Source organism: Acomys minous, assembly GCF_964271855.1.
Source record: "Acomys minous genome assembly, chromosome: 20".
NCBI classification, from domain to species: domain Eukaryota; kingdom Metazoa; phylum Chordata; class Mammalia; order Rodentia; family Muridae; genus Acomys; species Acomys minous.
Genome location: NC_140502.1, coordinates 11,847,466 through 11,903,652, shown reverse-complemented (window position 1 = coordinate 11,903,652; position 56,187 = coordinate 11,847,466). Strand labels below are relative to the sequence as shown.

General features: G+C 46.8%; 3 protein-coding genes and 1 long non-coding RNA gene across 7 annotated transcripts; 1 reads left to right on the top strand and 3 right to left on the bottom strand.

Annotated features, from left to right (window-relative positions):
- Positions 1 to 8,466: 8,466 nt before the first annotated feature.
- LOC311591219 (zinc finger and SCAN domain-containing protein 5B-like) lies at positions 8,467 to 24,981 on the bottom strand. 3 transcript variants are annotated; one of them, XM_084770625.1, is made up of 6 exons: positions 24,146 to 24,981; positions 15,081 to 15,214; positions 12,535 to 13,002; positions 11,430 to 11,621; positions 10,203 to 10,335; positions 8,467 to 9,638 (listed from the first exon to the last, which is right to left on the bottom strand). In XM_084770625.1, the coding sequence occupies exons 3-6, from the start codon at positions 12,898 to 12,900 to the stop codon at positions 8,947 to 8,949; spliced, it is 1,383 nt and encodes a 460-aa protein (XP_084626751.1). In that variant the 5' UTR covers positions 12,901 to 13,002; positions 15,081 to 15,214; positions 24,146 to 24,981; the 3' UTR covers positions 8,467 to 8,946. The 3 variants fall into 3 exon arrangements, with proteins under 3 accessions (XP_084626751.1, XP_084626750.1, XP_084626752.1); XM_084770624.1 differs by lacking the exon at positions 24,146 to 24,981 and having other exon boundaries at positions 15,081 to 15,409; XM_084770626.1 differs by lacking the exon at positions 24,146 to 24,981 and having other exon boundaries at positions 8,467 to 9,635; positions 15,081 to 15,409.
- On the bottom strand, positions 22,066 to 22,728 carry LOC311590929 (coiled-coil domain-containing protein 12-like; the record flags this gene model as incomplete). Its single annotated transcript, XM_084770222.1, has 1 exon — positions 22,066 to 22,728. One exon carries the CDS (start codon positions 22,726 to 22,728, stop codon positions 22,228 to 22,230), a length of 501 nt encoding a protein of 166 aa, XP_084626348.1. The 3' UTR covers positions 22,066 to 22,227.
- Positions 24,982 to 33,761: 8,780 nt separating the features above from the next.
- LOC311591238 lies at positions 33,762 to 39,246 on the top strand. Its single transcript, XR_014777042.1, has 3 exons — positions 33,762 to 33,841; positions 34,687 to 34,815; positions 39,128 to 39,246. It is a non-coding gene; the product is annotated as an uncharacterized lncRNA (long non-coding RNA).
- On the bottom strand, positions 35,337 to 55,106 carry GALP (galanin like peptide). Of its 2 annotated transcripts, none has more exons than XM_084770648.1 (6): positions 54,985 to 55,106; positions 50,552 to 50,642; positions 46,490 to 46,538; positions 43,183 to 43,263; positions 39,094 to 39,171; positions 35,337 to 35,796 (listed from the first exon to the last, which is right to left on the bottom strand). In XM_084770648.1, exons 2-6 carry the CDS (start codon positions 50,633 to 50,635, stop codon positions 35,741 to 35,743), a joined length of 348 nt encoding a protein of 115 aa, XP_084626774.1. In that variant the 5' UTR covers positions 50,636 to 50,642; positions 54,985 to 55,106; the 3' UTR covers positions 35,337 to 35,740. The 2 variants fall into 2 exon arrangements, with proteins under 2 accessions (XP_084626774.1, XP_084626775.1); XM_084770649.1 differs by lacking the exon at positions 54,985 to 55,106 and adding an exon at positions 53,037 to 53,097.
- Between the last annotated feature and the right edge of the window lie 1,081 nt (positions 55,107 to 56,187).

Here is a 56,187-nt window from a genome sequence, read left to right as displayed (position 1 = left end):
ACCTACAAAATTAATTTCATATTTATGTATATACACACACACACATATATATATACATATATATGTATATATACTTTCACATCATATATGCACATGTGTGCTCGCTTGGCAAATCTTCATGTCCACAGCTCCACATTCTCTCATTCAGCCACCCTCAGATGGAAAATATTTGAAGAAAAGAAATGCACCAGGGAGCAGAGGTGACTCAGAAGAAAACAGCACTTGGTATACTCTCTCACACGTAACCCCCAGAAATGTCGAGGCTGGGGAGAGATAGGAGGGTAGCTGGGACTTACTGACTACCAGCTAGTTCTACGTCCAATGAGAGATCCTGCCTCAAAAAAAAAAAAGTGGAGAATAGGACACGTGACACACACACACACACACACACACACACACACACACACACACACACCACAAAACACAGTCACATCTGCATTAAATATTGCAGACTCTTTTCATCATTTCCCCAACAATACAGTGTAATAGCTATTTGCACAAGATTTCATGCATCAGATGTTATAAGTGATTTGAGATGATTTGATAAGAGAGACCATGCATGGATTGTGTACAAATTGGAACATTTTTTTATTTTACAAGGAACTTGAGCATCCATTGATTTTGATTATTAGAAGCAGATATTGGAACTGCTTTCCTGTGACTCCTAAGGAACAGGTGTGTGTGTGTGTGTGTGTGTGTGTGTATTGTGTGTGTTTGTGTGTGTTCCCATACACACGCGTAGATGTTTATACATACACACAAAATCTTTAAAAACCACATTAGTATTAAAATTGTCTCTAGAGTCAGGTATAGCAGAGCCTGCCTGTAAACCCAGCTCTTGGGTGGTAGAGGTAGGAGAATCAGGAGTTCAAAGCCAGACCGAGTGACCTAGCCACTTACAGGCCAACCTGGGATCCATGAGACCTGGGGTTTTTTTTTGTTTGTTTGTTTTTGTTTTTGCTTTTGTTTTTGTTTTAAGGAGGCTGGTGAGATTGGTGGGCCAAGGCATTTGCTGCCAAGACTGGCAACCTTCATTCTATTCTCTGAACACACGTGCTGAAAAGAGAGAGCTGACTCTTGGGAAACTGTCTTTTCTGACCTTCACATGGATACTGTGACGCATGTAAATTCATATGCACAAGATAACTGTAAATAAAACGGTGGGACGGTGGGCAACCTAAACATTCTCTACTCTCTTTTCTCTGTGTTATGAAGTGTATTTGATAGGCGTGTACCATCTTTACCATCAGACACCGGCCACGATCACTTTTTAAAATTAGCGGGCCCTGAGTAAAATCGGGCCACCCTTGGGGGCCAAGCAACCGACAAATGATGTTTTCCAGCCTCTCGGAGTTAACTTCCTGATGTTAATTGAAAACTGCTGCAGGCAGGAATTGAGCTCCCCGCTCTGGGGACTCATTAAAAGTGGCGGTGGCATCTCCCACGGGGACCCTGAACACAGGTGGTACCCGGGGCTCAACTCTTCTCACCACTGGGTCACTGTGACCAATTTACTCCATCGATCTTGTCCTGGCGTATACACACACCTAAAGAAAAAAAAAACACCAAAGAGAAAAACAGCCCTGGGTTTGGCAGAAGGATTTGGGAATAAAGCAATTTGAACCAATTCAAGAAAGTTAAACTCTGAAATAGCGAGAGAGGAGTGTTACAGTGTTGCGCTGGGGACCAATTAGCCGGCTTGCCTGCGTCACCAAGGGCCCAAGGGCGTTTTGTCATTTGGAGTCTTTCTTCTGTTTGCGTGATGACAGGATCCCATGCCGAAGTTTCGAAGTTTCGTAATTCTCTGTGGCCTGCCTCCTCTCCCGGTGCTCTGAGCTGGTTCTTGAGCTTGGAGACACTGTTTTGAATTGATGTTTTTTTTCTTCTCTCTTGAAATATTCATCAAGAAACTTTGTAATTAAAATGCAAACAGTGTATCTGCCCGGTGGCTCATGGGTAAAGGCACTTGCCTCCAGCATCATGATAACCCCAGTTCCATCCTGTCACGCAAACAGTGGTAAGAGAGACCAACTCCCTGGGGGTTGTCCTCTGCCCTCCATATATGTGTGTATGGAACACACACACACACACACACACACACACACACACACACACACACACACACACACGTTAAAAAAAAAGTACAAACAGTTTTCCTGTTTCCAATGACAGAAACTGAGACTGTTGGCTCTGTTTATTAACAATTAAACTTTATTATACAACCCAACTAGCATATACAAGAAGGAAAAAAAAGATTAAAGGGACAGAAGAGTAAACCTTCTGGAATCCGTTCGGCAGGACGGGTCCTTAGGTGTCTCAGTCCCACGAGCTGGTCCGGTCCTTTCCTCTCTCCGCGCCCTTTCCTTCTCTCTTTCTACCTCTTGTTTTTCTCCTCACCACCTTCCCAGTCACATGCAAGGGGCGGTCTCCTTCTCCCTTCCGAGGGTCAATTAGGAAAACAATAGCCACGGTGGGGTTCCCAGGTAGGCTTCCTGAATTCCAAGCCCAGGAAGGCTCCAAACAGTCTCTCACAAGGTATTCACGGTGTGCCCCAAGGGTAAAGCCCGCCAAGACTGCTTCCACCTGTGACAAAGCTTAATCTTTCCCATAAAGACTGATGAGAAAGCATAGATCTCTCCATAGATGATTCTGGATGTGTTGTTTTTTTTTTTCTCCCCTCTCTTTCATCCTGACACTGTAGAGCTGTAGAGCTTTGTGAGGGTACCATGCTTCTGGCTGGCTTTTGAAGAAAAACTCAGTCATCATTATATTCTAGATAAATTCCTCAGATGGCAAATGAGGATCTTCTTTCTCAGGAGGCACTAAGGCATGGCTGGATGGGAGACGAGGCTCTGATATCCTGCTATGCACAGGCAGGAGAAAGGGCTTTGAAAGTCTACTACAGATGACAGATGGAGGAGATAGCTTTAAACACTGTGATATATATATATGTGTGTGTGTGTGTGTGTGTGTGTGTGTGTGTGTGTATCCATATATATTATGGATTGACATATCATATGGTACTTAATAAAGAGAGTTTAGTTATATCAGTTAAAAATGGAGGTTGGAGAGATGGTTCTGTGGTTAAAAGCATCCCTTACAGAGGACCTGGGTTCTGTTCCCAGCATCCACATGACAGCTCACAACCATCTGTAACTCTAGTCCCAGGGCATCTAACACCCTCTTCCGGCCTCCAAGAGCACTGCAGGTAAAACCCCTATACACATAAAATAGGGGCTGGAGAGATGACCCAATAGTTAAGAGCATGGAACCCCACTTGCAGAGGCCCAGAGTGGGATTCCTAGCACCCACACCAGTGCCTTGCAATTCCAGCTCCAGCAGAGCCAACATCCTTTTCTGCCTCTCTGGGTCACTATACTCATGTGCACACACTCCACTGTCTGTCTGCCCCAACATACATGTACATGCATTTAAAACAAAATACATACACACACACACACACACACACACACACACACACACACATATATATATATTTAAATGCATAAGCCAGGCATGGGAGTGCATCCTGTAAAGGAAGCAGAAGGGTCAAAAATTCAAAACAAGCCTCGGTTGTGCAGAGAGTTCTATGCCAGCCTGGGTTATATGAGAACATGTCTCAAATGAATTAATATTGAAAAATAAGCCACGAAACTGGGCAGTGGTGGCACATGCTTTTAATCTCAGCACTCAGGAGACTGAGGCAGGTGGATCTCTGAGTTCAAGGCCAGTCAGGGCTACACAGAGAAACCCTGTCTTGAAAAAAAAAAAATAATAAGTCTGATACTACATGTCTGTAATCCTAACTACTTGGGGGACTGAGGCATGAGGATCCCAAATTCACAATCATCCAGATTAGAATGAGCTGTAGGACCCAGTCCTTCCTGTAAATAAATAAATAAATAAATAAATAAATAAATAAATAAATAAATGAGGGTTGAGAATGTGACAGAGTCAACAGCTGCATTCTTGCCTAGAATCCACCAGCAAGGGACTGGACGCATGGCTCAGTGGCTGAGCACTTGCCTAGGATGCTGGAAACCCTAGGGTCAAACTCTAGTACTGCCAACCAATAAATAAACTCAGAAAGCCGATATCACCAAGACAGGCTGAGATCTAATTAAGAGATCATTTCAGGGGCTGAAGAGATAGCACAGCAGTTAAAAGAACTGGCTGCTCTTCCAGAGGACCTGGGTTCAATTCCCAGCATCCACATGGCAGCTCACAACTGTCTGTAACTCCAGTTCCCCAGGGGATCCTGGACACTGTCACGCAGACATACATGAAGGCAAAACACCACTGTATATAAAAGTAGAATAAAATTTCTAATAAGAAAAAAAATAGGTCATTACAGCCAGGCGATGGTGGGCACATTTTTTATTCTGGCACTCAGGAGGTGGAGGCAGGCAGATATTACACTGGGTAGCTTAAAACTGTCTCTAACTCCAGTTTCAGGGGAGTGGGTGTTTTGTTTTTGTTTGTTTTTTTTTGTTTTTGTTTTTTGTTTTTTTGGTCCTCTTCTGACTTCTGCAGGCCTATATCCACATACAGACCCATACACACTTAATCTAAAATAAATCTTTTTTTTTTTCTCAAGACAGGGTTTTGCTGTGTAGCCTTGGCTGTCTGGAACTTCCTCTGTAGACCAGCCTGGCCTGGAATTCAGAGATCTGCCTACCTCTGCCTACCATATGCTGGGATTAATGGCATGCACCACCCCTATTCCTCAGAAAATGAGATTGTTTTGTTTTGCTTTTGGTTGTTTTGTTAAAATAAATCTATTTTAAAAAATTATTTTTTGGAAAAAGAAGGCAAGTAAGTTTAGCTACACACACACACACACACACACACACACACACACACACACACGTCTCTTTGCTGGCTTATCTGGCTTCTCAGGTAGAAAAGCAGCTAGCTCCTTGGACTGGAGAGTTGGCTCCGCAGTTAATAGCACTTGCTGATCTTGCAGAGGACCAATCAGGGTTTGATTTCCAGCACCCGCCCACATGGTGGCTGACATTTGTCTATGACTGAAGCTCCAGATCCGATGCCTTCTTCTGACCACAGGTACAAGGCGCATGCATGGTGCACAATACACACAAAATAATAAAGACAAAGAATATAAATCTAAAAACATTAAAAAAAAGAAAAGTGTTGCCTTCTTTTCCATCATTGAATTGTAGCACTATGGAGTCAAAGCAGATCCCCTGCTGCATCACAGGTCAGAAAAGGCTGTTTGCTGCCACCTGCTGGACATTTTCCATAAGAACTGCACATGGTCACTAAAATAAAATTAATAAAAATAATAATGATAATGATGATGATGATGATGATGATGATGATGATGATGATGATGATGATGTACCGGGAGAAGACAGGATCTCCACAAGAACACTAACAGAGCCAACTAACCTGGGCCCAGGGGTGCTGATGCACAAACCAAGGACAACGCATGAACTCAATCTAGGCCCCTTACACATAACTAGCCAATGGGTAGCTTGGCCATTTTGTGGGTGCCCTACAAGGAGAAAGGGCTGTCTGTCTCTGACATGGACTCTGTTGCCTGCTTTTCCATCACAGTCCCCTGGAGAGGCTGCCTCACCAGGCCACAGGGGAAGAAGACGCATTTAGTCCTAATGCATCTTAATGTTGCTGGTGTGGGGCTGGGACGGGGAAGTTCCCCTTATTTGAGGAATACAGGAGCAGGGACAGGAGAAGAGGAAGAGAGAGTGGGACTGGGAAGAGAAAAGGGAGGGCTCACAATCATGTAAAGTGAATAGATTAACTAAAATAAACTTTAAACTTTAGCTGGATGTTGCAGAGGAATGTTCATTCAGAACACGGCTTTTCTGGCAAGAGATCGCATCCAAAGAACTTCTAGGTCTTTGTGATGCGGCTGGCAAGAGATCAGATCCACAGATCCTCCAGGTCTGTGTGATCCTGCTGGAATACAAGCATGCCTTTAATCCGGGAGACAGAGGCAAACAGATCTGAGTTCAAGGCCAGCCCGGTATAGAGCAAGTATCAGGTAAAGAAAAGCTTAGATCCAGGCGTGGTGGTTTAAGCCGTTAATCCCAGACATGGGTGAAGTTAGTCAGCAGAAGGAAGCGCCATGTTTTAAAGGGATGTCTAGCTGAGTGGCAGTAAAGGTGATGAATCCGAGAAGATTTGACAGAATACGACATGCTCAACTCTCAGGAGGAGAGAGAGGGAAGGGAGGCTACTTAGGAGGCAGTTTCAGAGAGAGAGAGAGGACCAGTTTGTAGCATGACAGTAATAGAGAGACGGGCCAGAAAATGAGAAGAAGCCAGAAAATTAGAGCAGATTGCTGAGTTAGTTTGAAGCCAAGCAGAGCAATTCCAGGCCAAGAGAGAAGCCGGAAGAAGGGTTTGAACTAGAACAGCTGAGTTGAACCAGCCAGCCCAGAGCTCAGAAAGTACAAGTAAGGGGGAGTTTATTTTGTTTTGTTTTGTTTCTTCCAGACAGGGTTTGTCTGTGTAGCCTTGGCTGACTTGGACTCACTTTGTAGACCAGGCTGGCCTCGAACTCACGGCGATCCACCTGCCCCTGCCTCTCAAGTGCTGGGATTAAAGGCTTGTTTGATTAAGCAGTAAATCTGAAGAAGCTAAAACAGTCTAGGGTTATAGATTAGACAAAGCTTCCATGACCAGGCCGAGGTTAGCAGAAGGAGGCAGGTTAGCCTCTCAGAAGACAACTGAGCCAGGAGAATAAAAGCTACTTTTATAGGATGATGTCTTGGCTCAAATCTTTTATCCCAGAATTCCAGACGCTGAGCCAGGAGAATGGTGGTGACTTAAAGGCTAGCCTGGGAAACACGGTGAGATGATGCCTCAAAAATATCCACGTAAGGCTGGGTGTGGCGGTGCATGCGCACGCCTTTAATCCCAGCACTCAGGAGGCAGAGGCAGGAGGATCACTGTGAGTTCAAGGCCAGCCTGGTCTACAAAGTGAGTCTAGGATAGCCAAGGCTACACAGAGAAACCCTGTCTCAAAAAAAACCAAAAAACAAAAAACCAAACCAACCAACCAACCAACCAAACAAAAAAACACCCTAAAATCCGTGTAGTGGGTGGGATGGCCTGAGACTATCATCCCAGAGATCTAAAGACAGGCAACAGATTAGCTCATGGCCATCCTGAGCTACATAGTTCCAGGACCAGTCAGTGGTACATTTTAAGACCCTATCTCAAAAAAGTTTAAAGATTTATTTATTATTTGTACAGTATTCTGCCTGCAGGTGTGCCTGCAAGCCAGAAGAGGGCGCCAGATCTCATTATAGATGGTTGTGAGCCACCACGTGGTTGCTGGGAATTGAACTCAGGACCTCTGGAAGAACAGCCAACGCTCTTAACCTCTGAGCCATCTCTCCAGCCCTCAAAAAAGGGAGAAAAAAAAGAAAGAACAGAAGAAAGAAAGAAAGAAAGAAAGAAAGAAGCAAACAAACATTATTTCCAAAATACTTGGGGTGGATGAGCTGGTACCCAGATGTAGCTACATTGTGTCCTTCACAGACTGTTCCTGCATCCAGGACTGAAGATGTGCCTGAGCTGTCAGAGAGCTTGACTGCTGTGCAGATGCCCAGAGTTCAATCCCCAGCACCAGGTACCACTGAGGGTGATGGTGCACTCCTGCAAAAACCCCTTCCTCCAGATTTCTAAGATGTGGACAGGATTAGGAGCTCGAGATCATCCTGGGCTAAATTACACGTGACCCAGCCTTTAAAATATATATATATATATTTATGCATACAGTGCTGAAAAGGGCATCAGGTCACATAATAGATGGTTGTGAGCCACCATGTGGTTGCTGGGAATTGAACTGGCTCTTAACCGCTGAGCCATCTCTCCAGCCAGCCCCAAGCCAGCCTTTAAATTAACTAATTTTACAGGCCGCTGCTGTGACTCTGTGGTGAAGGGACTTGCACCAGGCGTGACAATGTGAACTTAATCCTGGGGTCCAACAACATGTAAGGAGAAAACCAACTCCCACAAGTTGCCCTCTGAACTCCATTCAGACCCACACGTACGCAAGGAAAATGGCTTGATATGGAGGTGGATCGAGCACACCTGAGTCAGAGGCAGGGGGATGTCTCTGATCTAGAGGTCAATCTGGTTTAATGTTGAGCTTCAGGCCAGCCAGGGCTACACAGAAAGACCCTGTCTGAAAGTAAATAAGTAAATAAAAGAATAAATGGATAATTTAAAGGAAAGTTTAATTTTAAAATATTAACTTTCAGTATCTATATTTAGTTTAATTTTAAAATATTAACTTTTAGTATCTATGTTTACCTGAAACTCAAATCTCTTTGTGTACCCTGGCTGTCCTGAAACTCTCTTTGGGGACAAAAGGCATGCGCCACCATATCTGGATCTGAATCTCAATTTTTAACTCAAAGATTTCAAAAAATAATTATAATGGGAAAACACATGCCAAGTAACTATAGAAGCGTTTCCACGGCCATGTAATTTATTGCAAAGAAAATCCTTTTACAGCAATATGAGTGGACAAACACAGCAACCACTTTGTTATTAATATTGACAACTTGAGAATAACAAAACCAGTCCAAAACAGCATGAAACAGGAGCCTGCCAGGAAGGGCAGTGACCAGGCCTCTCAACACTGTAGGCAGAGATGTGTATGCGATCACAAGATCATAGCCTATCTGGGCTACACAGACAGATGGAGCTCTGTGAGTTTCAAACTAGCCTGGTCTTCTAGGACAGGCAGGGACATATAATGAGACACTATCTCAAACAAACAACCAGAAAACTATTCGGCATAGGGAAACAGAACAACACAGTCAAAGCAGACACTATACCATTTTTTTTTTTAAAAGACCCTCAAGAGATGAGGACCTCACGTAACAAACAGGGACCACCAAGCCTCATTCATCCCCGGGGGAAAAGATTCTGTCTGGATACAGAATTACACAGAGGCCATTTTTGAATGGATTTTCATGTGTCTTTTCAAAGTCCCCTGCTGCCGGAAGGCTGAGGGGCACTCCTGACAAATGAAGGGTCTCAGGTCGCTGTGGATGTGGCGGTGGGCTTTGAGGTTGCATTTGTAGCTGAAGCGTTTCCCACAATCCTCGCACTCGAAGGGCTTCTCCTTGGTGTGCACCCGGCCGTGACCCAGCAGCGTGGACTCGTAGGCGAAGCCCTTGTTGCAGATGCTACACACGTAAGGCTTGTCACCCGAGTGGGTGCGCTGGTGGACTTTCAGGTCTGAGGACTGCACGAACGCCTTGCTGCAGTGGTTGCACTGGAAGGGTCTCTCTCCTGTGTGTGACCTCTGGTGGATGGTGAACTGAGACCTGTAAAGGAAACCCTTCTTGCATTCGCTGCACCGGAACGGCGGAGCAGCCTGCTCAGGGCGTTGCTCCACAACTGGCTTGTCAGGCGGTGGTGGCTGAGCACGCTCTAGCCTATGGTCGCTGCTGCCCGTATCCAAGGCGGCTCCTTGGGCAGTGGGACGGTTGTCTCTTTGGAGATAATGAAGGATCTGATGAGCTCTACTGAAGGCTAAATTCCTTTGCAGGATATGGGCGAACAGTGCCACAGCATTCACGTTTGCATCTTTTTGGGGCGTCGCTGCATCCTTTACTGTCAGAGAACCTGCTGGAAAGGATCGCACATACAACATTGAACATTCAAGAGGCTGTCTGCAAAGTGTACTACTACATGTATTCATTTGCCTGTGGAGGTTCCTGCCACACTAAGAACGGGTAGGTCAAGGGACATCTTTTTTTAAAAAAAGTTATTTATTTATTAATTGTACAGTGTTTTGCCTGCACACCAGAAGAGGGCACAAGATCTCACTGTAGATGGTTGTGAGCCACCATGTGGTTGCCGGGAATTGAACTCAAGACCTTTGGAAGAGCAGGCAGTGCTTTTTAACCCCTGAGCCATCTCTCCAGCCCAAGGGACATCTTTTGGGTTGGTTCTTTCCTGTCACCATGAGTGAGGGCCCTGGAGGTTGAACCCAAGCAAGCAGGCTTAACAGCAAGGGCCTTTGCCTACCGAGGCACACCAATACTTAATAAAGACCATTTCAAGCCCACCAGACCTGGTCCAATTCAGCTCTGCTAATGGCTGTGGACATCCCGTGAATGTTCCAAGCCTGACAGGTCACAGTGCTGGACAGGGGTAGCTAGTCCCAGTGAGTCGCCAGCTTGTACTCACCAGGAGACTGTATCAGTTGGAGGCCCTGACGCACAAACACGATGGGCTGGGACTCACGCCATGGACTCTGCCCAGGACTCACGAGTGCAGACTCCCTGCTCTCTGGCATCGTCCCCTGAGAAACTTCCTCTTCCTAGACAGGGGGGCGATCAAGAAGGATGATGAGTGTGCGTTTGTTCATTGGAGAGATGGATCATCACTGTAACCCTAGCTCCAAGAGCACCAGACACACACAAGCATACAATCAAACACACTGTCAAAGGCACAGGGCTCATGTACTCTTCTCAGGGAGCTGCCAGCTGGCACCTTAGTTTGCAGTGTTTCTGATCTGTACAATCCCCGGGCTTCTTCTAAAGAAAGTTTCTGTGCCCCTTGACAAAGATAAAACATGGCCGTTAAAGTCCCCCCCCCTCCCCCCAGACACTGCCATTTACCTCCTGGGAGTAAAACTATCCTCCTGAGAGGCACTGACTAAAGACAAGACTCTATTGTGTGTTCTGCTTCCTGGTCACTGTGTAGCCCTAGCTGGCCTTGGACTGAGAGACTTGCTGGATTCTGCCTCACAGCTGGAGTGAAAGGCTCGATGGCTGGCACCACCACGCCTCCTCACGTCTCCAAACTAGTCAGCAATGATTTATTCAGTTATGTATTGAGTATCTATGACTGCACTATTTGCATGTCTGCCTGCAGGCCAGAAGAGGGCGTCAGAATCCATTCCAGATGGTTTGAAAGCCACCATGTGGGGGTGCTGGGAATTGAACTCAGAAGCTCTGGAAGAGCAGTCAGTGCTCTTAACTGCTGACCCATCTCTCCAGAATTTTCTCCACACCCTTTGTTTTGTTGTTGTTTTTGGTTTTTTTTTTGTTGTTGTTGTTGTTGGGTTTTTTTTGGTTTTTCGAGATAAGGTTTCTCTCTGTAGCCTTGGCTGTCCTGGACTCGCTTTGTAGACCAGGCTGGCTTTGAACTCACAGTGATCCGCCTGCCTCTGCCTCGAGAGTGCTGGGATTAAAGGCGTGCGCCACCACGCCCAGCTTTTCTACACACTCTTAATGCTAAGCTCTAAAGAACAGGCAGGCAGATGGGTCTTCATTCTGAACAACAGTGTCAAGGCATGGCACCTACATCTATGGCCTGTGTGTCCAACCCTGGCCCTCATAAAGTCTATAGAAGACTCATGTCTCCTAGTTCCTTCTAGAAAACACCCCAGAGGTGGTATCACATACTCACCTGACTGGTAGATGGCTCTTCAGGCTCTGACATGTTCTGTAGCCCTGGACCAGCCTGGCCTCCATTGAAAGGCTCCTCAGTCTCATCTGATAGGGGTTCTTGTGACAATTCCATATCCTGCTCTGGAACTTCAGCCGCCTCAACACTGGATTCCCGAAGGAGGTATTTCTGTTCTTGGGAGTTGATTATGGACTGTAGGGAGAAAGAGAATAGTAGAATAGGACCCCAGGTAAGAGCCTGGCTGGCGCTCTCAGCCATATCTCTGTTTCTGCGCTGATTCAGCAGCCCAGCTTGGCTCATTTGCAAATCTACTCCCTGCATATAGATTGGCCCGAGAGATCACACTCAGCTATAGAGTGAGAGATGGAGACCAGCACAGGCCGCATTAGACCTTGTCACATGAACAAGGAGTGGGAGGGGTGCTGGAATGCTGGATTAGCAATTAAGAGCACTGGCTGCTCTTCCAGAAGACCCACATTCTATGAGCAGAACCCATATGGTGGCTCATCACTGCATCTCCATCTCCAAGAGGACCCGATGCCCTCTCCGGGCCTCCAAGGGCAGGCACCACACACGCACGTGTGGCGCACAGAATACAAGCACATTTAAACAAAGAAGCATCCACAACTCAAACACACAATCAAAATCACAGGGGTGCCGGGTGTGGTGGCGCACGCCTTTAATCCCAGCACTCGGGAGGCAGAGGCAGGCGGATCGCTGTGAGTTCGAGGCCTGCCTGGTCTACAAAGTGAGTTCAGGATGGCCAAGGCTACACGGAGAAACCCTGTCTCGAAAAAAAGGAAAAACAAAAAAAACAAAAAAAAAACCCCCAAAATCACAGGGGCTTATGAACTCTGTCAAGCAGCTGCCGCCTGCTGGCACGTTAGCTTGCAGCGTTTCAGATCTGTCCAATCCCCGGGCTTCTTCTAAAGAAAGTTTCTTTGCCCCCTTGACAAAGACAAAACATGGCCATGAAAGTCCCTAGACGCTGCCATTTATCTCCCGGGAGCAAAACTATCCCTCCTGAGAGCCACTGACTGAGTGTCCTGCTTCCTGGTCAGCGCAGGCCCCCAGGGCGGTCCTTCCCTGAGCCCACAGCAGAGACCTTGCTTATCCACAGGTGGTGTTTCCTTTCCCTGAGCATCTTCTTCAGCTCTCTGCAGCTCTTGACTCCGTTCTCCTTCACGAAGGCCTGCAGTTCCAGTGGCATGGACACCATGAACTGCTCCATCACCAGGAGATCCATTATCTCCTCCGTGCTATTCAGGTCTGGCCTCAGCCACTGATAGCACAGCCTCCACATCCTCCTCAGACTTCGGATGGGGTTAGACCTTTCTGTGTGCCTGAAGCCTCGGAACTTCACATGCCAAACCTCAGGGGTGTAGCTCTGCGTTTCTGAGTGTGTTTCCCGGGACATCAGTGACGGCGGCTGCTCCGGGCGTTGGCTGCCTAGTGGTACAGCTGTCGCCATGACTGTGGTGAATATCGCCGCCCCCCTGGGCCTCTGACAAGATCCCAGTGACAACTGTCTCAGCAGATGCAGAGATAGTAGGCTCAAGGCTGGTCCAGACGCCTGGAAGGAAAGAAGGAAGTGGTTTAGTTTAATTCTGTTAAGTCTCATAACTTTCTTCAGGTTTCATAGCATACCCTCCCTAATCACACTGGGACTGTGTACAGGACAGAGGGAATTAATCCATCCCCATAGTTCAGTGAAACGGCTCAGTGCTAAAGGTGTGTCATCCAAGCACACAGGACCTATCTCGTGCAGGCACTGATCCAACTCGGATAAGCTTCTTCTGGCCTCGATGTGTGGGCCCCGATACTCCTGTGCGCCCAAGTTAGTTTCTGTCAAATCAATTACTCTATTGTAGCTGTGGAGGATGGAGTTGAACCTGTAATCCCGGCCAGGGGATAAATGTGAGCCTGAGTTTTGACAAAATATTAAGTACAAAAATCTAAAGGAGCTGAAGGCTACAAGAGGCTCATTATCGAAAACAAAGACCAAACTGGGTCGTGCTGGCTCCCAACTTTAGTCTCAGTACTCGTGAGGCAGAGGCAGGCAGATCTCCGAGTTCGAGGCCAGCCTGGCCTACAGAGGGAGTTCCAGGACAGACAGAGAAACTCATCTTCATAAACCAAAACAAATTTTTTTAAATGATGAGTATGGTTCCTCAAACCTAATCCTATCACTGGGGAGGCTAAGATAGAAGGGTTGGTTGAAGCTAGCCTGGGCTACAGAGCAAAAAATTACTTTTAGAGCAAAAACAAATATACAGAAGTTTGTCCATTTTATTCTTCCAACTCCATGTTCCTACACATTTCGGATTTGAGGAATCAATAGCTCCTGATTGGACCACAAAATGTGTATGGGTAGATCATTTCCACCATCTGGACAAAGGAGTAACAGGATTCTTTTCTGCTTTGTTTTGCTTTGTTTTTACAGAGACAGGGTTTCTCTGCGTAGCCCTGGATGTCCTAGACTCACTTTGTAGACCAGGCTGGCCTCAAACTCACAGAGAGCTGCCTGTCTCAGCCTCCCGAGTGCTGGGATTAAAGGCATGTGCCACCGCCACCACTTGACTTAGTAGCAGTATTCTTTTTTTTTTTTTTTTTAGTAGCAGTATTCTTGATAGCATTAACCAGGACTTTTCACCAACCGGGTATGGTGGCACACACTTTTAATCTCAGCACTTGAAAGGCAAAGGAAAGTGAACCTCAGTGAGTTGCAGGACAGCCAGGGCTATACAGAGAAATCCTGCTTCAACAAAACAAAAGAAAACAAAACAAAACTCAAACAGATAAAAACCAAACCAAACCAAACCCACCCAAAAGGGTGGTAGACTGGTTCATGCTGGGATTTTTTTTATTTTAAGAGCCCCTTTTCTGTTTTTAGATACCTTGGGTTCAGTTTCTCCCCTACACATTGTTATAAACTCACACATTTAGCCGGGCGAGGTGGGGCACGCCTTTAATGCCAACACTCCTGAGGCAGAGGCAGGTGTATCTCTGAGTTCAGGGCAAGCCTCCTCTATATAGCTAATTACGGGATGGCCAAGGCTACACAGTAAAGCTCTGTCTCCAAAAACAACAAAAACAAACAAACAAAAACAACAACAGGAACAAAAAAAAACTAAACAAAAAACAATGCTGGCCCTGAGAGTGCCCGCCTCTGGTTTGACTCCTCCAACCTAAGGTAGGAGGTTGAAGTTCCAGGAATGCGTGAGTCGAACGACTAGAATCTATCTCAAAAGTATAAAATAAAATAAGCAACTTCGGCGGGGCATGCTGGCGCACCCCTCTAATCTCAGCTCTAATCAGTCAACTCGTGACTCAGCAACCCAGCGCCCAGACACAGATCCGAGGGCAATGGAATCGGCTCCTGGAGTCTGAAACAGCAGCATGGTTCTTACGAGGAGACCAGCACGGAGACAGAAAGATGAGCAGCAAAGCAAACAGTCGGAGCTCAAGGACCCGCGGCTTCCTTTGTTGGTCTGGAGAAGCCTCACCATGCAGCCTCCCCTGGCCCGGAGCCAGCTATCCTCCTGCCTCAGCTCCCCAGGGCGGAGCTGCAGGCACCCGGCGCCCAGCTAAATCTGCGTCAGAACACACAGCGTTGGTAACCCACCTTCATCCCTGATTTAAAACACTCACCTCCCCTGTCCCCGTTTCGAGCCCGCAGCCTCGCGCCTTCTCGTACGTAAATCTCTGCAAAATGGCGGGAACGCCCGCGTCCGGGTTTACTTCAGGAGCTGCAGGGCTGCCTTCCGGTTGGTTGCTCCTCAGCCCTGAGAAGCCATTTTAGAGGTCTTTTTTAAAACCCGGAGATTGGATTGCAATTGAGGGTGGGACTGGCAGAGTGAGGGGATTAATTTCCTAAACTCCAGGGCGTGGTGGTCCGGATTACCGGCTACTGGGGAGGCTGAGGCAGGGGGATTGTAAATTAAAGGATTGTCTGGACTGCCCTGTGAGTGTAACACCAGCTGCAGAAATTTAGCTGTCATACTAAATAATTAATTAATTTTATCTGCCTAGGCTGGGGATAAAGGAGCCTGAAAGGGTGTGTTTCTAGCTGGGACTAAAACCCGGTGTGGTTGCAGGGTGTGGTGGCACACACGCCTGTGATCCCAGCTCTGGGAGAGAGAACCACAGAAGATCTCTGTGAGCTGCAGCCCAGTCTGGTCCACGAACTGATTCCAGGAGAGCCAGGGCTACGCACGGAAAAACCTGGTCTCAAAAAACAGAAAAAGAAAACAAAACAACAACAGCAATAGAAAAACAAAAGAACCCGAATGAATTAAAGAAGCAATAAAATAAAATAATAAAATAAATGCAGAGGCATACATAGTTCTCTGGTCATGGTCTAGGCGAGCGAGCCGCCAGCCGAAAGTGAACTAACCCTCTGAAACTTTGACGAAATTACCAGAATGGCCTTGGTCATGGTGTCTTTTCACAGCCACACGACTCTAAGACAGTTTGATATTTTATATATTTATTTATTTATTCTCTGTTCAGCCTTGGTTGTCCTGGACTTGCTTTGTAGAACAGGCTGGTCTCTACCTCACAGAGATCAGTGATGTGCTTGCCTCTGCCTCCCAAGTGCTGAGATTAAAGGCATGTGCCACCAAGCCCAGCTTAAAGTGGATTTATTTTTTCACTTTTTATGGGAGAGAGGTGTGGCTCTCTGTGTATCCCTGTCTGTCCTGGAACTTGCTCTGTACAAGAGGCTGGCCTCAAACTCATAGAGAATGGCCAAATTCTCCGCCACCCCCCCCCCCCAAGGGAAGGATTGAAGGATATGCCACCAAATCCACTTAAAATTTTTTTAAAAATATATATATATTTATTTATTGTATATGAGTGCTTTATCTGCAGAAGAGGGCATCAGATCACATTACAGATGGTTGTGAGCCACCATGTGGTTGCTGGGATTTGAACTTAGGATCTCTGGAAGAGTAGGCGGTGCTCTTAACCACTGAGCCATCTCTCCAGGCCCCAATCCACTAACTTAAAATTTATTTTTATGTCAGGTATATGAAGTTGGGTTTGGTTTTGTTTTTATTTCTCTTTTTGTTTTCTGGTGGTTTTTTTGGGGGGGGGTTGTTGTTGTTTTGTTTTGTTTTCCCTAAAGATCTGAAATATAACTAGAGTCATAGAAGTGTGTGAGGCACCACATGCCCGCCCCGAACCAAACCTGGGTCCTCTGAAACAGCAACTAGTGCTCTTAGCCTCTGGCCATTTCTCCAGGCCCACAATTAAGTATTTCTAAGAACTGAGAAAAGCAGAGACCTGCTACTCCTAGGATGTGGATGTCATGAAGGCACAGGATCCAGAGGGCCATGTCATAGAGAGAGTTGTACACAGGGTCCAGAGGGCCTGCACCCCTGCATTTTCTCCTACCCTTCATTTTATTGCGCCCTTGGGAAGATCCCTTTTTAACAAGCCAGGATGTCTGCTAGTCACTTGTACAAGTTAAGAGAAGCCAAGGAGGGGATGATGAGCACCCCCAGTGTGTACAAGGCTCAGAGTCATGCCCGTGAACTGGCATCTGTAGTGGGGCAGTCCTTGAGGAACAGAACTCTCACCCTGTAGGACGTGACCTCTGCCCTCAGGTGCACATGGCCACACAGAATTACCCGCTTGGTGGGGAGAGATTGCTACAAGTGAAGTGACCGTTGTTTGGGGAATGGATAACCACTTCACTGCATTCCAGAGCTCACTCATTTAAATACTCATCAATAGATGACACTGAGACACTGAGCTCCAGTCAGCAAAGAAAAGGGAGAAAGGAGGGTGTGTAGTGAGTAGGCAGCCGCACTGCAGCAAGAATGTCTCAACAGTTGACTGAGTAATGTGCAGCCGGTGTTGCTATCCAGTGTCAGCAAAGGCTTGGTGTGTCCCTTCCTAGACTCTGGGAAAACAGGAAGCCATTGCCAACGTACAGGATGCAGGGGATGCTCTTCTCTTCTCTTAAAGTGTGGCAAAGGAGGGCCAGCGAGATGGCTCGTCAGGGAAGGCACCTGCTGCCAAGCCCCACAGGCTGAGTTCTATCCTGGGTACCATAAGGTGGAAGAAGGAAAGAATCAATTCCTGCAAGAGGTGTTTTTTTTTTTTTTTTAATTTTGTTCTGTTGGGTTTTGTTTTTTGCTTTGGAGACAGGGTTTCTCTGAAAAATGGTAGGAACTCCAGCATCCTTGCTTACTCCAGGAGCAACAGGACTGTCTTCTCAGTGCTAGTGTACTCAGGGACTGCCTCCAGCCCTTACTAGCAATTTAAAGGTCCTTGTAGTAATTGGGAGTTTGGACTGCCAACCTGAGGGGATTAATTTCTTAAAATACAGGACAGGGTCCTGTAGGTCTCTGATCCAAGGTATTGTGGAGGCAGAGGCAGGAGGACTGTAAATGGAAGGCTAGCCTGGACAATTGAGTGAGTGCAAGGCCAGCTGAGGAGATTTAGTGAGATGATAAGTGTTCTACTAAATAAATGAATAAGTAAATAATTATATCCGTCTAGGTTGGGGGATGCACTTCAGACAAAAAAGTTTTTGCCTTCCTATGCCGGGGGTGGGTCAAAGGGTTTGTTTCTGGTACTGAATAAATCCTGATGTGCTTGCAGGATGTTGTGGCACAGGCCCGGAATCCCAGCACTCCTGGAGGCAGAGATGGGCTGATCTCTGAGATCCAGCCCATCATCGTCTACAAAGTGATTCAAGGACAGCCAGGACTGTTACACAGAAACATTCTATTGGGGGGAAAGGGAAGTAAAAAAAAAAATCGAATAAGCAAGAAGGCATGCCCAGTTCTCTGGTCAGTGACTAGTCGGCATGCCCCCTGTGGATAATGGACTAACTCTCTGAAACTTTGAGCAAACTGTGAGTCCCTTTGGCCATAATGTCTTTTCACAAGAAGAAAATTCTAAGACACTTCTGTTCTTGCTTTGTTTGGTTTGGTTTTAGGAAAAGACAAAGGAACATATAAAGGTATACACATTAGAATTACACTCAACTTCTCTGTCTCTGTCTCTCTCTCTCTTTTTTTTTTTTAGACATGGTTTCTCTGTAGAGCCTTGGCTGTCCTTAACTTGCTTTGTAGACCATGCCGGCCTCGAACTCACAGCGATCCACATACCTCTGCCTCCTGAGGGCTGGGATTCTCAGTGAGGACTCTGAAAGCCAGGCAGGCCAGCTGAGATGTGCTGCAGATTCTAAGAGACAACAGAACCCAGCCCAGACTTCTGTGCCCTGCAAAACTAGCAATCACCATAGATGGAGAAAATAAGATATTCGATTAAAAAAAGTCAATTTTCAACACTGTCTATCCACTAACGTAACCCTCCGGAAGGTGCTAGAATGAGGATTCCAGCTTAAAGGGTTAACTACAATAGAGAAAACAAAGAGAATAAAAAATTACAGACCAGCTAATAAAAATGGGGAAACACACACACACACACACACACACACACACACACACACACACACACACACCTAGCAACAACAACAACAACAAAATCAGGAATAAACAAACACTGCTTTCTGACATCTCTCAAGATGAATGGCCTCACATCCACCAAACAGAAAACACAGACCAACAGAATGGACTCTCAGATCCATCCTTCTGCTGCATCCAACCTCACATCAAGGAGAGCTGCCAATTCAGGAGAAAAAGGATGGAAAAAGATGGGAAAGATTTCCAGCAAATGCGCCTAAGATGCAAGCTGGGGTAGCCATTTTATTCCTAATAAAATAGACTTCAAATCAAAACTAATCAGAAAGGAAACATCCACCAAGTGGGCATTGCAATTCTGACCATCTAATGGCCCAGACCCAAGAGCACCCAAATTCATAAAAGAAACATTATTGCATCTTAAATCACATATTCACCTCCACACAGGGATGGTTAGAGGCTTCACTATCACTCAATACACTGGCCACCCAGAGAAAAACTGAGCAGAGAGACGCTGGTGTTAACTGCCTGTGTGAACCCAATGGATCAACCATATTTATAAAACATCTCACCCAATCACAAATACTGAGATCCAGGAAAGACATGATTTTAGGTGAAGTTCCAACAGAGGAAGCAGGCCGAGCTGAGGTGTGAGGACACACCGAGGGCCTTGTTGGTCAGAAAGGGTGGTGTGTGCTGGGTGGTGCAGACCTTTCATTTCAGCTCTCAGGAGGCTGAGGAAGGCAGATCTCTGAGTTCGGGGCCAACCTGGTGTACAGAGACAGATCTAGGACTGCAATGGCTACACAGAGAAACTCTGTCTTGGAGGGACAAGAGGGGTTGGAGGTGATGTGTAGCCCACATTTGGATAATTAAATTTATTATTAAGATATATGTATTTATTTATAGTCTTTTCGAGACAAGATCTTTCTATGCTGTGTGTGTAGCCTTGGGCTATCCTGGACCTCACTTTCAGGCTGGCCACAAACTCATAGAGATCCAAGGACCTCTTCCTCCTGTCTGGTGGGAGTAAAAGTATGCAGTACCACCACCTGACTGAACATGGGACTGTTGGACTGGAAAGATGGCTCAGTGGTTAAGAGCCCTGACTGCTCTTCCAAAGGACCCGGGTTCAATTCCCAGCACCCACATGGCAGCTCACAACTGTCTGTAACTACAAAATCTAACACCCTCAAACAGACATACATGCAGGCATAGCACCAATGTACATACAATAAAAATAAATACATTATATAAAAAAAAAAGAAAGAAAATGGGACTGTTTTGTTTTCTTCTGGTTTTTGGTTGGTTTTGTTTTTCTTTCTTTCTTTTCTTTTAGAAAGGAGGGCAAGAGAGAGAGAGAGAGTGGTTGTTTAAATAAATCTTTTTACAATTTTATGGGAAAAAATGTCAAGTAAATTTGCTTCATTTTATCTGTACAAAGTTCAACCTCATTTCAAAAAAAAAAAAAAGTCTCTCGGATGATTTATCAGGTAGAAAAGCACCTAGCTTCCTTGGCCTAGGGAGTTGACTCAGCAGTTCATAGCACTTGCTGGTCTTGCAGCAAACCATTCAGTGTTTGATTTCCAGCACCCACCCACATGGTAGCTGCAACTGTCTAAGACTGCAGCTCCAGAAGATCTGTTGCCTTCTTCTGACCACAGGCATACTCATGGTGCAAAATACCCATAAAGTAATAAATATAGATAAAATAAATCTAAAACATTAAAAAGAAAAGTAAGTGTTCACTGGTTTTAATCATTGAATTATAGAAATGTCCAGTCAAAGCAGAACCCTTGTGCCACACAGGTCAGAAAAGAGCATTTCCTGACAGCTGCTGGACATTTTCCGTAACAGCTACACATGGTCAATTAAAAAAAAAAAAACAGAACAGGGGGAGGCAGGAGCTCCACAGGAAAACCAAGGCCCAGGGGCGCTCATGGAGCCTGATGCACAAACCAGGGACCATGTATGAGTTCGACCTAGGCTCCCTACACATACTGATGGTCCACCACTTGGCTCCCTAAGGAGAGAGCTGGGCTGGAGGGATGGCTCAGTGGTTGAGAGCACTGACTCCTGCACGTCCTGAGTTCAATTCTGAGCACCTACATAGTGGCTAACAATCATCTATAATGTGATCTGATGCCCTCTTCTGGCCTGCAGGTGTACTTGCAGGCAGAGCACTGTATTCATAGTAAAGAAATAAATCTTTTTTTTTTTTTAAAAAAGCGGAGGAGAGGGGAAAGAGTGGGTTGTCTCTGGACATGGACAGTGTTGTGGTTCTGCCAGCCAGTGGATAAGTGTGAGCCCAAGTTTTGACAAAGTTTTGAAACCACCCTACGATACATATTAAGTACCAAATCTAAAACAGATGAAGGTGACAACAGAGTCACTCTCAAAACGAAGGCCAAACTGGGTAGTGCTGGCTCCCAACTTTAGTTCCAGTACTCGTGAGGCGGAGGCAGGCAGATCTCTGAGTTGGAGGCCAGCATGGCCTCCAGAGGAGTTCCAGGACAGCAAGGACCACACAGAAACTTTGCTACATAAACCAAAACAAAACCCCCCAAAGATATGAGTACAGTGGCTCAAATCTAATCCCAGCACTGGGGAGGCTAAGATAGAAGGATTGTTGAAGCTAGCCTGGGCTACAGAGCAAACATCACTTCTTTTTTTATTAACACACGGGAGTTTACTTCCAGAAGTTAAAAAAAAAAAAAGCTGAGTAGACATACATATGTACAGATCTCAGCTCAGACCCACCCAGGGGGGTCTTAGGGAGACAGCTGGCCTCACCCCATAGAGGCTCAGAAACATTTGGATGGCTCAGTTCTCAAGGTCCAGAAATGTTGGGGACAGGCCATCTGGCCAATGTTCAGCCATCTTTTCAGAGCCTAGGTTTCTATCTCTCCAGCAGTCTGTCATTTACTAGAAACCACCTGACCCTGTCATGATTGGGCCGTTAGACTAAAGATAAGATTTAGATGGAGCCACTGTGTTGCAGTTTAGCAGCTAGATTAGATAAAGATAGCAAAATCTTCCATGTGGCAGAGCATTTGACCCGCTTGGAATTCCTCCAATCTTGACATAGCCTGCAGCTGGGTTGCCATAGCAATATGCTTCCCTGCCCCCTGCCTCATAAAACCTTCTACCTGAAAAAGAAAATTTGAGAGCTTGATTAAAAGACTTGCTGTCCTTCTTCATGTCTTGTGATCTGTCCCTATACAGAAGAATTCTCCACTCAAGTGTTAGTTGAACCCTCGCTGGCCGGGGCACAGAAATCCTGGCGTCCTAATCCTACCTCTACCTAAGAGCATCTTGCCACAGGATGAGTGCTGGGCAGGTGGGACACGGAAGACATCTCAGTGTGAGTCACGGGCCTCTTGTCCAGCGGTGGCTTCCCCTGCGGAGGCCAGGCTGGGCCCCTGGCCTTTCAGTGCTTGACAGACCCGCTCTGTGATGGCTCTCTGGGTCCGCTTTCCCAGTCTCTCCAGCTTCTTGGCCACATCTCTCCTGAGATCCCAGTCAGGTTTCCGGGGTGCTAGGTTGGCCAGATCCACGCTCTCCATGGCGGGCTCTGCCTTGGCTGCCTCCAGCAGCTCCATCACTGTCTCTTCCACTGCAGCTGCGTTGGTCTGCGGGACCCTCCTCCTCTTGAGGTTTTCATCCTCTGGAACATAGTTCCGGAGCCTGAGTGACCTACACTTCCCATCTTCTTCGTTGTCTTCTTCTTCTTCTTTGAACCGCTTGGTCTGTGGCACCCCGTCTGCCCCGTCCTTGCGCCCGGTTTTCTCCCGGAGGGCCTTCAGCCTTTCCTTCCGTCTTAGTGCCTCTTCCTCAAGGCGGCCCACACTGGCAGCCATACCCCGTGGACCCTCCTTTCCTTTTGCAAAAATCACTTCTAGAAAACCAAAACAAATATCCAGAAATTTTTCCATTCTATCCTCCCAACTCCATGCTCCTACACAATCCAGATTTTTTTTTTGTATTGTATTGTATGGTGCTGTTTGTTTGTTTGTTTGTTTTTCGAGACAGGGTTTCCTCTGTGTAACTTTGGTTGTCCTGGACTCACTTTGTAGACTAGGGCTGACCTCGAACTCACAGCGATCCACCTGCCTCTGCCCTGGGAGTGCTGGGATTAAAGGTGTGCGCCACCATGCCTGGCATAACAGTATTCATTACAGTATTAAACAAGACTTTTCACCAACTCGGTAGGGTGGCACACACACTTAGCCTCAGCACTTGAAAGGCAGAGCAATGTGAATCTCAGTGAGTTCCAGGCTAGCCAGGGCTATACAGAGACAAATAAAACAAGCCTCCATAAACAAAATAAAATGACCAAACAAAAATCAAAACCAAAACCCAGCAAAAAAAAAAAAAAACGGTGGCATACTGGATTTGACTGTCTTTTTTTGTTTTTAACAGCCCTTGTTCCTTTTTCAGATGCTTCAGAGTTCTGTTCCTCACATACACATTGTTACAAATTCACAAATAGGTTGCCAGATGTGGCAGCTCCCTGACAACTTCCATTCCAACACTTTGGAGGCAGAGGAGGACAGTTCTGTGTTAGTTCTGGGTCAGCCTTGTCTACAGAATGAGTCAGGGCCACACTGAGAGACCCTGTCTCTGGCATGGAATCTGCTGCCTGCTTTTTGATCACTGCCCCCTGACAGGGCTGCCTTGCCCTGCCACAGGGAAGAGAATGAACTTAGCCCTGATGTGATTTTAGATGTGGCCTCCCCTCTTCTGAGGGATGGGTGGGAAAAGGAAAGGGAAGGGGAAAAGAGGGAGAGACTGGGACGAAAGGAGGGAGGCGGCTAATACCAGGATGTAAAGTGAGTAATAAATAAATTAATAAAAAAAGAAAAAATGATCCTGGCGGGAGGGTGGTGAGGCACACCTTTAATCTGAGCACTTGGGAGGTAGAGGCAGGCAGATCTCTATGAGTTGGAGGCCAGCCTTGCTCTACAGATCCTGTTCCAAAATAGCCCAGAAAAACACTGTTTCAAAGAAAGCAAATTAAGAAAACAGAAACAAAAAGGAAACAAAAAACAAACAAAAAGAAACTAAATGATGATGGCCATGCCGCACATATTTTTAATCCCCACATTTTGGAGGCAGAGGCAGGCTGTCTCTGTGAGTTCAGGGCCAGCCTGGTCTACACAGCTAACTACAGGACAGCCAAAGCTACCCAGTCCAAGCCAGTCTCAAGAACAAGAAACAACCGAAAATAAAAAAAAGCTAACAAACAAAAGCCTAAACAAAAAAATAATGCGTGACCTGAGATTGCCCGCTTCAGCTTTGCGTTCTCAAAGCAAAGGCAGGAGGTTGAAGTTCCAGAACAGTTTGAGCCATAGAACTAGAATCTATCTCAAAAGTCTATAAGAAATTAAACGAATTCTAACACGCGACTCGTGACTCAGCAACCCAGCGCCCAGACACAGATCCGAGGGCAATGAAATCGGCTCCTGGAGTCTGAAACAGCAGCATGGTTATTACGCGGAGCCCAGCACGGAGACAGAAAGATGAGCAGCAAAGCAAACAGTCGGAGCTCAAGGACCCGCGGCTTCCTTTGTTGGTCTGGAGAAGCCTCACCATGCAGCCTCCCCTGGCCCGGAGCCAGCTATCCTCCTGCCTCAGCTCCCCAGGGCGGAGCTGCAGGCACCCGGCGCCCAGCTAAATCCCGAGGGCTTGTGTCCGCGTCAGAACACACAGCCTTGGAAACCCACCTTCATCCCTGATTTAAAACACTCACCTCCCTGTCCCTGTTTCGAGCCCGCAGCCTCGAGCCTTCTCGTACGTAAATCTCTGCAAAATGGCGGGAACGCCCACGTCCGGGTTTACTTCAAGGGCTGCAGGGCTGCCTTCCGGTTGGTTGCCTCAGCCCCTAGATGCCATTTTAGAGGTCTTTTTTAAAACCCGGAGATCGGATTACAATTGAGGGTGGGACTGGCAGAGTGAGGGGATTAATTTCCTAAATTCCAGGGCGTGGTCCTGTAGATCTGGATTACCAGCTACTGGGGAGGCTGAGGCAGGGGGATTGTAAATTCAAGGTTTGCCTGGACTATCGCGTGAGTGTAACACCAATTGAAGAAATTTAGTGAAATGCCCTGTCATACTTAAATAAATAAATAAATAAATAAATAAATTTTATCTGCCTAAGCCGGGGATGCCATTCAGAGGTCAGAGTGTTTGCTTTAGGATGCAGGAGGCTGAAAATGGTGGCACACACGCCTGTGATCCCAGCTCTGGGAGAGAGAGCCACAGCGGGATCTCTGTGAGCTGCAGCCCAGTCTGGTCCAGGAACTGATTCCAGGAGACCCAGGGCTATGCACGGAGTAACCTGGTATCAAAAAACAGAAAAAGAGGGGGCTGGAGAGATGATGGCTCAGCGGTTAAGAGCACTGACTGCTCTTCCAAAGGTCATGAGTTCAATTCCCAGCAACCACATGGTGTCTCGCAGCCATCTCTAATGTGATCTGGTGCGCATTGTATACATAATAAATAAATAAACCTAAAAAAAAAAAGAAGCAATAAAATAAAGTAAAATAAATGCAGAGGCATACCTAGTTGTCTGTCATGCACTAGGCATGCCTGCCCCCTGCCAATAGAGGACTAAGCCTCTGAAACCTTGAGGAAACTACAAGAGTGGCCTTGGTCATGGTGTCTTTTCACAGCAATACGACTCTAAGTTTGATATTTGATTTTTCTTTCTTTCTTTTTTTTTTTGAGAAATGTTTTCTCTGTGCAGCCTTGGTAGTGCCGGACTTGCTTTGTAGAACAGGTTGGCCTCGAACTCACAGAGATCAGTGATCTGCTTGCCTCTGCCTCCCAAGTGCTGAGGTTAAAGGCATGTGCCACCAAACCCGGCTTAAAGTCCATTAATTTTTTTCACTTTTTATGGGAGAGAGGTGTGGCTCTCTGTGTATCCCTGTCTGTCCTGGAACTTGCTCTGTACAAGAGGCTGGCCTCAAACTCATAGAGAATGGCCAAATTCTCTGCCCCCCCCCCCCAAAGGGAGGGATTGAAGGATGTGCCACCAAATCCACTTAAAAATTTTTTTTAAAAAAATTTATTTATTGTATATGAGTGCTTTATCTGCAGAAGAGGGCATCAGATCATATTACAGATGGTTGTGAGCCACCATGTGGTTGCTTGGAATTGAACTCAGGATCTCTGGAAGAGCAGACAGTGCTCTTAACCACTGAGTCATCTCTCCAGGCCCCAATCCACTTAAAATTTATTTTTACGTCAGGTATATGAAGTTGAGTTTGGTTTTGGTTTTATTTCTCTTTTTGTTTTCTGTGGGGTTTTTTTTGTTTTGTTTTTTGTTTGTTTGTTTGTTTGTTTTTTCCCTAAAGATCTGAAATAGAACTAGAGTCATAGAAGTGTGTGAGGCACCACATGCCCGCCCCGAACCAAACCTGGGTCCTCTGAAACAGCAACTAGTGCTCTTAGCCTCTGGCCATTTCTCCAGGTCCACAAGTATTTCTAAGAATTTCGAACATCAGAGACCTGCTACTCCTAGGATGTGGATGTCATGAAGGGCCAGGGTCAAGAGGGCCATGTCATAGAGAGAGTTGTACACAGGGTCCAGAGGGCCTGCACACCTGCATTTTCTCCTACCCTTCATTTTATTGCGCCCTTGGGAAGATCCCTTTTTAACAAGCCAGGATGTCTGCTAGTCACTTGTACAAGTTAAGAGAAGCCAAGGAGGGGATGATGAGCACCCCCAGTGTATACTAAGCTCAGAGTCATGCCCGTGAACTGGCATCTGTAGTGGGGCAGTCCTTGAGGAACAGAACTCTCACCCTGTAGGACGTGACCTCTGCCCTCAGGTGCACATGGCCACACAGAATTGCCTCAGGGGAGGCCCATCTTGCACCCTCTGCAAGACCCGCTTGGTGGGGAGAGATTGCTACAAGTCAAGTGACTGCCATCTGGGGAATATTCTGTGTTGCCTTGAAGAAGGAAAGTGGAAAATAAATAGAAAAAAAAAACAACTTTGATGGGTGTATTTGTCTTTTATTACTAAAAAAAGAAAAAAACTTCATAGCATGTCTACTAACGTGCTCAAGAGGCTTGTAATCCCCACAGCCAGCAGATGGAGGCAGGAGGCTTGGAAATTCAAAGTATTCTTGACTGCAGATCTGGCGAGTTTGGGGCCGGCCTGGCCTGCATGAGATCCTGTCTCAAAGCAGTAATGACCATGATGAGGATGACCATCAACAAAGAGGGAGGACTGTGCAATGGATAACCACTTCACTGCATTCCAGAGCTCACTCATTTAAATACTCATCTATTGGACAGGAACATGGAGACACTGAGCTCCAGTCAGCAAAGAAAAGGGAGAAAGGAGGCTGTGTAGTGAGTAGGCAGCCGCACTGCAGCGAGAGTGTCTCAACAGTTGACTGAGTAATGTGCAGCTGGTGTTGCTATCCAGTGTCAGCAAAGGCTTGGTGTGTCCCTTTCAAGACTCTGGGAAAACAGGAAGCCATTGCCAATGTACGGGATGCAGGGGATGCTCTTCTCTTCTCTTAAAGTGTGGCAAAGGAGGGCCAGCGAGATGGCTCATCAGGGAAGGCACCTGCTGCCAAGCCCCACAGGCTGAGTTCTATCCTGGGTACCACAAGGTGGAGGAAGGAGAGAATCAATTCCTGTAAGAGGTTTCTAGTCTGCTCAGGAACAGCCAGGGCTGTTTCACAGAAAAACACTCTCTCTGACAAAAAAAAAAAAAAAGTAATAAAATAAAATAAATGAGCAGGTGTGTCAAGTTCTCTGGTCATTGACTAGTCTGCATGCCCCTGTGGGTAATGAACTAAATCTCTGAAACTTTGACCAAACTATGAGTTGCCTTGGTATGGTGCCTTTTCATAGAACTCTGAGATACTTGATATCTTTGGTTTCAGTTTTGGTCTTTCCTCCCGCCCCTCTCTCTCTCTCTCTCTCTCTCTCTCTCTCTCTCCTCTCTGTGTCTGTCTCTCTGTGTCTGTCTCTGTCTGTCTCTGTCTCTGTCTCTGTCTCTGTCTCTCTCTCTCCTCTCTGTGTCTGTCTCTCTGTCTCTGTCTCTGTCTCTGTGTCTGTCTGTCTGTCTGTCTGTCTGTCTGTCTGTCTGTCTGTCTGTCTCTCTCTCTCTCTCTCTCTCTCTCTCTCTCTCCAGGGTTTCTCTGTGCTGCCCTGGATGTCCTAGGGTCACTTTGTAGACCAGGCTGGCCTCCAACTCACAGTGATCTGCCTGTGTTGTGCATGTTTTAAAATGATGGTGGCTTAAATATGTGAGACTGGGGAGATGGCTCAGTGGTTAAGAGCACTAGCTGCTCTTGAAGAGGAACCAGGTTTGGACACCAGCACCCACAAGGTAGCTGTCAATACTTAGGAGATCCAACTCTCTATTCTGACACCCTTGGGCCCCAGGCAGGATGCTGTGTAAGCAAAGCACCCATAAATATTTTTTTTAACCTGTGAATTTTTTCCCCCTAAACTTTGACTTACTTTAGTGTGTTTGCACATTTCTATGGAGATCAGAGAATGACCGTCAGGACTGTTTTCTCCTTTCACCGTGGAGAACCTAGGCATTTGAAAACAAGTCCTTGGGTTGGCGTCAAGGACCTTCACTTGTTGAACCATCTCACCAGCCCCCAAAGCGTAGGGAAACATAAAATCCACGTCACCTGTAACTTTCAAAATCTGAGACAGACAAAGGGAATCATTACCTTACGCATGGTTTTGAAAACTAAGCAATAATGATATGAGTTCAGAAATTTTATGACCAATATCCTCTTTTCATTTGTGTGTATGTGTGTCCATATGTATGTATGTATGTGTATGTGTGTATATATGTATGTATGTATGTATGTATGTGTATGTGTGTATGTATGTATGTATGTATGTATGTATGTATGTGTATGTGTGTATGTATGTATGTATGTGTGTATTTAGAGACAGGGTATTCCTCTGTATACCTCAATGCCTTACAGTGCTGGCCTGGTACTCCCAGAGTGCCTCCTATCTCTGCTGGAATTAAAGGCACATCACAGGCTTTTTTTGATTTAACAAGACTTGTGTATCCCAGGCTGACCTGGCATGTGTCCAGAGTGGTTTTGTATTTACTTCTTTAATGCTGAGATCACAGTGGTGTGCCACCCCACTCAGCTTTAACACTGTAAGTGTTCTTCTAATTATTTCATTAGATCCCACACAGATTAAATCACCTCATTAGAAACTCAATATCGGGGCTGGAGAGATGGCTCAGAGGTTAGGAGCACTGGCTGTTCTTCCAAAGGTCCTGAGTTCAAGTCCCAGCAACCACATGGTGGCTGACAACCATCTATAATGAGATATGGTGCCCTCTTCTGGCCTGCTGGCTCACATTATTATACTGTATAATAATAAATAAATCTTTAAAAAAGCCCTCAATATCATGTTATTGTCTTTCTACTTCTACTGAGGTAAAATTAAGTATAAGAATCATATGTATTAAAAGCAGAGCCTGGCGGTAGTGACACACACCTTGTCTCCCAGCACCTGGGAGACAAAAGCAGGCAGATTCTGGGAGTCAAGGCCAGCCTAGGCTACAGAGTGAGTTCCAGGACAGCCTGGGCTACAGAGTGAGTTCCAGGATAGCCTGGGCTACAGAATGAGTTCCAGGACAGCCTGGGCTACAGAGTGAGTTCCAGGACAGCCTGGGCTACAGAGTGAGTTCCAGGATAGCCTGGGCTACAGAATGAGTTCCAGGACAGCCTGGGCTACAGAGTGAGTTCCAGGACAGCCTGGGCTACAGAGTGAGTTCTAGGACAGCCTGGGCTACAGAGTGAGTTCCAGGACAGCCTGGGCTACACACACAGAAACCCTGTATTGAAAACTCAAAAACTGGCTGGCTGTGGTGGCTCATGCCTTTAATCCCAGGACTAAGAAGGCAGAGGCAGGCAGATCTCTGTGAGTCTGAGGCCAGCCTGGTCTACAGAGCGAGTCTAAGACAGCCAAGAGTACAGAGAGAAACCGTGTCTCAAAAAACCAAAATGGAAAAAAAAAGAAAACCCAAAAACCAAACTCAAAAACCAAAAAGCACAGACTTCGTTTTTTTTTTTTAATATTTTTTAAAAATTTACTCATAAAAAAATCCCCTTGCCTCTCTGTATCTGAAATTAAAGGTATCTGCCACCATTCCTGGATCTAAGAATTATTTGAGATGATCTGGCTACATAGCCCACACTGAACTAAAACTCACTGTTCAGTATGGCCTAGCCTCAAACTGGCAACACTCCTCCCTCCTCAACCTTCCAAATGTTGCGATTAACCGGATCATACCAACCTGTCCAGCACATTTATTTTTTTAGATTATATTATTATTATTATTATTATTATTATTATTATTATTATTATTTATACAGTGTTCTGCCTGCATTACACCTGCACGCTAGAAGAGGACATCAGATCACATTACAGATGGTTGTGAGCCACCATGTGGTTGCTGGGAATTGAACTCAGGACCTTTGGAAGAGCAGGCGGTGCTCTTAACCACTGAGCCATCTCTCCAGCCCGCACATTTACTTTTTTATTATTCCATTTCATTTTGTGCTGTTCAGGGGTTAGTACTGAGGGAGGAAGCTTGCTTACAGTTCAAGGCCACTTGATCTACACAGTGGGTCCCAGGAACCACAGTTACATTGTGAGACCCTGAACACCTCACAACCCATCCCATGAAACAAAATTTAAAAATAAAATAAAATCCAGCTTTAGAAAAAATTTAATATGGGACACGTGCATGAAAATATATTCATTTTTGTGGGTTGGACACATGCATGAAAATGTATTCACCAACCCAGTTAATGCTGGGGTGGGACTAGAACCCAGGCCTTGGAGGCTGGCATCTTTACCTGTTGAGCCATCTTGCTGACCCTGAACCTGGCTTTGCCCATTGGTGCTAGAGAATCTAACTCAGTCCTTAAGCATGCCAGGCAAGAACTCCACCACCAAGGGAGATGCATTCCTAACTCTTGGCCGGTTCATGGTTTAAGGCTTTTAAAGAATTATTGCCGATTCCCTCCAGGGAAGTAGTCAGGCTGACTGCAGATCACCTCTCCCTCTGCTCCCCAAATCCAATCCCCAGCTCTCATCCTCAGCTTTGCCACAGAACCCCCCTGCTGCAGCCTCCCTTTCACACCCCACTGCCCACATCTCCGGTGGACCACACAGGTCTCCTCCTAAACTCGCCTCCTTATTCATTGCTTCATCCTAGCTGATAGACTGGCTTCGGATCTCCACCTCTCTCCTCCAAGTCCAATCCCCAAACCTCATCCCCCAACAGTAGACGTGCTATGGCCCTGTCTCACTCCCTGCACCGCCCTGCCCTGCATCCTCCTGCCACGCCCCCGCCCCGCCTCATCCCCCCGCCCTCACTCGCTGTGTGGGGTGGGGGGGGGGCACGATGCTGCTTTCTTTCCTCTTGTGGACCCAAGAGCACCAGCCTCCTAACCCATCCCTTTTTTTGTTTGTTTGTTTTTTGTTTTTTGAGACAAGGTTTCTCTGTGTATCCTTGGCTAGCGTGGACTCACTTTGTAGACCAGGCTGGCCTTGAACTCACCGTGATACACCTGCCCCTGCCTCCAGAGTGCTGGGATTAAAGGCGTGCGCCACCACTGCCCGGCTCCCATCCCCATTCTTAAGTGTCACTGCTCCCACGACCCAGAAACAAATTTTAACTGGAACCCGCAGTGTGCACGCTTATCACGATCCCAGGAGAATTTCCTACGAGGCAGTACACAGCTACCAGACTCTCCTAAAAGCCAAACAGGAAACAGAAGCCACAGAACAGAACACACACCCACATACCAAGCAAAGGCAAGACCAGATTCCAGGACCTGAAATTACAACCTTCACAGTGCAGATGCCTCAATGTAAAAACAAGCAACTGAGGACAGTTTGTCTGCACTAGAGCCCAGTAACCCTACCACAGCAGCCCTGAGCACTGCAACAACATAGCAGAAGTGCAAGGAAAAGACTCAAAGCAGCCTGTGTGAATATGATGGAGGTCTTTAAAGAGAAAAATGGATAAATCCCTTTTAAAAAGGTAATCCAGGAAAACTCAAATAAATCGTCGAAGGACATGATTAAATAACAGTTCAAGCCCTGAAAATGGAAACAAAATCAATTAAGAGAAACAAAACTGAGGCTGGTCGTGGTGGCACATGCTTTTAGTCCCAGCACTCAGGAGGCAGAGGCAGGTGGATCACTGTGAGTTCGAGGCCAGCCTGGTCTACAAAGCGAGTCCAGGACAGCCAAGGCTACACAGGTAAACCCTGTCTTGAAAAGCCAAAAGAGAGAGGGGGCGAGGAGGGGGCGAGAGAGAGACAAAACTGAGGGAAATCTGGAAGTGAAAAACTTAGGAAGAAAAAAAAAAAAGGAAGCTTAGAAGCAAGCCTCACCAACAAAATACAAGAGATGGAAGCAAGACTCTCAAGCATCAGAGGCAGGGCAGAAAACATGAATACCTCAGTCAAAAGTTAAATCTAAAAAATCTCCCGAAACAAAACATATAGGAAAGACCAGGAAAACACCGCATCTAAAAATAATAGGAATAGAGAAAGGAGAAGAAACCCAAGTCAAAGGCACAGAAAATATTTTCAACAAAATCACAGAAGGAAATTCCCCTAACCTGAAGAAGGAGATGCCTATCAAAGCATAAAAACCACATAGAACATCACAGTGATTGCACCAGAAAAGAAACTTTCTTCGACACACGATCATCAAAACACTAGACATAGGGAACAACAACCGAGAATATTAAAAGCTATAATGGAAAAAGACCAAGCAACAACATATGAAGGTAGATTGCTAGAGTTACACCTGATTTCTCAATGAGGACTCTAAAAGCCAGACAGGCCGGCTCAGATGTGCTGCAGACTCTAAGAGACCACAGAACCCAGCCCAGAGTACTGTGCCCTGCAAAACTGGCAATCACCATATTGGAAAAAAAAAGATATTCCATAATAATGTCAAATCTAAACAGTATCTATATACAAATCCAGCCGTACATAGGATGCTAGAAGAAAAATTCGAGCTTATTGGGATTAACTACATCAGAAAAAACACAGAGAATAAATAATCCCAGACCAGTAATTTAATAAGAGGAAACACACACACACACACACACACACACACACACCCTACCACCACCACCACCACCGGCTCTCAACATGAATGGTCTCAATTCACCAAACAGAAGACACAGACCAACAGAATGGATTCTATGATCCTTCCTTCTGCTGCATCCAAGATGCACACCTCAACATCAAGGATAGCCCATCCCCTCAGGGTAAAACGGGAGGGAAAAACATATTCCAAACAAATGGGCCTAAGAAACAAGCTGGTGTAACCATTTTTAATATCTAATAAAATAGGCTTTAAACCAAAACTAATCAGAAGAGATAGGGAAGGATACTACACACTCATCAAAGGGGAAAAAAAAATCCACCAACTGCGCGTTGCAATTCTGAACATCTATGCCCAAACCAAAGAGCACTCAAATTCATAAAAGAAACATTATTGCAATTTAAATCACATATTTACCCTTATACAGTGGTACTGGGAGATTTCACTTCTCTCGACAATGCACAGGACATCCACAGAAACACTGATCAGAGAAATGCTGGTGGTAATTGCCGTTATAAACCCAATGGATCAAACACTTTTATACAACATTTCACCCAAACACACAAGTGTAGGCATAAGGTTACTGTGTAATTTAAAGTTCTGATTTCCTGTCTCAATGTGTAAACTCTGTTCCTCAATTGGCCCGCTGTTATGTCAACAGAGCATCTTACAGCCAATCAATGAGGAGGGGAGAGAATAGGGCTGGACTTCCTGCCAGCCAGAGGAGGCGGAGTCAGGGAGAGGAGCCAGAGGAGTGGGCAACCAGGAGAAGTCCCAGGAAGAGGAGGAAGTTAGTTGGAGCCCAGGAAAGCTAACAAAGTGCAAGTATGGCTGGCGTGTTTGCTGGGAGGAAAACAAAATAGCATAAAAGGTTAAGAAGAGACTTAAACTGCTCAGATTGTGTTGTGAAACTTTGTATTATAAGATAGTCTTAATTATTTGTGTGACAGCCGGGTTAAGAAAGAAGCTGAAAGAAACAAACACTGTTTTTTATAAAAATAATTTCCACACAAAAGAATGTACCGTTTGCCGGGCGGTGGTGGCGCACGCCTTTAATCCCAGCACTCGGGAGGCAGAGGCAGGCGGACCGCTGTGAGTTTGAGGCCAGCCTGGTCTACAAAGCGAGAACGGGACAGCCAAGGCTACACGGAGAAACCCTGTCACTGAGCAACCCTGTCTCGGAGAAAAAAAAAAAAAAGAATGTACTGTTTTCTCGGAACTACGTTAGAACTTTCTCTACACAATCAAGTCTCAAGAGATACAGGACGGAATGAAAAAGCATCCTGCATCCTATCGGACCCTCACAGAGTAAAGCTGAGAAACAAACAACAGAAGGCTTACAAACCCATGTGTATACATTATGGCTTCCAATGAAATGTTTGTACGGGATTCCCCGGTGTGCAAACCAGTGGGTCTCTGTCTCTCTTGCCTTCTCTTGGTTCTTTTCCTTAAATGCCCAGCCCAGGGCATTTGAGCATCTGCTGGATTGGTTTCCCCACCCCTTAGTTGGGCTTTAGCGGCTCTGACAAGCCTCCTAGGCCCACCACAGCAGAAGAGATCTCTTCTCTGGTTGGGACTAATATTACCTGGTTTCCAAAATGAGAAGCTCCTCTCTCTTCTTTCGCCTCAGATTTCACTCTCTGTATCTCCTTGCTTTCACCTCCCGTCAGATCCACCAGCACCTTAACCTGGCAGAGCTTTTCCTCAAGCGGAAGATGGAGGTCCAGGAGATGGTGTCTGCAGAGAAGTTGGACCCTCTCCCCGAATCACATCCCCACCCAGGCCAAGCTGGTGCTTTGGTAAGTTTGGAAAAGGAACCGTTGGCTGTAGGAACAGGTGGGTGGGTTGGGGCTGGGCGGATGCTGGCACCAGGCATAGCTGATCCAAGTACTGAGGCTGGCCCTGGGGTCCACCAGCGCCTTGTCCTTGAGCAAAGCTGGGGGGGGAGGGGAGAAGATCTGGTACAAAATAGCCTCCTCTGACCTGAGGCGTAGGAAGACAGAAAGATGACCTCAGATAGCCTTTTCATGACATCAAAGAATCTCAGCCAGGGAATGAGCTGTGACTGGGATTCCAAAGAACTGTCCTACAAGAGAGCTATCAGTTTGGACCGGTGAGATGGCTCAGCAATCCAAGGCATTTGTCGCCAACCTCATGAACTGGAGTTTCCTGGAATTCACAGAATGGGAGGGGGGGGGTGAGTAAACTCCCCAGAGGCGTCTTCTGACTTTCACATGTGTGTGTGTGTGTGATCAAAACCACAATATAAAGGATGAAATGAACCCAAGGTCTTTAGCACGCCCGTGCACACACACACACACACACACACACACACACACACATACACACACACACACCATCTTCTTTGTGTGTCTGCAAGTAGCCTGCGCACCTGAGCGCAGGTAGCAGGTGCCCTTGGAGCCCAGAGACGACAGAGCCGCTGGTGCTAAGAGTTACAGGCGGTTATGAGCTTGGCAGCGTGTGTGCTGTCATCCTCTGTGTGACTTACATCCTCTGGAAGAGCAAAAGTGGCTCTTAGCCACCAAGCCATCTCAGCCAATAACCAGAGACACTCCAGAGTTACGTCAGCATGATTCTTTACATACTACAGCAAATCTCAGTGACATTTACGGATATAACTGTCTTAGTCTCAGCAAAGGGTGTTGGGAGAGCTTCACGGGCAGGGGGTGGGGTCAAGACTGAGGAGGAGGTGTGGGTAATTCTCTATGACGTCAGGGTGGCTTCTTCCCCAGGAACGTTCTTGTCCAGTATGTGCGGGTCTGCAACAGGAGAACAACAGGTGCGTTAATCTTTAATTAATTTTATTTGTTAGCACTGTATGTGTGGCATGTGTGATGGTGGTGGTGGTGGTGGTGTGTAGGGGGTACAAGCGTGTGTCGTGATGCATGTTTGGAGGTCAAAGTTCAACTTCGTGGAATCAGTTCTCTCACTTTTTACCTGGGTTGTGGCAGTCAAGCCCGTTACCCTGTTTCTTGGCGAACGCTTTACCCTCTGAGCCATATCGCTGGTCCCAGCGGGTGGATTTTGAATAGTTCTGCTCCACTAATGATGCAGAGGCCTTGGATGCCTTATAAATTAATTTACTCTGATTCTCCTGCAGGAGGAGTGGTGTGGACCACAGGCGTACCGGCTTTAAATATTTTTAATTTTTTTTAAATTATTTTATGTTGATGGGTTTTGCCCAGATGTATGTGTGTTGTGGTGTGTGTGGGTGTGTGTGTGGGGGGGGGGTGTGGGTGTGTCTGTGTGCGTGCGTGCGCGCGCATTCGTGCCTGCCTATGGTGTGTGTGCATGGGTATACCATTCACCAAATGTTGGACATCCTGCTGTATCCACCTCCGAGTTATTGGAGACAGAGTCTCTCATGGAATCTGGAGGAAGGCCGGAAGTTGGCAAGTGCCAGTGATTCTCTGCCTCCGCCTCCTCTTCCTCACAGGGCTGGGATTATAGGCTAACACATGACATTTTTCATAAAGGTAGTACTGGGGATCTGAGCTGAGGTCATCGTGCTTGCAAGAGCTGGGACCACCTGAGCCGTTCTCCCCAGCCCCAACATATGTTTTGTAAAGGAGCTGTACAGTTGGAGTAAAACCATGGGGTATCAGATTCCAATAATGAGGCTGAGACTGGAGGAGGAGTGAGTGTTCACTTGGACAGAAAAAAAATACTGAGATCCAAGAAAGACATAGGGATATTAGGTGAAGTTCCAACAGAGGAAGCAGGCCGAGCTGAGGTGTGAGCACACACCGAGGGCCTTGTTGGTCAGAAAGGGTGGTGTGTGCTGGGTGGTGCAGACCTTTAAATTCCAGCACTCAGGAGGCTGAGGCAGGAAGCTCTCTGAGTTCGGGGCCAGCCTGGTGTACAGAGTCAGTTGTAGGACAGCAATGGCTACACAGAGAAACTGGGTCTTGAGGCGAAAGAGGAGGAGTGAGGGTGATGTGTAGCCCACATTGGATAATTAAAATTATCCTTTTAAAAACATATTTATGGCTGCAGAGATGGCTCAGAGGTTAAGAGCACTGGCTGCTCTTCCAAAGGTCCTGAGTTCAATTCCCAGAAACCACATGGTGGCTCACAACCATCTATAATGAGATTTGGTGCCCTCTTCTGGCAGACAGAACATTGTGTACATAATAAGTAAATAAATCTTTTTTTTTAAAAAAAAAAAAACCCAGCACTCGGGAGGCAGAGGCAGGTGGATCGCTGTGAGTTCGAGGCCGGCCTGGTCTACAAAGTGAGTCCAGGATGGCCAAGGCTACACAGAGAAATCCTGTCTCAAAAAACCAAAAAAAAAAAAAATTGTATATTGGCTTTTTGAGACAAGTTCTTTCTGTGTAGTCCTAGCTGTTTTGGATTCATTATGTAGGCCAGCCTAGCCTCAAACTCACAAAGATCCACCTGCCTCTGCCTCTCAAGTGCTAGGACTAAAGGCGTGTGCCACCAAACCCAGCCAAGTACCTAGTGTACACCACGCATTGTACTAGACAGCAGGCAATACACAGAAATGGCCTCTATGCACATGGAGCTTATGTTGGATGTGTGTTACTTTGTCTCTCTCTCTCTCTCTCTCTCTCTCTCTCTCTCTCTCTCTCTCACACACACACACACACACACACACACACACACACACACACACACACAGGGTTTTGCTGTGTAGCTTTTGGCTATCCCGGAACTCACTCTGTAGGCCAAACTGGCCTCGAACTCACAGAGATCCACCTGCTTCTGCTTCCTGAGTGCTGGAATTAAAGGCGTGCGCCACCGCAACCACCACTTGCTGCATGTGTTTTACTTTATATCCAGAGTCTCATCTTGTCCCAGGTTGACTTTGAGTCCTCCGTGCACTTGAGATTGACTTTGAACTCTTGATCCTCCTGCTTCCATCTCCTAACGGCTCAGATTTTATGTGTGTACCATTACGTTGGGTTTGACTTAACAGATAAATTCTTGAGCCAAAGAAGAAACATAAGCTGGGTGGTGGATAGCACAAACCCATAATCCCAGCACTGTGGAAGCAGAGGCAGGTGGCTCTCTGTGAGTTTAAGGCCAGCCTGGCCTAGAGAGTGAGTTCCAGGACAGCCAGTGATATTACACAGAGAAGCCCTGTCTCAAAATACCAGAGAGAGGGGGGCGGTGGGGGGGGGGAGAAAAAACATAGAAGCCATGGAAATGGCTCGATGGGTAACGGTACAGGGCCACCAAGCCTGATACCTGGAGTTCAATCCCCTTGGCATCCACAGGGTGGAGGAGAGAACCAACTCCTGCAGGTCCTCCAGACCCGACCTCCACATGCACACTGTGGAGGTTACACACACACACACACACACACACACACACACACACACACACACACGTGCACAAGCCAAGTGAAATAAACAAATAGATATATGCTGAAAAGATGACTCAGTAGCTAGGAATGCATCCTGATCTTGCAAAGGACCAGAGTTCAGTTCCCAGCACCCACAATAGGCACTTAGAATCTTCTGCTACAGGAGGTATCAGAGGGAGGGAGGGGGAAATGGGAAGATACAAATGAGGGGATAGCAATTGAGATGTAATCTGAATAAATTACTTTAAAAAAAGTTAATAGGGTCTCTGTGAGTTCAAGTCCAGCCTGGTCTACAAAGTGAGTCCAGGACAGCCCCCCCCCCTTCAAAAAAAAAGTTAATATGAGTAACTTTTTAAAAAATGGTAGTCAGGAGAAGTCCCTAAAAAGAAGTGACCACTCAACTGGTTTCTGAAGGGCTTCTTGGCCATGCAAAGCTGTAGGCACAGAGGGGACATCAGGCTCTGGTCTAGGGTCTTACATGGAAAAGTGCTCAATGGTAAGATCTTGGGACCCCCTTGGGGAGTTGGAGCTGGAAGTGAGGCAGAGTCTGAGGTGAAGGGATGCTATTGATCGGAGGCAGGATGGGAAGTGGGAGTCAGGGCATGTGGAGAGATGCTCAGAAACTTGCTGAGGGATGCTCTTGGCTGGTTGCAGCTTCCTCCCCAACCTTCTACCACTCAACTCATCCTCCCACTTCCCCTCTCTTTTCTACATTCCCCATCTTTACCTCCAATTTCTGGTTTGAAAAACGTTTCAATCAGTGTCCTTTTGATCATCCTTGGAGAGCGGGAATAAGGGAGTCCGTCTAGGAAAAGGAACAAGACATCACGACCAGCGGAAATACCAAGAAAGGGCCGAAGAGACAGCTCAGAGAGTAAAGGCACTTGCTGCCAAGCCTGATAAACTAGGTTTCTTTTTTTTAAAACACATTTTATTGAAAAATAAAATAATTCATATTACATCTCATTTGCTATCCCATCCCCTGCATCCTCCCATTCCTTCTTCCCTCCCTCCCTCCTGCTTTCACCCCATTCTCCTTCCCTATGACTGTGACTGGGGGGACCTCCTCCCCTTGAATATGATGCTAGGGTATCAAGTCTTTTCTTGGTAGTCTGCTATCCTTCCTCCGAGTGCCATTGGGCCTCCCCAACAAGGGGACATGGCCAAATACAGGGCACCAGAGATCGTGTGAAAGTCAGTCCCCAGTCTCCACTTAACTGTGGAGAATGTTCTGTCCCTTGGCTAGATCTGGGTAGGGGTTTGATGATGACTGCACGTATTGTCCTTGGTTGGTGCCTTAGATGGAGCAGAACCCCTGGGCTCAGATCCACCCATCATAGTGTTCTTCTTGTAGGTTTCTAGCACCCTCTGGATCCATCTATTTCCCCATTCTCCTATATTTTTCTCACCTAGAGTCTCAATAGGATGTCCTCCCCTCTGTCCCACTTTCCTGGTAAGTGAAGACTTTCATGGGACCTGCCCCTTGGGCTAGTGTGCAGATATAAGTGAGTATATACCATTTGAGTCTCTCTGCTTCTGGGTTAGCTCACTCATTATGATCATTTTTAGTTCAATCCATTTGTCCACAAATTTCGGGAATTCCTTGTTTTTAATAGGTGAGTAGTATTCCATAGTGTAAATGTACCACAGTTTCTTTATCCATTCTTCTACTGAGGGACACTTAGGCTGGATAAACTAGGTTTCATTCCTGAGGCCCAATGATAGGAGGAGAGAACGTAGAACTGACCTCCCCATAAGTTGTTCTCTCATCTCCTCAGCAAGCTGTGGCACGTGCACACACACACACACACACAGTAAATAAGTAGATAAATAGGTACATAAATAAATGCAGAGGCTCCGTGACATTCACTGTTTATACATGTAACGTGGCTTCACTTTATTTCCTTGGAATCTCTGAGTACCTGGTGGCTCTCAAATCATGACTGTGCCCTTGTGAGAGACATGGAATCCTTTGTCTGGAGAAGTTTTGCATTGCCATGACTGAGAGGGAAGGGAGTAGTACTCTCGTCATTGAGTGGGTAGAAACAAGGTATGCTGCACTGCCCATCTGGGATTGGTCCCCAGCAGCCAAGAAGTGCCCAGCTCCAAATATCAATAAAACCCAGGTTGGCCACGCCTGGCCCAATCCATGACCAACCCCGTGGAAGAGAGCCAACCCTTGACACTATTAACGATACTCTGCTGTGCTTGTACACAGGAGCCTAGCACAGTTCTCCTCTGAGAGGCTCCACCCAGCAGCGGTTCAAAACAGATGCGGAGACTCACAGCCGAACAGTGGGTGATGGGTAGAGAATCTGTGGAAAAGCTCGGGGAAGGAGAAAGGGACTTAAAGATGACATGAGCTCCACAAGAAGGCGAACATAGCCAACTAACCAGGGCCCAGTGGGGCTTGCTGAGATTGAAACACCGACCAAGGACCATGCACAGACTGGACCTTAGCCCCCTACATCCATGGGCAGCTCAGGCTTCATGTGGGACCTCTAGTAAGAGGAGTAGATGCTGTCCTCTTTTTGCCAGCTTTTTGATCACTTCCCCCTGGCAGGACTGCCTTCCTGGGCCACAGGGGAAGAGGACACTGATGACAGCGACTTGATGAGCTGGCATGTATGAGAAGGGGGGAATCCCCTTATCTGAGGAATAGAGGAAGGGGTGGGGGAAAAGGGAGGGAGGGTGGGACTGGCAGTTGAGGAGGGATTGAGGGCTATGACTCGGATGCAAAAATGAATAAATAAATTAATATGTTTGTGGAAACCAAAGGTCAGCATTAGATTCTTTGGTTCATTTGTTTGTACTTTTGTATTTTTGAGACAAGGCTTCTCTGTGTAGGCCTGGTTGTCCCGGAATTTGCTCTGTGGACCAGGCTGGCCTCGAACTCACAGGGATCCGCCTGCTTCTGCCTCTGCCTCTGCCTCCCTAGTGCCGGTATTAAAGGCATGAGCCACCATCATTTGGCCAACATCAGGCTTTTTCCTCCGTTGTTTCCCGCTTTAGTTTTTAGAGACAGGATAGATCACTGATCCTGGAGCTGATCAATTTGGCTAGGCTGGCTGGCCAGTGATGGGATCTCTGAAGATGTCAGACAGAGAGAGATGAGAACCGTGAAGCTATGAGAATGAAAACTTGGTTCAGATTGACTTCATCAACCTGAATCAAAACTTATAGAGTCTGAAATCAGGGGCTGGAGAGATGGCTCAGTGGTTAAGAGCACATCTATGATGTGATCTGATGCCCTCTTCTGGCCTGCAGGTGACGTCCAGATATAGTACTCATATATGTAAAATAAGTAAATAAAGAGTCTGAAATCAGGTGGTTCATTTCTAGCATGTTTAAACCCAGAGTTATTGGTGGGGTTGGGCAGGGGCGGGGGAGTCTCCCAGCATAACTCAACTGACAGTGCACAAAGCAGTATAATTACATGGAAACTCAACCCAGGCTACATGTAATTTTTCCCCAAGAAGATGGGTTCTAAAGATAGGCTACCTGTACTAGCGTAAGGGTCTATGAAAGGCTCTGGCCTGATGTTGGGTCATACAAGTACCATAGAGACCATCTGGGCTATTAGCCACCACTGGTCCTGGTTGTGGGAGTTTGGGGAGCCCCTGGCTATGAGGGTCATTTAGATTACTAAGCCACCTCCAGTCCCGGTTGGAGGAGCTTGATAAGGCCTAAGCCAACAGATAACACAGATCACCGGGATATCAATCACTTCCAGTTCTCTGCTTTCTGGATGGAAGAACATGGATGGGTTGGTTTTTTTTTTTTTCTGCCATCTTTCTCATTTGGAAAGGTAGACAATCCTGTGTGCTTACCATTTCTGGTTTCTTTGGAGGGCTGTGGGCACCAGGACCTTTGTGCTATGCTCCAAACAGCCAGCAAGCCCAAGATGACCTGTCTCTGTCTCCCTACCACTGGGATTACAGACGCATTGCCTTGCCCAACTTTCTCATGTAGGCTCTGAACTTGGGTCTCCATACTTGTACAACAAACGCTTTATTGACTGAACTATCTTCCCAGGTCTAGCCTATTTTATTATTGTTGTTTTTGTTGTTACACCTGTGTATGTGCAAGTGTGTGTGTGTGTGTGTGTGTGTGTGTGTGTGTTGCACAGAGATGTAGATCAGAGGACAACTTACGGGAGTCAGTTCTCTCCTTCTGTTTCATAGGTCCTGGGGATGGAACTCAGTGGCCAGGCTAGGCAGCAAGTGCCTTTACCCATTGAGGCATCTTTTTCTTTTCTTTTCTTTTTTTCTTTTGTTGAGACAGAGTTTCTCTGTGTAGCCTTGGCTGTCCTGGACTTGCTTTGTGGACCAGGCTGGCCTCGAACTCACAGCAATCTGCCTGCCTCTGCCTCCCTGAGTACTGGGATTAAAGGTGTACGCCACCATTCCCAGACCACTGAACTAACTATCTTGCTGGATCTATTTTTTTTTCCCTTGGGGAGGACAGTGTTGAGAAGGGTATCATGTAGCCTAGACTGGCTTAGAAATCACTGTGTAGCCGTAGGTGACAAACTCCCAATGCTCCTAGCTCCATATCCCAAGTGAAATAGTACAGCCATGCACCACCATGCCCAATGAGATAGAGGCTATGATTTTTACCTGTGGAGAAATTAAAAACATGATAGATTCACGTTGTTTTCCCATGTCCTTCTACCCTAGGAAGTGACAGAGTGAGGGGTGGAGCCCACACCCACCAGTTTCCAAAGCCAGCTATAAGTAGGTGGAGGAGGAGGATGCTGGAGATGGGAGGGGGTGGGGGGGTGGGGGGTGGGATTGGGGGGAGTATGACTACTCACCGATGGCCTTCCACAGGTCCAGGATCTCAAGAGCTGAGTCCCTCTTCCTTCCCTGGTCTGCTTTTGAGGAAAGGTGAAAGACTAGGGGAGGGATGGGAGACAGCAGGAGAGCTGTTAAGCAGAATGACATTACACAGGCGCATCGGCCATGCCTAATTCACATGGCGTGGACTAGGGTGGAAACACGCCTATGTCTGGGCAGAGATCTCATGTTTTCAGTTCTTTCTGTCAGGTTATCATGGCAACATGGGCTTTTCTTACTTTCTTTGTTTCCATTTATTTAGTTGTTAGGGGTGTGTGTGTGTGTGTGTGTGTGTGAGAGAGAGAGAGAGAGAGAGAGAGAGAGAGAGAGAGAGAGAGACAGAGAGAGAGAGAGAGAGAGAGAGAGAGAGAGAGAGAGAGAGAGAATATGTCGTAAACTTAAACTCTATAGCCCCTCCCTTGACACCTTCTTCAGTTCCTAGCATAACTGTGGCTTCCTCTGTTTAATACCAGCTACCACTCTTAGCATGTCAGAAGCCATTTTGCCTCCAAGGCTCCATTTTGATCATAAGGTAAAATTAAATTTAGGTTCCCAGGGTTCATCTGCCTGGGAGCTTGAATAGCCTTTTACTTAAGAGTACAATACTTGTTGAGCATTCTGCTTAAACGGATGATTTATGTTCTACTTAAACAAAACCAAAATACCCTGCTACCTTCCTTTCTCCTGGGATGGTAGGGAACTGAAAAGTCCCCAAGCCTATATCCTAGCCGGTCAGCTTAAAATGCTTTGCCTAGCCACCTGGGTACATTATGCTCAGAAGGAAATCAATTTTTCTTATGTTTACCTAATCAAAGTGATGTAATTCTGTCCTCCCCCCTTGCTTCTCACATGGTTACCTGGTTGTTACCTGGATAGAGTTTTTCTTATAAAAAGCAGGGCTTAGGCCGGGCATGGTGGCGCACGCCTTTAATCCCAGCACTCAGGAGGCAAAGGCAGGCGGGTCGCTGTGAGTTCGTGGCCAGCCTGGTCTACAAAGAGAGTCCAGGACAGCCAGGGCTACATAGAGAAACCTTGTCTCAAAAAACCAACACCCAAACAAACAAACAAACAAAACAGGTCAATGTAACAATTTGGCTCCAAAGTCCACTGTGTCCCTAATCTCAATTAGTCTTGGGGTGTGCGTTCAATAAACCATCCATACCTGACTGAGACCAGAGTCAGTGGTTTGTGTAGCTATTGTTGGATCTAACAGCAGAGGCTTTAAAAGGCAACCCCATAAGGCCACTGTTTTCCCCATCAGGTCCAATCAGGAAAAAGCATATATCCTAATGTATTGCCTACCTCACACTTACATGTGATCAAATGCATCTAATGAAATTGGGTCAAACAAACTTGCTTAGGGGAGTGAAAACCTGTGTTGCCTGGAGCATTTCAGGAAGCATCTGTCCTTGGGCAAGCTAGAGGCATTTGTTGTTTCATGGGACTCTCTTAGGCACAGTAATTAACATTGTAACTTTGGCTCTCACAAGAGACAGAAAGAGAGACATGTGGGGGCAGCACACATGGGATGGGCACATGTATGAGGGTCAGAGGACCACTTATGGCAGTCAGTTTGGGCTCCTTCTGGGGACTGAACTCGGTTTCTTAGGCTTGCCAAGAAGCACCCCTACCCACTGAGCTATCCAGCCCGAGGATTCACAGACCTCTGAGTAAAGCCTGAGAAAGCAACAAAGTTTCTCACTTCATAATGAAAGTCCTGGAGACTTAGGATAGGAAAAGTGAAGGAGTTTGGTTTATGAATTTGCAAAGTCAGACATCAGCCTTGGGTGTCAGGAGTGCTGACTGACTAAGTGCGGAGAACTCTTCTGTTGACTAAGCACTGAGAACAGTTTATATAAACCCTGACACACGGGCCTCTGCCCACCTCCTTTAAATTTTGAGACAGACTCTCGCCATGTCGTTCTGGCTGGCTTGGAGCTCACTTTGTAGACTAGATTGGCCTCGAACTCACAGAGACTCGCATGCCTCTCTGCCTCCTGAGTGCTGGGGTTAAAGGTGTGCCCCCACCACACCTGACTCAATTTTATGTCTAACAAACTGAGCCTAGCCTCTGACGTAGTTGGGAACGTGGGTGCATGCTGAATTTGGTGGGAACTGAGCATGGCACACGCGCTCCTAAGAAAATTCATTTAGGAAAGAAGAAAATGAGGAAAACATGGCGTCTAAATCCCGATATGGTGCCCGATGTGAGCAGAGACTATGGTACCCACTGAGTGGCAGCGTTGCTTAACTCATTTGCTAAAAATTACATTTATCTGGGTGCTTATTGTGTCTGTGATTCTGTGTATAGGTTCCCCCATGCCACTTCATCCCTGTAGGGAACGGAATACATCCTGTAGGAACTGGTCCCTCCGTCTACCATGTAGATGCTGGAGGCTGGATCTCAGCTCATCAGGCTTGGAGGCAAATGCTTTTACCCCCTGGGCCATCTTGCCAGACCTCTTGTTTTGTTCTGTTTTTAGGACAGCGTCTCAGGTTGCTCAGGCTGCCTTCAAATTCCCTAAGTAGCTCAAGATGACCTTGAACTCCCGACCCACCTGCCTCTGCCTCTCAAGTGCTGAGATGACAGGTCTGTGATACGTATAATTTTTTTTTTATACAGTTCTGGCCACCGAACCCAAGGTTTCCAGTGTGTGAGGCAGGAACGCTACCAGCTGAGCTGCATCTAACTTACTTAAACCTCACAACTTATCAGTGTGGGAGCCACCTTTGTCCTCAGAAAAGGGAGGCCCAGGGCGATTAATCCTGCACACCAGGCAAGTGGCAGAACTGAGACTTGCACCCTCAACAGGCCCTGTACCTGGTTTTCTGCTTGGACTAACCCTTCAGACCCATCTAGATATGGATGTTACGGTTTGAGTCTCCCATGATCTCAGGTTCTAAACACTTGTTCGTTTACAATTCTGTCAGGTTGTGGAACCTGTAGGATATGGAACCTAACTGTAGGGAATAGGTCTCTAGGGACCAGCTTTGAAGGCCGTAGTCTGACCCATCGTTCTGGCTTCACAGTGACCCCTGGCTTCTTGCACACCCTCCCACCTTCCATGATGCATGCTGGCCCACCGGGACTTACCTAGCATGACAGAGCTAAACCTTCTGAAACAGTGAGCCAAAAGGAATCTTTCCACTCTTCCCATCAGATGTTTCGGTCACAGTGATGCAAAAGCAACCAACCCTGTGTCTTTCCAGGGTCACAAAGCCATTGGCATCAGGTAGGTATGAGTGAGTGAGGGAACATGGAGGGGCAAAAAAAAGCACACTTACCAGGACCCAGGAGGTAACCGGCACTATTGAGGGTCCAGCCTCCTCGTCCCTGGAAGAGATAAAGAAATGAGGACTCAGACAGAAAAGTGGCAAGACCCCGGCAGTCTAGGGTGATAGAGGTCACCATGCCACCTGGATACTCGCCAGTGACACAGCTTTGCTTAGTCCCTATTTCAGAGCTGTGCGTCCCTAGAATCCAGCAAGTGGAGGACCCGGGCAAGATGGCTCAATAGATTTAAGGTTGCTTTGGTGCCAAGTATGATTTTGATTCCCCAGGACTCTCCTGGTGTAATGCACTGTTGTGTAATGCACACACGCACACACACACATACACACCACACACACCAGACAGACTGTAAGGAACACTATGTTTAAAATACAACAGCTTGGAATGGAAGGGAAGCTTTGAAAGGCCTTGCTTCAGGAAGAGAAGGAAAGTTGCAGGTGTGGAGGGAGACACCGGGGCGGGGGGTGTGAGGGTGGTAGTTGACTGTGACAGGACCTTAGTGACAGCCCCACCCCGACCCCAGACCTTACTTAGCACAGCTGACTCTGTGAGGAAAGTACTCCTCAGGCCATGAAACTCAGCATGTAGACACAACTTAGATGGTAAAAGTAGTTTTACTCTCCTGGCTCAGTGGTTATCTGGGAGGCTAACTGCCTCCTTCTGCTAACCTAGGCCTAGTCCTGGAAGCTTCTAGTCTCTGTACAATCTAACCTAAACCTAGAATGTTTTCAGCCTCTGAGACTTACTGCTGAATAAGCTCACCCTTGCTTGTTCTTTCTGAGCTCTGCGCTGGCTGGCTCAGCTCAGCTGTTCTGTCTCTCTGCAGTCCATCTCTCTGTTACTGTCCTGGTAAAAAAAAACAGCCGCCTCTCTCTCTGAAAAACTGCCCCTTAAGTAGCTTCCCTTTCCTCTCTCTTCTAGTGAGAGTTGGGCGTATCCTATTTTATCAAATTTTCTGATTCATCGCCTTTTCTGCCACTCAATTAGACATCCTTCCTTCTACAGACTATGTTTGTTTGGGATTAAAGGTGCTTCCTTCTACGAACTTAACTTTACCTTCGTTTGGAATTAAAGGCATGTATCACCACACCCCCCCGGAGCTAAGCTTTTCTGTACCTGATACTTGCTCTGGCCTTGGACTGAGATCTGTTTACCTCTGTCTCCTAGATTAAAGGAATATTTGCATTCCAGCTGGATCACCCAGACCTAGAAGGTCTTTGGCTGTGATCTCTTGCCAGAACTCCCTGGCTTTAGCATATTTTTAATTGCGAAATAAAAATGGAAATGTTTATGGCACACAGTACATGCATTGAAATATGCAATTTGTGGGACGGCTTCAGTGCTAAACAAATCCGTTACCTCCTGTGTTTATCATTTGTGTGACTATGTGCAGTGAGGATATTTTATTGTTATTACTATTCTTTTGTCTTCAATTATTTGAGATAGGGCGTTGTAACAGGTAAAGAAACTTCTCTTGGAGCTGGAGAGATGGCTCAGAGGTTAAGAGCACTGGCTGCTCTTCCGAAGGTCCTGAGTTCAATTCCCAGCAACCACATGATGGCTCACAACCATCTATAATGAGATTTGGTGCCCTCTTCTGGCCTGCAGGTGTACATGCAGGCAGAATACTGTATACATAATAAGTCTTTTTTTTTTTTTTAAGAAATTTGTCTTAAGCACTGTCATTTTGACTTCAGACTCCATTTTACCTGAGCTGACCAACTCCCTCACTAAGCAACAACAGCTCCCCAAAACATGATGACTGATCCTAATAACAGAAAGAACAGACGAATTTGATTGGCTAGGCAAAAAGCTTGCTTTTGCGTCAGTTGACAATGATGGAACACTTGGGAAAGTCCTTAATATCCGAGTTCTGATTGGTAAAAATTACAATTGTAACTTGGCCCCGGTGCCTGTGGTTTTTATGCTTATAAACCCTGCTTCCGCCCATACTGAGGACCCACAGACCAAAACAAGAATCCTGAGTCGTGGGCTGGAGAGATGACTCAGAGGTTAAGAGCACTGTCTGCTTTTCCAAAGGTCCTGAGTTCAATTCCCAGCAACCACATGATGGCTCGCAACCATCTGTAATGTAATCTGATGCCCTCTTCTGGCTTGCAGGCCTTACATGCAAGCAACACTATATACATGATAAATAAGTGCATCTTAAAAAAAAAAAAAAAGAATCCTGAGTCGCTCTCCATCAGCGACTCTGTTTACGTGGTGGGAACAGTTTCACGAGCCCACTGTTATAGTCTCTCCCGTTCCTCATAGAGCACAACAGGTACAGTGTACAAGGCTCTCCTGTAGCCCAGGTGGGCCCTGAATTTACTACACTAGATCTTAGCCAAAATGCTGAGAAGGGATTCAGACTTGCTGCGCAGTCCAGGATGATTTTAAACTTCTGCTGTTTCCTATGTCTGCCTCCCAAGGGCTGAGATCACCATGCCCGGCCCAGTGAGCATTTTACATTCATTCTCCCAGTGAGTTTCCAGATTAGAATGCATTCATTGCCTTTGGCTGCAGTCACCGTGCGTTCAGAGTCTGTCTTGCTCACGTGGTTTTAGTTAATGCGCCCAAGGGAGAGCTGTGGAGCCTGCGAAGCGCAGCTCTACCCATCAACTTCATACGGAGTTCTAACTTGACCAGATTAGGCCTAGTTGTATACAGTGCTTGCCTAACTAACGCACATGAAGCCCAGGGTTTGAGTCCCGAGCGCAGTATAAACCTAGCTGTGATAGTACGCTCTGTAACCCCATCACTCTGGAGGTAAAAATCAGGAGGTTCAGGACTTGAAGGTCATAGCGATCCTCTTGCCTCTGCCTCCAGAGTGCTGGGATTAAAGACATGTACCACCATGCTCGGTTCTTTGTTTTTTGTTTTGTTTTGTTTTGTTTTTTCCTTAGTTTTTCGAGACAGAGTCTCTCTGTGTAGCCTTGATTGTCCTGGACTTGCTTTCTAGGCCAGGCTGGCCTCGAACTCACAGCGATCCGCCTGCCTCTGCCTCCCGAGTGCTGAGATTAAAGATGTGCGCCACCGCGCCCGGCTCCATGCCCAGTTCTTGAGTAGAGATCTTGTCTCAAAAATAAAAATACACCGGAGCACGGTTGGCACTCCCCACTACGTCGTATGTCAAGCGCTCAGAGCTCAGCCTGTCCTTGCCTTGTCAGTACTTGGATTAAATGCAAGGGCCACCGTGCCTGGTCTATTTCTGTTTGTTGTTTTTAAGACAAGGACTGGCTATAGAGGAGTGAGTGGCTGCTCCCAGTCTAGTAGGACTCTTTCCTTAGCCTCTGGGACTTTAGGCATACATCCCTCACTGTGCTGTCATTTTTTTTCTTTTTTCATTTCGGGTTTTTTTGGGGGGGGAGGGGTGCTTATGCACATGCGCGCGCGCCACAGCATACTTGTGGAGATCTGAGCGCCACTTTTGGAGTTCAGTTGTCTCCTGTTCGACCTCAACTCATCAGGCTTACGCAGTAGGTGCTTTGCCCACTGAGCTTTCTCGTTAACCCTCTATTTTATTTGTTCCTTCAGACAGGGTCTCGTGTTGCCCAGGCTAGCCTCAATACTGCTAGCTCGTGGATTATAATTACTACTAGTAGTGCAAGTGTTAGTCTTCCGCTCCTGACCCTCTCCGCCCTCTGCAGACACCACCATGCCCTGTAGGGATGGAACTTGGGGCTTCCCCCATGCTGGCAAGCACTCCACCAGCTAGCTGAGCTGCATCCATCACCCTTTCCCCTCGCTATGCTGCGCCACTGGCCCTGAACTCAGAGTCCTCCTGTCTCTACTTCCAGAGTGCTGAGATTACCGGTAGGTGTCATCACACCGGGCTGAGTAAGCTGAATTCCAACCCTGTATTTTTTTTTTTTCTTTTCCCTTCCTGTCTTCTCCTTCACTCATAGGGCCACGTTGGTGAGGTCAGTTCCCATCATTCCTCTCGGTTTCCCGACATTAGCTTGTCCCCACTAAGGTCCTTCAGGATCAAAGCGGAAACGTGTTTTTTTTTTTAAATGTCTCCACAGAGGGAAGCAGTTGCCGGAAGTTATTACCTTGTGAGCAGGCGCAGACTCTGGTGTTTCCGCCAGGCTCAGCAAGATGGTGAGGAGGAGGACTAGATGCGGGGAGCGGGCCATCCTGGAGCTGGGAGAACAAGGCTCAGTGAGGAAGGCTGCGAAGACGGAGGGAGAGGTGGTCTGCAAAGCTAAGGTGTATGCTACACTGATGGGGAGAGAACTTTACTGACTGGAATTTACCTCAGAAAAAAAGAGAAGAAAAGAACAAAAGAAAAGAAAAAAGAACACAACAACAAAAACAAAAAACAAAAAACAAAACCAAACAAACAAAAAACCCAAACAAACAAAAACCTACCACTGGAAGAGTTTGGCGGTAGGCATGCAACATGACATCATCACTATGACTAATGGTTGGTAGATCATGTCTTTTTATTTTAAATGTGTTACAGAAAAAGTAAAATGAGCATTTTGATCTTTAGTTTGCTTGTTTTGGCATCTCTTCTCTCTCTCTCTCTCTCTCTCTCTCTCTCTCTCTCTCTCTCTCTCTCTTTCTCTCTCTCTCTCGTGTGTGTGTGTGTGTGTGTGTGTGTGTGTGTGTGTGTGTGTGGTGTGGTGTTTAGGGGTTGGGGGAGTGGTAAAGGAAATTGAACTTCGGACTTCTCATACGTATGCCGTCTACCACACTACCGCACCTCAGCTCCTCACTGAGGGGTTCTTGGCATGTGTCCTACACTGAGTCACAACACTCCAGCCCGTCACTGGGGGTCTCCGGGCACATGCTCTGTCATTGAATTATCTATATCCCTCATGTTTTTTTTTTATTTGTTTTATTTTGAGGTAGAATCTGATTTTCTCTGGGTGGCCTTGAGTTTATTGTGCAGCCCACGCTAGTGTGGAATTTTTGACTCTCCTGCCCCAATTCCTTTAGGATGGCAGACTTGCGCTACAGGATAAACTCACAGAGAGCTCACCTTTTAAACAGCTTGCTTCAAACCCTGATCCTCCTGCCTCCACTCTGGAGTGTTGGGATTATATGTACATACTACATCTGGTTTAAGGGGTTTATTTTATTTTATTTTTGGTTTTTCAAGACACGGTTTCTCTGTGTAGCCTTAGTTGTCCTGGGCTGACTTTGTAGACCAGGCTGGCCTCGAACCGACAGCTATCCACCTGCCTCTGCCTCCCGAGTGCTGGGATTAAAGGCGTGCGCCACCACCGCCCGGCCCCTAAGGGTTTTTTTTTTAAGCCTCATTTTGAAATATGTGTTTAAATAAAACAAGGACTAAGATGTACACCTACAATCCCAGCACTCCAGGGGTGCAGGTTGAAGGATCAGGAATGCAAGGTCATCCTTGGGTTTGAGGCTAGCCTGGGATACATAATACTGTCTAAAAAGGAAAGCTAAGAACGAGAGGAAGAGAAAGAGAGGCAAAACCTGGAGAGATGGTTTAGCAGTTAAAAATGGTCCCTGCTCTTCCAGAGGACCCAAGTTCGGTTGTCCGCATGCGCATTGCAGCTTGAGGGGGGTCTGACACGCTCTTCTGGCCTCTGTATACACACACATGCACATACGTGCGCGCGAGTGCGGGGGAAAAAAATGATAAGGCTGGAGAGATGGCTCAGTGGTTAAGAATACTTGCTAGTGCCAGGTGGTGTGGTATCACACACGTTGACCCCAGCACTTAGGAGACAGAGGCAGGCAGATCTGTGAGTTAGAGGCCAGCTTGGTGTACAGCGAGGGGAGTTCCAGGACAGCCAGGGCTACACAGAGAAACCCTGTCTTGAAAAACAACAACAACAACAACAACAAGAAGCAAACAAACAAAAATACTCTCTACTATTGCAAAAGACCTGGGTTCAGTCCAAGCTACACCAGGTGCTCACAAGCTCTTATAACTCCAGTTGAAGGGGATGTAACACCTTCTGATCTCTGCTGGCACCTGAGCATACATGCTACACATGCACATAGGACAAAATAAAATAAATCTTAAAGGGAAGAAGGAAGGAAGGAAAGGAAAGGAAAGGTGTGGAAGAATGCTGAATGAATGTATCAACCGTCAATAAAGTGTTGTTTAGCCAATCAGCTAAACAGCAGAAGGACAGGAAGTTGAAGGCGGGACTTCCTGGAGAGGGAGGAAAAGTTGGCCGGGTAGAGAGAGAGAGGGAGAAAAGAGCTTTGGACGGTTGGAGGAGGACGGTGGGAACTTGACGCGGACCGGCCGAGGGGTCATAGTGGGGAGTGCTTGAAATATATGTGTGTTATAAGGTTTAGAGTAGTTTGTTTAGTTTACGAGTAGATTAGGATCAGTTCAGACTCTGCCTGGCAAAGCGCTGGCAGCTTTAAAGAACGTTTTAGTCTCCCTGTGTCAGTTATTTGCTTTGTAGGCTGAACGGATACAAGATACTGTAACAGAAAGGAGAGAGGGGGGAGTAAGAGATGGAGAGAGGGAGAGAGAGGGAGTGGGGGGGTGGGGGGCACACTCGATGGGGAGATGGCTCAATAGATACACAAAACACTCACCTAGCAAGATTGAGGACAGGAGTTCAGGTCGCAGAACTCACGTGAAAGCCCAGCAAAGCACCTGCAATGCCAGTTGTCCTACACGGAGATGGACAACAGAGACAGGGAAGTTTCCTGGAGCTTACAGACAGTGACTTTGGTGGTCACAGCTCAAAGGCTGTAAACAGGAGCCCCTGAACCCAACAAGGAGAAGAGGTACCACCCCAGGTTGCCCTCTGACCTCCACACGTGTAGCACCGGAGCACTCAAAGCGAGGCAGGAAGGGCGTAAAGAAGAGAGTTGGAAGGACAGACAATACGTGCAGTAAACTTCGAACCCCTACCCAGATCTAGTCCATGGACAGGACATTCTCCACAGTTGAGTGGAGAGTGGGGTATGACTTTCACACGAACTCTGGTGCCCCATATTTGACCATGTCCCCTGGATGGGGAGACCTGGTGGCAACTCAGAGGAAGGACAGAAGGCTACCAAGAAGAGACTTGATACCCTATGAGCATATACAGGGGGAGGAAATCCCCCTCAGGAACAGTCATAGGGGAGGGGAGTAAGGGGAAAATGGGAGGGAGGGAAGAATGGGAGGATACAAGGGATGGGATAACCATTGAGATGTAATATGAATAAATTAATAAAACATAACTTTAAAAAAGAGGCAGCACAAAAAAAAAGAAGAGAGTTGGTTGAGAGAAAATGTACAGTTAAGTGTGTACGACTGTCTTCAGTGCCCATGGGACACTTCCTCTGCAGATACCCACATTTGTCATTCTTCCAGTCCCTTCTATGAAATGCACAATATGCACCCACCCTAGAAACAGGTGTCGGAGCCCCTAGAAATGGAATTATAATCAACTGTGAGCCGCTTGCTATGGGAGCTGGAGAACAAGCCCCGGTCGTCAATTGCTCTCAACCAGTGAGCCACGGCTCCAGCCCTCTACTCTAGACTTTCAATCGCCTCTAGGCAACGTTGCCTAGGACAGTGAAAAAGAAAATCTTCTGTAAATATTGTTACGTCGCGTCCTTAAGGAAACCTAAGAAACACGTCAATACGTGTATGGAGGGGGCCAGAGGACAAATTTCAGGGGCCAGTTCACTCTCCACCATGTAGATCCTAGGAAGCGAACTTTGGAGCTAAAAGGGTTAAGCTCCAACCACGTTGCCAGCTCAGCCACCCAACTGGCCTCCCCTGCTTATTTTTTCAGTTTTGATTATTTGAATCGACGGATATGGAAACTGTGGTATAGAGAGCTGACTGGTAGAATGTTGAGACCAGGAAAGGATAGAGGTGATGGTCACCAGAGGCAGGTGTGGTCCCAGCACTCTAGAGCTGGAGGCAGGGGGATTAGAAGTCCAAGGTCATCGTCTTCTATGCAGCAAGTCTGAGGCCATCCTGGACTTCAGGAGACCCTGTCTCAACAACAACAACAACAAAAAAAAAAACCAAAACAAACAAAAAACCCAAACCAAACAAAAACAGAAACAAACAAACAAGCAAAAAACAAAACCAGAGGCCAGCAAGATGGCTGAGCAGGTAGAGGAGGCTTGCTGCCAAGCCTAATGGACCTGGGTTCGATTCCTAAGAGCAACAAGATCTTGGGAGAGAACTGGTCCTTAGAAATTGTCCTCTGAGCTCCACAACCGTGCTCTGGGATGTATGTGAGCACGCACATACACAAAGTAAGCAAGCCATGGAACATAAAGGTGGAAAAAAAAACCAAGAAAACAAGCTAACAGTCAACTCCTTCCTCTACCCAACCTTTACATGGTTTTCTCAGACCCACCATCACCCATCACATGGAATTTTTCCATTCCCACGCCCTCCTCTCTGCCAGGTCCTTCCTACTGGCCCTTCCCCGATGCCCCATCTCTCGTGCCATCCCATCCTCTCACACCCTTGCTGCTCTCCACTAGACTCATCAACCCCTCCAGCCTCCAGCGTTCCCTCCAGGCCAACCTGTGTGGATTTGGCAGCGCTCAGCAGCTCCCGGGGGTCCTGGCTTTTATGCTTCTGAGGAGAATGAGGAATTGAAAGAGAGGAGGTGAGGGCGAGAGACAAGGGTGGGCGGGGTAGTAAGGAAGGAGGCAGAGAGGAAGACTCATCCACTTGAGTGGTTATTAGCTGGTCTGTGATGTCAGACAAAGGTGCTTGTGTGAGGCAGCTTCCCCCCCCCCCCCACAGGTCCTTGATTTGAGGCTCTCTGGCTTTCCCCCCACTGCCTTGATATCTTCTCTCTCATGTATGTTGTTTGTTTGTTCCTTTGTTTTTCATCATGTGTGTGTCTGTGTGTCTGTCTCAGTGGTTTCCTTTCTCCATGAGCCTCATCCTAAAATGGCTCCTGGAGCTTGGCTGAAAAGCTCACCCTTGCTTTTTTTTTTTTTTTTTTTTTTTTTGTGGTCGTTCTTCGTTTTCTGAGACAGGGTTTCACATATAGACCAGGCTGTCTTCAAACTTAGAGATCTTCCTGCCTCTGCCTTCCAAGTGCTGGGTGGGATTAAGGGCATGCTGTGCCACCATCATGTGGCCTCGAAAGCCCACATTTGTAATCCCAGCACTTTGGGGGCTGAGGCTAGGGGAACATCAGTTTCAGGCCCCTCTGGACTTTAATGAGACCCTGACTCAAACAACCACAAAAAATATAAATAAATAAGGGACTGGAGAGACAGCTCAGAGGTTAAGAGTGCTTGCTATGTAATCAGGAGGACCAGAATTTGGGTCCCAGCATCCATGTAAGGAGCCAGATGTCCTATACCTCCCTGTAGTCCCAGTCCCAGTCAGGGGCAGAGGGTGGACAGACAGAAACAAGATCACCGGGACTGGCTGGCTTCCAGCCTACCCAAGAAAATATGAGGTCTAGGTTCTGGGAGAGATGCTACCTCAAAGGAATAGGTGGTGAGTGGCAAAAGGGGGCACACGACATCCTCTTGTGGCCTTTGTATGTCCGTCATGCACACATGCAATAACATACATACACGTAAACACACTAAAATTCCATCACTTATTTAATTTCTGGTAGGTACATGCCATAGGACGTCAGAGGACAACTTGTAGGAATTAGTTCCTTTCTAGCATATGAGTCCTGGGTACCGAACTCAGGTCATCTGCCCTGATGGCAAGCACTTTTTCTCACTGACCAATCAATGACTTACACTCAGAAAT

Bases quoted from the DNA above. Each gene is read 5' to 3' on its own strand.
- LOC311591219 (XM_084770625.1), bottom strand. From the start codon at position 12,900: ATGGCGACAGCTGTACCACTAGGCAGCCAACGCCCGGAGCAGCCGCCG. The intron at 11,622-12,534 runs GTCTCTGCTGTG...TTCTCCCTACAG, and splicing joins ACCACCTGTGGATAAGCAAG to TCCATAATCAACTCCCAAGA. The intron at 9,639-10,202 runs GTGAGTACAAGC...GATCCTTTCCAG, and splicing joins CCAACTGATACAGTCTCCTG to CAGGTTCTCTGACAGTAAAG.
- GALP (XM_084770648.1), bottom strand. From the start codon at position 50,635: ATGGCCCGCTCCCCGCATCTAGTCCTCCTCCTCACCATCTTGCTGAGC. The intron at 46,539-50,551 runs GTAATAACTTCC...TATCTCTTCCAG, and splicing joins AGTCTGCGCCTGCTCACAAG to GGACGAGGAGGCTGGACCCT. The intron at 39,172-43,182 runs GTGAGTAGTCAT...TCCTTTTCCTAG, and splicing joins GGACCTGTGGAAGGCCATCG to ACGGACTCCCTTATTCCCGC.